The sequence below is a fragment of the Pelobates fuscus genome, chromosome 11, assembly GCF_036172605.1.
Source record: "Pelobates fuscus isolate aPelFus1 chromosome 11, aPelFus1.pri, whole genome shotgun sequence".
Taxonomy (NCBI): domain Eukaryota; kingdom Metazoa; phylum Chordata; class Amphibia; order Anura; family Pelobatidae; genus Pelobates; species Pelobates fuscus.
In genome coordinates this window covers 116,425,634-116,497,722 of record NC_086327.1, presented here as the reverse complement: position 1 = coordinate 116,497,722, position 72,089 = coordinate 116,425,634, and positions in this window count along the sequence as shown.

Here is a 72,089-nt window from a genome sequence, read left to right as displayed (position 1 = left end):
GCTTAATCCAAATGCCACTACTCCATACTAATTCTTCTTGACCTCTCTGCTGCCTTTGACACTGCTGATCATGCTCTCCTTCTTCAAACTGTTCAATCACTTCATCTCTGTGACTCTGTTCTCTTGTGGTTTTCCTCTTATCTCTCCCAATGCTTATTCAGTGTCTCCTTTTCAAATGATAACTCCTCCCCTCATCCTGTCTTGGTTGGAGTACCCCAAGGCTCTGTCCTTGCTCCCCTTCTATTTTCTCTTTATACTGCCTCTCTTGGCAAACTTATTATCTCATTTGGATTTCACTATCAGCTGTACACTGATGACACCAATATATACCTCTCCTCCCCGGACCTCTCCCCTGCCATCCTGCAACGTGTCACTGCTTGCCTTTCTTCCATCTCTGACTGGATGTCCTCCCGCTTTCTGAAACTCGATCTCTTTAAAACTGAGCTCCTGGTCTTTCCTATTTCCTAATACTGATCATCTTCTTCCATTCTATCCACATAAGTCCATCCTTGCAAGCGCGCTGTCTTGGCATCATACTTGATTCATGCCTCACCTTTGAGCCTCACATCCAGTATGTTGCCAAATCCTGTAGATTCCATCTTAAAAACATAGCCCACATCCGCCCCTTTCTAACGCAAGACGCTACCAAGGAGCTTGTCCATACTCTAGTAATTTCCTGCATGGATTATTGCAACGCTCTCCGAATTGGTCTTCCCAAAATCTGTATTGCTCCTCTACAGTCTGTAATGAATGCTGCCGCCAGACTGATTTTCCTCTCTAGTTGGTCCTTTCTCACCTCATCCCTCTTTTAGTCCTTACATTGGCTTCCTGTATCCTATAGGAGTCAATTAAAAGTGCTAACCCATACCTATAAAGCACTGACCAATTCTAGCCCCTCTTATATCTCTTCACAGATCCATAGGTATGCCCTTTCTCTGTATCTCCGCTCTGCCCGTGACCTTCTCCTGTCTGCTGCTTGCACCTGTCTGGCCAACTCATGCTTGCAGGACTTCTTGCAGGTGGCTCCCTTTCTATGAAATAGCCTGCCTACCGCCATCAGACTCTTCCCTAGTCTTCAATCGTTTAAGAAGTGCCTTAAAACCCCTGTCTTTAGGGAAAAATATGTCCTCCCTGAGTAACCTCTACCTCACATACCTGTCTCTTGCTCTCTCCTAGAGGGAAGCACTTTACTCTTTCCTCCAACTCTGCTTCAGTCCCACCTTATTTGATTGCTATTTCCTGTCCTAATGTGCTTTATACCCCACCTCCAATAGACTGTAAGCTCGTTTGAGCAGGGTCCTCTTCAACCTATCGTTCCTGTAAGTTGTCTTGTAATTGTCCTATTCATAGTTAAATCCCTCCTCTCAAAATATAATAGAGCTACAGAATCTGTTGGCGCTATTTTTTTTAATGTACATTTTTATTGGTTTTGTACATAGGAAAGAAAGGATATAGAGGTATACATGTACATCCATGAGTAATGGAGGGTGGTGAATGGGTATTCAGAAATACAATGTTACGTGACAGCATGACAGGCAAGTAATGCTACAACATTATGAGTTACATATACACATATAGTATTCAACATCTGGTAATCAACATCTGGTAACCACACATATCAAGGGATATACAGCAAAGTGACTTATAACACGGTAGTTGATCATGAGATCAATTACATAATAACTTGAATTCAGTCTTGGTACAAGGTGTGTGGGTGTTTGCGGATTGTATAGCCACAACGATTACATAACAATATTTATAACATTTACATAACAATATGAATAACATTCTGATTTGTGATCGATGATTAATGACCGATGAATCACATAGTAATTGTCACTGTTTCGTGTTCATGAGGAGGTTGTTTTTCACTTGTATAGCTTATTCGATGTAAATCTTAGTACCCTTTACAATAATGTCAGCCACTCATAGAATGTAGAGAAGAAGGGAATAGTACAGGTTGGGGAAAGTAAGGGGAGGGTGTAGGTCTCATTTGGAGTATGAACAGATACTGATTCTTAGGTGATGATTGTATAATCGTGTATGTATACATAAATGTAAATGGTTAAGTATCATGGGTAAGATGCCACTCACATAATGTCTAGAAAGCATGCCGATGGCTCGGCTGAATTATCATCTGGGCGACAGTGCACACCTATTTGAAATAAGATTGTGTAAATTCTTCCCAGTTTTGCCATTTAGTGAGGAAGGATGAAACGTTGCTCGCTTTTGCCCACTCCTTTTTGTGGTGATACGTGGCATCTACTCTAGAGATCACTTCCGAAATATTTGGGCACTGCGTACTTTTCCAGTGGGCTGCAATGCTTATCTTGGCGGCTAGTAAGATATTGAGTACCGCATGTCTGGATGGAGTGTCTCTCAGGTTGGAGATGAGGTGCAGTAGGTAATTGTCTAGCATGAGGGGGATCATTATACCACACAATGAGTGTATAGATTTTTGTATCAAATTCCAAAATGTTCGTAATTCACCGCAATGCCAGAAAATGTGTTCTATAGAGCCTGTATCTACATTACATCTCCAACACAGTCACGACACCGTGGAGTAGACCTTGCTAAGTCTGAGAGGCACAAGTACCATCGCATTAATGTCTTAAGTAAGCTTCCCAGTGTGTAATGCAATTGGAAGATTGTTTGGTGTAAAGGATGGTGCGTTCCCAATTAGATAACGTGTATGTACTACCCATAGCAGATTCCCACTTGAGCATATAAGGCAGTTTGATTTTGTCATTCTGTGCTGTGTAGCATGTGGAGAGAAATTTAATTGAAGAGTGTAGTTTGTGTGTAACGATCCACTTACTACCTATTGCACTGAGTGATAATGGATTTATATAGGAGATCGATTTGGACATTAAGATATGTTTTATTCTTAAATATAGGAAAATATCTCTAGGAGGTATTTTGAAGGAGTCTTGCAGTGCAGGGAAAGGCCGAATGCCATCCTTGTCAAACAAACAATGGACATGTGTAATGCCAAAGTTCACCCATTTATATGTGGGAAGGTCTGGGGAAATGGAAGAGAGGGCAGAAAGCGGAGCAAGATAAAGTAATTCTTCACAAGGCCACAGCGATTGGATCCAGGTAGACCATGATTGTATCAATAAGGTCGTGGCTGGTAGTAATGCTGGATTGCTGGGGAAGGAGGACGTCCATAAAGTGTTGGCAAGGGACGGGATGTGACCACACGAAGTTTCGAGGTCAAGCCATATAGGATTTGTCCTACTTGTTATAATATCCAATCCCTGATCCAGTTGTGATGCTCTATAGTAATGTTTGACATTGGGGACATTAAGGCCTCCATGTGTAAGTGAGCGCCACATTGATTGCATGGATACTCTTGGGGGCTTTTTTCTCCAAATATGGGCGTTGATGGCAAGTTGAAAACATTTCAGAATGGTATTAGGAAGGGCAATAGGCAGGATTCTAAATAAATATAATATATGTGGTAACATCATAATTTTTATGGAGTTTATTTTTTCCAGCCAGGAAACGTTAAGTTTGTCCCATGAATCCATTTGCTTAGATAAAGTGGATAGAATTGCTACATGGTTTTCCTTGATGATAAGTGCTCTAGAGTTGGTGATTTCAATACCCAAATAGGAGATTGACGTAGTTTTCCAATCGAAAGGGTAACTGGTTTTCAGTTTTTCCACTGTTGATTGTGCTAATTTTATGGGCAGAATTTGGGTCTTACTAGTATTATTTTTATAATAAGATATGGAGCCAAAGGAGGTTAAATTATGAAGTAGATGAGGGATTGCATCTGTAGGGTTAGTGAGGAATAAGATGATGTCGTCAGCAAAAAGTGCAATCTTCCTTTCTCCCGCCGGGGTAAGTATGCCAGGAAGCATTGTGTCTTGTTTTAATTTCCTCACTAGGGGCTCCAAGTAGAGGATAAATATCAGAGGTGAGAGTGGGCAACCCTGACTGGTCCCATTTGTAATACAATACTGGCAGCTATTATCTTTGCATATAATTTTACATCGGCATTGAGCAGGGAGATTGGACGTAAGTTGCTGCATATCATCGGGGTTTTATTGGGCTTGGGTAGTGTTATAATATATGCTTTCAGCATTTCTCGTGGGAATTTGCCAGATTGTTTGATTACATTAAAAAGCTTTGTAATATGAGGAATGAGTTGGGGTCGCCATTTTTTTTTTTTTTTTAAATTCTTTATTTTTGTAGTGCATATAGTAGTCACAGGCATACCTACGGTACCCCAAAGGCAATCCATATGCAGGTGTTAAAACATTAGTTACAATAGAGGGAAGATAGACAATGCACTTTTTTTTTTGTTATTTGTAAGGACAAAATATGCATGAGTAACAGGCGTATAAAACAGGTTTAGAAGACAGGCATATACATCAGGCTGAGAAAATAGGCTTGTAAATCAGGCGAAAAAAAACCAAACAGGTTTTGAAATCAGGCTTTTAGATCAGGCTCTTAAAACAGGCTCTTAAATCAGGCTCTTAAAACAGGCTCTTAAATCAGGCTCTTAAATCAGGCTCTTAAATCAGGCTTTTAAATCAGGCTTTTAAATCAGGCTTTTAAATCAGGCTTTTAAATCAGGCTTTGAGAGCAGGCCTCTAAAGCAGGCCTCCAAAGCAGGCTTTCAAAGCAGGTTTATAGAATATCTGACTATGCTATATAACGATTCGTCACAGGTAAGACGCAGTGTATCGTTACTTAAAGCGTGGAATAGAAGGGGGTGGTGGTCCCATGGTACAGATTAAGTCAAGGTAGCTTAGCTAGGGTGAAAAGAACTTATAAAGTCCCCATTATATGGGTCAGCCTAAGCAAGCATTTCCTGAACAGATATAAGCTTACATCCGAGGGAGCCCACTGTTCATGACGGGCTAAGAAGATGTATGCAGTGAAACCGAGCATATGTTGAGCATGAGTAGTAAGGGGAGAAAACTTAACAGGAAGCTTGAGGGAATTACGCCCATGAGCAGTAGTATGTCATTCCTAAGCGTAAGATTGGTGACAAAAAAATGCAAGTGACAGGAATATCATACATACAATATAAAGCTAATTACTATAATTCTCTGGCTATGTATACAGTACATATGAATATAAGCTTGCCAGTATCTACGTTTCACAGGTTAGGAAGTCCTGCAGAGGTTTGGATGGGTTAGGTAGGTGGCTCATTAGTCAGAACCCACAACATGAAATCATTGGTACAATCAATAGGGCTAGGCAGACCCACAGCCCATAGGTCAGCACGATGAAGGCAGTTGGCTGTAAGAACTTGAGACACACTCAGCCCACGCCAGCTGGCGGTATGATAAAGTCCCCCTCTGTGGCTTTGGCGTCGTCATGCCAGGAGACCGCTCCGGAGGTTCTTTGAGGGGTGTGCTGTTGCCCAGATTTTTGGTTTGCGGTGTTGTCCGCCGGGATCCGCAGCATGTTGCGCTGGGTATTGGTAGTCTGGTCTGGTGAGGCCCTTGCGTGCGTCGCTTGTAGAACGGCTGCAGGATTATGTGGTAGGGAGTTGGGGCGTGATTTCCTCCTTGAGGACCGCTGCAATCGGCACTGCCGGACGACCGCTTTGGAGGCCCTGGGTAAGCGCCTGTAATGGCTGCGTCTCGCTGCTGGGCGGATCCATGCTGCCACTATTGATTCTGCTTGTCGGTAAGTAGCTCCCCGTTTGTGTAGCGTGTCCCAGAATCTTTGGCAAAGCCAGTCGAGGGTCTCCTGTGGAGGTGTTGACCGCTTGTTGTGTGCTGCCCTCTCCTTATATCTGCACGGAGCGGCCATCTTGGCAGTGCTGTGGTGACTTGTTGCCCCTGCACGCCGTGGGTTGTACTCGTCCGTGTGCCGTTTAGGTCGATGCTTCCAATGGGGACCGGGATATCCCCCGCCGGTGAGTGGGGGGGGCAGGCTGCAGTAAAGTCGCTTGGGGGTTCCTGCACCGGGGGGAGCGGCCGCCTCCCCCCGGCTCCAGCCCTTGTAGGCCGCGCGCGGATCTCCGCTCTCTCGGCCCTGACAGGTCCCGGGGTAGTATCCTTCGATGCTGCGGTGCACCCCCGACGTGGGTGGTGCACCTTTAGAGGAGTTTGGGCCATAAGGCCACCTCTGTTCCCCCGTTTTCAGCCCGGCTGTCGGGAGCTCGTGGCAAACACTGGGTCGCCATTTTTATATAATAATAATTTGAAAGGCCATCAGGGCCCGGAGCTTTGCGCTTGGGAAGGAGTTTATGGCCTGCGCTACTTCTTCCTCTGTAAACGGGGCATCCAAAGTATCGTCTTGTTGCTGGGTGGTCTGTGGAAGCATGATTTGGGAGAGATAATTAGATATATCTGGTTCGTTGGGGGTATGTATTGATGCGTCGTTTTTGAGATTATATAATTTTTCGTAATAGAGAAACAGTTCGTCCACTATTTGATTAGGGTTGTACGTTCGAACGTTTTCTTTGGTCATGATATAAGGGATTTTAGTTAACAGGTACTTGGATTTTAGTTGATTGGCTAGTAGTTTACCTGCTTTATTACCCATGTGATAGAATTTTTGTTTGGTTTTGAGTAAGTTTTTTGTGTATGATTGAGCGTGTAGCTCATGAATTTTGTTCTGAATAGTAGCGATTTGTTTTGATAAAGATTTGGAGGGGGATTTTTTATTAGACTGTTCTAATGATGTCAGTTCACGGTTTAACGAGGTATACACTGATTGGAATAGTTTTTTGGCGGTAGATCCTATTTTGATAAATTCTCCCCTAATGACCGCCTTGTGTACTAACCATTGAGTTGCTATAGAGGTATCCCCCGTGGAGTTAATGTAGAAGTAATTAGTTAACTCCAAAGTTATTTTCAGACGGCTGGTGGGGTTATCCAATAAGGATTCATTTAGTCTCCATTTACCCTGACCTTTTGAGGGGTACGGTACCACTAGTGTGATAGTAATTGGAGCATGGTCAGACCATGTCCTTTGACCAATGGTTTGGTCTAATAGATGCGGAAGAGTCGATTTGTCTAGGAAGCACATATCGAATCGTGTATACATCATATGGACCTGTGAGAAATATGTGAAATCTTTTGCCGAAGGAAAAAGGTTTCTCCACGTATCGTATAAGTCGTGGGAGTGTAGTAATTGTGAGAGAAGTTTACTGTTGTGGATAGACGTTTTATTGGGCGGTTTGTCTTTAGTACGCTTGGTATCTAGTGATGGGTCAAGAGTGCAGTTACAATCTCCGCATATGATAACGTGACATTGTTTCATAAGTGATATCTTTTTTATTGTTTTATTAAGGAACGGAAATTGTGCCTCATTGGGGGCGTAGATTGAGGCTATGGTAACTAGTATGCCATTCAATTCGCCTACCAAAATTAAAGATCTACCTGTCTTGTCTTCGTACGTCTTGTGGGGCGTGAAAACCCAGTCTTTATGAAAAATTATCACTACACCTTTGGATTTGTTAGGAGCATGGGCATAGTATTTCGTTCCTTGGGTATTTCGTTGAATGGATGAGGGGTGCGTTTTTTATGCTAAAGTGGGTTTCCTGAACACACACTACTGCTGCTTCACTGTCATGCATGGTATGTAATAAATGTTTCCTCTTAAAGGGGCTATTAAGACCTCTGGTGTTGATCGAGATAATTTTCATCGAGTGATGTGTCATAGGAGTGTTGTTGAGGGGTTAATGATATACGGGACACTTCGAATCAGTAAGTGGAGATTTGCATGGCATACCTGTAGGAGTATGATGCGGTAACTCGATAGTGATACATCAGGATACATAGGCGAAGTAGGTGGTAACTTTCTAATTGACCTGCTAGGTATAATGGAGATTTCCAGACCTACGTGGGGGGGGGGGCGGGAAAGAGAGGTAGAAGGAAAAAAGAAAGAGAGATAGAAAAAAACAAAGGTATTTACATACGGCTTCCCTAATAGGAAGGCACACAAAGGTCATCTGAGGGGTATAAACTAAGAGCCTATTCCAAAGATGACTAGGAGGGACCCTGGTCTCCTCCCGACCTGAAGGTAAAGCATATTAACAATATAAATGAGAACTCATGGGAAGTATGTTGAACATAAGTTAACTTGTCTAACAACATTGATCTTTACAGCCGAAACCATGAGCCAATGAAACAATGGTAACACTGATCACACATATCGTACGCAAGAACAACTTATTCCGTGGTAAATTAAGATCATATAGTGGCTTAGTGCAGCGGGTTAGTAAGTAGCCCGGTACTATTTTTTTTTTTCTATTTTTTTTTCTTTTCCCTTCTTTCTTGAAAGATTATAAGTAGAAGGTTATAATGCGTGAAATGCGCACAGATACGCCACTGGCAACACGCAAAAGTTAAGTATCCACATTTCTACCCATGCCTGTGGATGAATGCACAAGATCACTGATGCGGGCCTTTGGTGGTAATAGGGTATAGGATACATATGCTGTAAGTGAGCACTTTGGAGACATTTGTGATTGTTTATGTGCGTATATCACAATTATCCAAAGTGTTTGGTAGACTGTTGGCACTTGGGTATTCAGTTACTTATCCAGTGTGCGATTATGTGAACCAAAATACAGGAATAGGGCGGTAAGGAGAAGTTAGTTTGATAACATATACCTGCACGTAATTCACAAATGCAGACTGTGTGAAACGGTGCAACGTTCAACACTGTAATTGTGTTACAATGCAAGGTAGTAACCGGCTACCAGGGAAACATACATAGCTGTGATACTGTATAGGCATCATTAATAAGTTGAGTCTAGTTTGATTAAAGTGGAAATGACCTGAATAAATAGTCAAGCGTTACTATAAGGTGTAGCTCAAGGTTGAAGCGTAGAGTTATACTAAATCTAAGTCTGTAAATGTACAAATACAATGCTATATAGTAAGTCATAAAACCATCTATGCAATTGGCTAACATATTCCACTAGGGCATCTACATAGACTATACCATGGATATGCTAGCAGAGATACTAGATGTGCAAAGGTATATCAACACAACACACATAACTTTCTAGCCTGAAAAAATTAGTGTTTGACATCAGACCATGTAACGGCAATAATGCCTCGTATGACATGATGTTAAAGATGTTGTCAGCATATTGATGCTAGACTATCATGCATTTAAACTTGTAGCAAACGGGTACCTGTGCGTATTGAATTACGCATAACCTATAGCAGTAGAGACCTGCTTGATATTCATTGCACAGTTCATGGCTTCTTAGGTGGTGTTTTCGCCATTTGCCATTCTGCTTGCAGTCTTCTTGGGGAAGTGTTGTTGCGCCTTGAGGATCATTAGTGTAGTTCCACATGCCCCACTCTGTTAGTAACTTCAACCCTTCTGCTGGGTCATTTACAACGTGGTTTCTCCCTTGTTTCCATATGATCAGTTTGGTGGGATAACCCCATTTGTAAGCCACACTGTTGTTTCGTAGAGACTTTGTGATTGTAATAAATTCCCTTCTCTTCGCCATCGTCGATGCCGATAGATCTGCAAATAGCGCTACGCCTTGGTGGGGATCAGGTAGCGTCGCCATCTTCCTTGCTGCTGATAGTAAAATGTCCTTGTGAGCATAATAATGAAATTTCACAATTACATCTCTGGGGACCATAGCGGACAAGCGAGCTGGCCTCGGGAGTCGGTGCATTCTGTCAAAGGCCCACGCGGAGTCCGGCAGGGCCGGGACCAGCAGATTGCAAATAGAGAGAATGTGGGCTGGAAGAGCGTCATGGGATATGTCGTCGGGTATGCCTCTGAAGGGGACATTTTGCCTCCGTGATCTGTCTTCAATGTCTGCTAATTTCAATTTTAGAGATTCATTTTCTTCAGACAGCTTTTGTATTTTGTCCACTGCTTCGTTGTGGGCCACATATAATTCCTCCGTTCTGTTTTCGAGGTGACTAGTTCTGTCACTGATATTCGAGATTTCTTTTCTTAAATCTCCATTTATTTGCTGGAAGTCAGCTGTAATTGTGGCCCGGAGTTCTTGTAACATTTTATGGAGACTTCTTTCCGTCACAGGAGAGTTGGAATAAGTCGCATAACTCGGTTCGTGATCAGAAAGGCCATCTGATAAATTAGAGGCCTCGTCGCCATCTTGGTTTTCTCGGCGGCGTTCCGTCTATTTTGATCGAGCTGAGTCCGAGATTTTTAATTATTTGGTGGGTGGCATATTGTGATCCGATAACTGCGTTCTTGTGCAGGATGTTTCTTCCCTTAAATTATCGTTTAGAATTACGCTTTCAGTAGCTTAAAGGTCGGGATGGAAGCAGAGCTCCTAAACCATGCGACCGCTCTCACCGGAAGCTGGACACGCCCCCTGTTGGCGCTATTTAATAATAATGATAATAATAATATATAGAGAAATATCTTTGCTATGTGAGCCAAAATACCAAGAAACCTGTTATTGAAAAAACACATCTGTAGGTACCCCTGACTGTAGCAGTTGATCATTGCTCTTAGTCTATTAGAGAGAGCCACTTGACTCTATCCAATCTCTTATTAAACTTAATATTTTCAAAAGTATATGATGCCCTGTAGACTAAACATTGCCCCCCCTTTATTTCTCTTCCAATCTCTTTCCCCCAGATATAAGGAACAGCACTTTTAAAATTATTTAAGCTGTAAATTTTGCTAATGCTGCTAAATATGTATAGTAATTTAAAAAGATAAAAGTCAAGAGATAGTGCATGAGTTAATACATTAAATATAGACATCAGTTTAAATATTGTCCTTATATACTTCATGTTGAATATTGGCCACAGCGTAATGGGTCAGAATAGTCTTGTACATATTTGTATTATAACAACTTTCTTTGGCAAAGATTTAGAGATTTACAATATCAATATGTAGCATCACTTAATTAACTTAACCAGCACTTGCAGACTCTGCCTTGTGGACTGAAAGTTTATTCTACCCCCTGGGTTTTATATTGATCCAGAATGTCAGAGCTTTTATCTGTGTCCTGTAATCAGACAGCTAATTAAAAGTGCACTGCATGATGGAGGGTGAAATAAATGTATCATTCTGTGAAAATTAGGCTGCAATTTAAAGGGAAAAAAAAACATTAATTGGATGTTTCTGCTGGCAAATAAAATGTCTGGCACTTGATGGCAGATAAACTCTATGTTCGACATACAAGCTGTCCATTTTCCTGTCTGCTATGAGACCTCAGACTACCCGAGATCACTTTTCTTGTGAACATCCCTGAAAGATTTAAAGGAAGATTAGAGCTATATTAATATAGAACTACATTGTATAAAATGCATTTTTAGGTATATTTCATAAAATACAAGTCTTTTAACCCACGCTCTGCCAAATCTGTGTATATACATATTAAATTTCATTTTGCTTTGCACAAACATGCAAAAAATCGTAGTTCATAAAACAAGATTTACCTTCTCTTACGGATTCTGACTCTCAATTATTTTCAAGATTAAGATTATTGTTCATGATGTGCACTTTTAATTTTGTGTTGCATAATTCTTTTTTTTATAAAGTTGTAGTTTGTGAGAGAGCATTTAGCAGGACCTAATGAGCCTGTGAACAGCATAATTTTCACAGGGGTAGTTATCCAATCAGCATCTTTACTTTATCAGATGATATCACCATTTCAAGTAGAGTCTTTTTGAACTTGAAGTCAGTGAGATTTTGCCAATGGTTTTGCCAATGGCTTGAGCATGTTGGAGAAGGCAGAAGTAACTCTGGTTAAAGTAAAACTGTTCCTTCCCAGGATTTGTAATATTATTTTTACTTATAGCTGCATTTAACAAATATATATTTATGTGGCATGAAAAAAAAAATACAAAAAAACTGATCACCTCTATCTTGGCTCCCTAACAATCATTGTTATCAGTTATGTATTTTACACCTGCCAGTCAGCATGCAGAAAGCAATCAGAGAATTGGAGAAATTAAATAGCGTTGATATGTTTCCACTTCATTTGCAATGCTTGCCTTGTCTTTCTGAACAGGACTAAGATGCTATTTGCTAAATCTGTCAAGGAAATTTAAAGGAAAATAGAGCATCATTAATTAAAAAGTTTAACACAAGTTATACATGTGTGTAATGTTTTATTTAATAGTGTAAAACCATGAGAAGTGTCAAGCCAGGGCGTAAAATATCATACAATTTAATTTCCCAATTCCAGTTTATAATCATGGATGTTAAATCCAAGACTCATAGCTTCCAGTTATGATCATGTATTCTAAAATGCAATCCGGAAAATATAAAAAAATCCTAACTGTGTTTCCAAACACTTTGGAAAAACTAATGTAAGGTATTTTCATTTAGGCAGCAGTTTTCTTTTTGCCTGATGTAGGTGCAAAAGTTATTCACTAAGGTTAAGATCAGACGTGCATTACCTGGTGGAACTTAGCAACACCTGAATTGACCAACCAACACAAAACTATAAAATATTTTTCTATTCAAGGAAATTCTCACATCAGGAAAGAATTAAGATTTAGCACCATTTTGCAGTAGGAAAGCTGAACACCTAGGTGGTCCAACTTTGGAAGTGTTCTATAAAAAAAGTATACCATACACCAGTACGTCTGAACACTCCTTTTGTGCCCGTGGCTCTTTTGCAGTATCCTGCAAGACTCTAATTAGATGTAGCAGTCTGTGTTTGTAAAAGTACAGCACTCTGGCTATTTCTCTACACTGCAGTTCTCTATTGTAAGAAGTGTTTTAAGGTTTCTGACACATAAGAGAACAGCACAGAATGAATGATAAAAAAAGAAAAGAAAAAATTCTCAAGCTAGTATTTTTCAGCTTCCAAAAGACAAGTGCTCGAATGATGTGATACTACATAGCATCACTCGGTTTCTTACACAATTTCAAAGGACAAAACCTTTGCATTATATTTTATGTAGTTTTCATTTTAATGGCACCAGTGATAGATTGTGAATGGCATTATACTAAAACAGGATGAGATTCATTATAAAATATTTATAGTAATTGGAGTAGGGAAAAGTTAAGAGAGTGCAATTAATACATTAAATATATACATCAGTTAAAATATTGTCCTTATATACTTCATATGGAAAATTGGCCACAGCTTAATGGGTCAGAATAGTTTTGTACATATTTGTACATATATATATATATATATATATATATATATATATATATATATATATATATCTTTACCACATTTGTCTGTATGCTGTGATGAACATGTAAAGCATATATTGTATGTGTTGCAATGTATGTTTTTTCTCTTAAAAATGCGATGAAGAGCATTCGCTGTCACGAGCTTGCATACCGCATGGCAATGGTTACGTTACATTGGAATTTAAATATATAATAACATATATACCAAGAACAAACAATGAAAAATGAAAAAAAAACAATTGGCACTGCATCAGGTGAGCTTTAAATGTACATGTTTGTAGTGAGTCGGTCGGCAACATTGTGTGTGTCCTCATTGCTCTCCAGGTATGTGTAATCCATGTTGTGTTGTGTAATCCGTGTTGTGAGAGTAAGTCTCTTTGAGGGTTAATAATATTGTTGGTTCTTGCTAAGATTTATGTTGCCTGTATAATAATACTACCTGTGCAGGTTTGAGTTTTGTGAAAGGTAAAAATTAAACTGGGTGGATTAGGTTGAATATGGTGATGAAGGGATAGGATGAAGTCCTTGGCATCCCTTGATCATTAGGTAATGCTGTCCCATGTACAGAGGAGCTTTTATCAATGTAGTGTGTCTTGATATCGTATTCATTAATAGTGTTATTGTGTTAGTTGTTGGTCATAAAGCCTCGAGTCCCATGCCCGGTGGAAGTTTTTAGAAGTTTTGCGTCTTTGCTCTCGATTTGTCCATTTTGATTGCTTCTTTTACTTTATGTATTACTGTATCTACTCTTAGCATGGTTGGAAATTCCCATAGTGCGGGTAATGCTCATTTGAGGCCAGTGCTATCCTAGCTGCTAATTTATTATGTGCTCTTGTAATTGCATCCTATGGTTTGGACAGTAGCCAAATCCTGGTCTTGAGGGATGTCATGTTGTAATCTGGCCACCTATTTCCTCAGTCTGGATACCTAAGGACAGTGTCACCAGAAGTGAATATAGTTATTTTCCAACATAGGTCAGAATCATTCTGAATAATCTAATAGAGTGAGGTGTCATATAATGAATGTATTGCAGGCTTGTTCCTTATGATTAACACATACAGAAATAGATGCTTTATCCTCCCATATCTTCTGCCAGTCAAAGGGCTCTGTAAGGGGACTTAAGTCCCTCTCCCAAGCCAACATATAGGAAAGTGCCTCTGCAGGTAAGTTAGACACCAATAAAAGGTAGTTAGAGGAGATTTGACTTCTGTGGACTGGGGCATCTCTGCATGTTCTGTCAAATGCATGGGTTTTGAAGTGCCAGCTAGCCTGTTATGAGGAGTATAAAGGAAGCTTCTGATTTGCAGATATCTGAAGTTGTCATGGGCATTCAATGGGGTTTGGTATTGTAGTAGGTCCTTGTTACGAACGCTGGTATCTTAAGTACCTTGTTCGCCTACTCCTCCCGAACTGCTAAGCCTCGGTGATTATAGTTGCAGTAAGGGTGTAGATACGAATAGGTCCAGGTGAATGCAGCATCCAAGTAGTTTCTCCCCAGCAAGTAGATAGCTACCAAACATGAGCCTAGACTTCATGAAGGGTATAACAGGAATTAATCTTTTTGATGCCACACTGGCTGTTATGCAAGTCCCCATGCAACGGGACCTCCCACATGGGCCTTGTGGGGGACAAGGACATAAATGTTACAACCAATAATAGCTCAGTGACAAAGATGACACACCCACTGCAACCATACAATCCCCTCCTCTCTGCCTGTGAGATAATCGAGTCAGCTAAAGGATAACCCAATTATCTCCAGGCAGAAAAAAACATATTTCCCCAAAATATAGAAAGTAACCTAAAACACATAATTACAAAACAATGTTAAATATAAATATCCCCTGATAGCCCTGATCTGGGTGACCAACATATCCAAAAATCACCCAGATCAGTTCAGGAGTTTTTGAATTCTATGGAAGTCTATTTCGAAAATGTAAAAAAACTGAATAAATGCACGAACGAAGCCCCCTGGTTCATAGGAGCGATTGTTCCCCTTGTTCGTGGGAACAAAACTACTGAACGTTCGTATGTTTTTGTTTTCTACAGGATTTTTGTTTACTTTATAATGTAGTCTAAATATATGTAACATTGTTTTGGACACAGATAACCAGCAAATAACAAATAGTGGTTTAGTTAGAGATAATGTGAAAAGTCGCAGTGTAAATATTTACATTTGCTATAAAAATACATTGGAAAATGTAATTGTTCAAAGTCTAACCCAAAAGATAACTGCGGTAGTTGTAATGCTTGGGGTGTTCCTTTAAATCAATGTGGCAACTTATGCATGTGTAGCTTCTCATGTATATGTTTGTGTTCATAGTTAAAAATGCAAAACATTGTCTAAATCAGAGGGTCTGTTTGTTTGTAGTCAGTAACGTGAGTGTAATCAATCTGAGAATTCTACACAGCAACTTGCTACTACTAGCTGTAATACTGAGATACATGTGCTATATAAAGGTTGGTTCACATATATTGCTTAATGCTATGCAGGTATTATACAAAGTAAATAAGGTGACAGGCCCTTCTGTAATTATAGTAGCATGCATCCATGATCATGCTTTGAAGAAACAATGGTGAGATAAGTCAAGTTAATGGAATATGTAGTCATAAGTATGAGTCAGTCAGTGGATTCTGCTTTTCAATAATTTTAAGAATCAATTTATTTGTCACTGACAATAATACAAACAAATGTATTTTTTTTTCACACAAAGGGCTTTGCACAACGTTATGGTACATGCTATAGGTAAGCAATGCAGACCTATAAAGCAGTGTGCTGAAAGCTATCCTCAGACAATTGTATTATTCTTCAAATTCATAAGCATAATGAGAAAAGAATACAATCAATTAGTTAGTACTCTCAACACTTTAGAGATAAACACATCCCAGGGAAATGCAAATCAAAAATTAAAAAATGTTAATTAAATTGCTGACAAAACATTCCAAGAGTTCTTTAGAAATACAAATAAGAGAAATCATAAGAATACATGAACTAGTGAAATAATTTACAAAAATATCGTGCAAGTGAAAACACTCAAATAATATAGTGGAGTGCTAGAAACTCATAATTCCTTACCCTTAACAAGATGTTTGAGGTAGATAATTCACAGCATACATAAAATAAAACCAAGATAAATCACAATAGTATATATTGTAACTTAAAATGGCAATATATATTTAAAATAATGTAAAAAACCCACTCACATATATTGGAGCCTATTTTAGTTTGGCTCAATCTTGTGAGTAGCTGTTCTCTTATGGCAGCACTCCCCAAATCTCAAGACCAATAGTGCATATGTATTATATCCCACTATAGGTGAATAGTAATAAAATGCTTACCTTATACAGAGCCTAATGTATACCTGGCTCTGAGCTACAAAGATATAGTTTCAAAGACAGGGTGACACATCCCATACATAATATGCCAGACTAAAATCGTGCTCTTAAAACATTTATTAAAAATAAAATACCATAAAACAGTAGACATACGCACTAAAAAAAGTCCAGTATAATCTTTTAACTAAGATGTGTTTCATAATTAAGCCGATTGACAAAGCTTAATTTCGAAAAGAGTCTTTGCTAAAAAAGGTTATCCCTATTCACACATATGGTGATATAATGCATACTGCACTATGTGTCTTTTTTTTCATGTGTTCTTTTGAGATTTGGGGAGTGACATTCAGAAGAAAGGTGTGGTGCTGCCCTAAGAGCTCAGTTGCTCACATGATTGAGCCAATTAAAATAGGCTCCAATGTATGTGAGTGAGATTTTTTCATAATATTTATATATATATTATTTTATATATATTACCACTTAAGGTTACAATCTACACTATTTTTGTTTTATCTTGTTTTTTAATGTTCTTGCTGTGACTTATCTACCTCCAACATATTGTTTAGGGTAATTAATTATTTTTTGTTACCTTTTCATTTGTAAGATACTTTTGTATTTTGTTACATGTTGTGAGCGTTTGAGAAGCTCTCTTTTTTGTTCACCAATTTAAGCGCTGAGAAACACATTTATTTTCTCTCCTGAGAAAAGCATTCTCTATGGTAAAATAATTTGGCAGCATACAATATCTGCTAAATTTCATGAAAGGCTGATAATGTTCTGTAGCAACGGGAAGCTTTAATGGTATTTTCAAACCTTTTACAGAACACTTGAAAAAGAGCAAAACTTCACAAATCTTTAAACGCTTGGAAAAAATATCAATTTTATGCAATAAGGAAAGATGGATTGAAGTGACAAAAAAAAAATCACATCATTTGCAACAAGATGCCATTTGTCAAAGATCCAAAGTATTTTGAATGGATCATTTTATCAGATGACATATTTGACGTTAAATAGTAATTACAGATACAAATATATTACGCATGTGAATAGTTTCATAGGTCATCACTATTAACCTCACAACACATGGGATTTCTTGTAGTTATAATTGTGAAGTATACAATGCCTACACTTTAAAACAAGTGAGATTTTCTTGTATTAAAAAAAATAGTTATGTGAAATTTGTTTTCGCAAAATAAGACAATTTGCTATGTCACCATTCATTAATACCTACAAGAAATAACCCAAACAAATACAGTATATTTACTACTACCATAATATAATGGTATATTTTTTTTCAATTACCATCATGACTATCAAAAGACAAGGAGGAGAAAACTAAATACATACAATGATATAGCGCAGTATTTATGAACATAATAATCAATAAATTCTCGCTTACAATGATACATTCAAAAGCTTGAGCCTTCTTCAGATGGCTCCAATATAGTAAGCATACAGTCAGTCTTCTTAGGAGCAAATGCGAGTGGATCACTACAAGTGTGAATTTCAATAATTTATTGATTTTTATGTTGCACTATGTTTATTATATGTTTTTGTATTTCTACTCCTAGTCCTTTGATCATGAGGGGGTAATTTCATACTTATTTTATATACATCCAATGTGTGCTGTTCACTTTATTAAAAGGGCACTTCGCTGCCCAAATGTCACGGGTAGCGGTACGGAGACCCGGACCCCTGAGTGCCTGATAATGATGATGATGGGAGTCTCAGCATGGAAAGGTCTATCAGGGCCTGGTGCAGGGTAACCACACGCCCGCTGGTGTTGAGCAACAGCATTTGTGCGCCATATACCAGGGCCCTGGTGCAGCTTCTGCAGATCCAGGAGCAGATGAAACTATGCAGACCTTCCAGGATATGGATAGGGAGGCTCTGCAGCAGATATGTATCCAGTACAGAAACAAGGCAAGACAAGAACAGGCACCTAACAAGAAAACAAGACAAGACTAGAAGAACCCAGAACAGGAGCAGGACAGAAAGCAGAACCCAGAACATGTACACAAGACATGAGGGAAACATGAACAGGGCAGGACAGGACTATGCATGAACTGGGAAGACAAAATAAAAAAAGATAAGAGATGCAGGGCAAAACAAGAGCAGACATAACTAAGTACTATATATGTAAAACATTGGAGATTTAGACATACATAAATGGCCAAAATGTATGCAGTCCACCACTGCGCCAAAGTACTCCAATTCCGGGAGGTCCTAACTGCCTAGATATGCATGACCAAATACACAATAAAACACACACAGTACTTACCTGCAAAGAAAGGAGCAGAGGTAATGAGACTGAAGACTTAAACAAAGAAAGGATTAAATGGCAAAGGAAGGGTTGTGGCAACAAAGAATAAACATTTAAAGAAATCCAGGAGACTGGGAATTCCAGGAACAGAATAAAGGAATGAACCCAGAAAACCCAGCATAAAGATAACCAGACATAGAACATAAAACCAGAAAAACTAAACAAGAATTGTAAAACGAGTACTGGATACCAGAAGCCAAGGCCAGACATCTCCGCAGAACAGAACAGGATGTGACACCAAATACAAAATAAACAAAAATCACTGTTTAGTATATATACATTCCTGTCCTAATGTGTTTTACACCCCACCTCCTATAGAATGTAAGCTCGTTTGAGCAGGGTCCTCTTCAACCTATTGTTCCTGTAAGTTTATTTGTAATTGTCCTATTTATAGTTAAATCCCCCTCTCATAATATTGTAAAGCGCTATGGAATCTGTTGGCGCTATATAAATGGCAATAATAAATAAAATAAAAAAATAAATACTTCAAATGAAAACTTGCATGCTTTTAATTAGGCATTTTTTGTCACTGAGACATATCTAAAAACTGCTTGCAAACTTCTGCCTTTGCAATCCCTCCCCTTCTAAATCCACCAAGACTTTCTGTGGCTGTCCAATCACAGACTTCCCAATGCAGCTCAATGAGAAGTCTGTGCAAGGCATGTGCTCTGAGCTATTGCTGCCACCTGAGTTTAGCTTCACTGATCTATGGAAATCAGGAAACGACAGGATCTGTTGTCTGTTTGAAAGCAAAGTTGGCGTAACCAGGTTAATTAATACATTTGTCAATTTCTATTGACATCTCCACTTTTTGCAAAATTAAATAAAGAGGACCCACTCTTTACACATAAAGCTTTTTAGCAATCTAAAGTGCTTAAGGGGTCTTAAGTGTCCCTTTAAGCGTGTTTACAATTTGGTGAGATTTTAGTAATTGATTTCACTGTGATTTTAATTATAATTATTTTATTTATATTTTTCTCCTTTGTTCATGAGTGAGTTTTGCATCTATTTTACTATACATTTTTTGTTGATGTTTATGGTTTGCTGCTACACTGCCTCACAGCACAGTACTAAATATTTGATGTTCTACATGCTTTTTTATTCTACTAATATTATAGTGCAATATAGTTATTGCAATATTAAATTTAGACAGAGGGTTGGAGTATGATGAGGCAGTGTGCTAGTTTGACCTCAGTTGTTTGTGGTTGCACTCTAGGCCACTGCACATAAGTAACATAATTGACTGTAATATATAAGGCATGAAAATTATATATCTATAAAACTCTAAGATATATCTGTACATTTGGTCATCCAACAAGCACATTCTAGCTATACGTCCAATTATATGTCATGCAAAAATGTTAAAATAAAAAAATGCATGGTAGAGAAGGGGTTAAGATGTTGAATTCACAAATAAACATTTTTTTTTTCTGATCCATAGAAACAGGTGTGCTATGTCTCTATGTCCCATAAATACTCTTATTAGTGGAATGCCTGCTTTTTATAAACCATAAACCGTGTGTCAAGTATACACTTGAATTTCATCATTTGCAACAAGATGCCATTTGTCAAAGATCCGAAGGATTTTGAATGGATGTGTAAAAAGAAGCAAGAGCAATTAGAATGATTATGGCCTGTTGCACAATCCCAGAATCATAGAAACATAGAATGTGACGGCAGATAAGAGCCATTCGGCCCATCTAGTCTGCCCAATATTTTGAAATACTTTCATTAGTCCCTAGCTTTATCTTATAGTTAGGATAGCCTTATGCCTATCCCACGCATGCTTAAACTCCTTTACTGTGTTAACCTCTACCACTTCAGCTGGGAGGCTATTCACAATGTTAAAGGGACACTATAGTCACCTGAACAACTTTAGCTTAATGAAGCAGTTTTGGTGTATAGAACATGCCCCTGCAGCCTCACTGCTCAATCCTCTGCCATTTAGGAGTTAAATCCCTTTGTTTATGAACCCTAGTCACACCTCCCTGCATGTGACTTGCACAGCCTTCCATGAACACTTCCTGTAAAGAGAGCCCTATTTAGGCTTTCTTTATTGCAAGTTCTGTTTAATTAAGATTTTCTTATCCCCTGCTATGTTAATAGCGTGCTAGACCCTGCAAGAGCCTCCTGTATGTGATTAAAGTTCAATTTACAGAGAAAGAGATACAATTATTTAAGGTAAATTACATCTGTTTGAAAGTGAAAGCAGTTTTTTTTTTTCATGCAGGCTCTGTCAATCATAGCCAGGGGAGGTGTGGCTAGGGCTGCATAAACAGAAACAAAGTGATATAACTCCTAAATGACAGTGAATTGAGCAGTGAAATTGCAGGGGAATGATCTATACACTAAAACTGCTTTATTTAGCTAAAGTAATTTAGGTGACTATAGTGTTCCTTTAACAATAAATGTTGTCACAAAAAAAAATGAATAGTGAAGATCACCAATTAAATAAAACATATATTGTTTAGTAATATAATTTTAAATGATAATTGTTACATAATTATGTATGACAATAGGAGGATACAATAAGGATACCTCCGAATAAAATGAAGGATAAGGGTAAGATTGCTGTTTGCTTCTTTCAAAAAGCACATGACACATTAGTGATGTCATTGTTAGTAATATATGCTAAAAGAAATGTAGTAACATTTTAATGAGTGCATGGATTTTCATTATAGCAACAATAGGCATATCTAGGTAAAATCTCTATAGATTATTGTTTGACAGATAGACAAATTAAAGGGAGCAGGCAAAACTTTATTTCATTATATTATAACTTTTCTAAAGCTCTCTCAACTGTCTTGTCTGCCAAAAATTCTTTATGTAGTGTGAATGATATTGCTTTTACATCATTGTTCAACAATGCAGTAACTGATCTAAAGGGTCATAAAAGGAACCTATATATTTAAGAATGCACCTATAGAGTATTGTAAATAAATATCATCCAGTCTGATATAATTTTTATATATTCATTTAACATGTTAGGGTTGGACATAAGGTAAGGTATAGAGTGAGATTTGGGGAGGAGCTTGTTTTAATATGTGAAAGAGGGGGTCATACAATTTGCCCTTATGTCCTTGATCTTTTTGCCACCTACATAACTCCTGTCCATTGGGAAACAGAGCACCCACAACAGACTGTTAAAATGTAAACAAAATCAAAGGCTGCTAGTCAGCAATAAGGTGAAACCTAGATAGGCCAAGCTACTCTCTAGCCTCTTTTCATGAGATAATTGGAATATGTCAGTGAGTATAGGTTGCAGACCATATTCTAAGCAGCATAGATTAGGCGTTCAGAGTTTCAAACAGAGACTCTGAGTGCTTTATTCAGGTGAGTTGAAGATCGCATATATCAGCATATAAATCGATCTCATACTAAGTTAGTCATAAAACATAAAAATATGGTGAGTTTGGCAATGCCACATGAAAATAATGACATATTAAGTGCATGCAGCAATCAAATAGGGAATTTGGTCATACTAGGGAAGACAGAATCGTAGTACAGCAATCTGGGTCACAGCTAGGAATCAAACCACAAGGAGCATGGCAACTAAGCATGATAGTCTGGCTACTAGAGACTTGATTCCTATAGGCCTATAACACATCTAATGCATTCACTAATTAAAGAAAATGCTTGAGTGATATGATGCAAGGATATTTGTATCATAAAAGCAAGAAATACAAAATAGTGTACAGCATATAAATCAATATGGAGTATATTATAAATCCATATCCTTAACCATAAAGTGCATCACAGTGGCCCAAAGGGTGTAAAAAAAAAAAGTGAAAATGTTTATACCCTGTGTTGTGTGGCAGGTATTACTGCAGGGATAAAAAAAAAAAAAAAAAAAAAAAAAAACACTTTCATAGGGCAATATGGTTTTTGCAATATATAAAGCAATCACAGTTGGAATCTTATAGTTAACACACTCACATTTTTTCTGAGCCTGTCTATGTAACTGGCTCAGGTAATTCACCTTTTTGGTGTGATACTGGAATTTCCACTGAAGTGTTTGGAGTGACTTTGTCCTCAATGATAAAAAAACAGAAAAGGCAAAACCAGTTAAGATGAAAATGAGTAACATTTATTTCAAACAAATATAAAAACCTTTACATTATATGTATTTATATCATAGGAGTGAGCAGTGTTAACCAAAAGTTATTGGAGAACCTGATGCCTGTAGCAATGATTCCAACTGACAAAACTAGCTTGGGTCACATTAAATAGAAGGCAGGTGCATGCAGATGACAAGTGGACACATACAAAAGGCATATCCTGTACCACAATCATGGCATCTAAGTAATAAAAACAAATCCTTATTTGATCATTGTAGCAGAGCTCCAAAACTTCGAGTAAGTATCTACTTACTAAAGTCCTCTCAGGGTAGAAGAAATGCTGCTGTAATGATTACAGCCCACCTCCCCAAGCACTAGATGGCACTTTGTGAAGGGGAAAACAACAACATTTATTGGAGACAGCACATCGATTTCTACCCCCACAGCCTCATTTGCATACAATTGGGTTACAGTGGTACCCAATGGCAGTATGGACTTGTGTAGGTAACCAATTACAGTGCATATCCCAAGTCAACCATTTACAGTATGGACTTTGGATAGCAACCAATCACACTTACAAAGCTTACAACCAGTGGGAATGGAGCCCTGTAATTACCAGAAATTGTGGGAACAGACAATAACAAAGGATGAGGACTACATAATAGATTTAAAGGAGTTGCAAGTAGCCATTTTGAACTGATCTGGAAGTGTCCCTGGAACAATGGGACAATGCCCTGCTGGTAGAACAATGTGACAGGAAAAAAGCACAAACAATCAATACATGCAAGACCAAATCAATACACAAGACCAAATCATATGGGGAAACATATAGGCACTCAGGGCCACCATCAGGGGGTTACAACCTGGTGGGGCCGGCCCCCATGTGTAGTGGCAGAGCTGCCGCTGGTGCAGCTGCACAGGGGGCCTGCATGCTGATGGTGCCCATCGGGTGACCCAAGCATTCAGCGCTGCGGCAGTGTAATAGCACGACTGGGCCACTTTAAAAAAAAAATCGCAAGTACTGCTGGGAGGAACTGACGGCCGGTCACTTCCTCTCAGCTCACTCTGCGTGGGAGGAGAGACAGCCAGGCAGTGAAAAGGGAAAGGCAACTGACTCCCATCAGCCCCAGCCACCCTCCTGCAAGGAAAAGGTAAGAAACAAGAGGGTGGCTGAAAAAATTAGATGCATGTCTGTGTATGTATGTCAGTATGTCAGTATGTATGTATGTATGCATGACTGTCTGTCTGTATGTATGTCTACATGTCTGTTTGCATGTCTGTCTGTATGCATGTCTGTCTGTATGCATGTCTGTCTGTCTGTATGCATGTCTGTCTGTCTGTATGCATGTCTCTGTCTGCATGCATGCATGTCTGTCTGTCTGTGTGTCCATGTGTCTGTCTGCATGTCTGTCTGTCTGCATGTATGTCTGTCTGTCTGTCTGTATGCATATCTGTGTGCACGTCTGTCTGTGCATGTTTGTGTATATATTTCAGTATTTATGTATGTGTCCGTATGTATGTCAGTGTGTGTGTTTGTTTGTCTGTATGTCCTTATGCATGTATGTGTGTGTCTATATGTATAGACATCTATATGTATGTTAGTATGTGTCTGTGTGTCACTATGTATGTCTGTGTGTCTGTAAATGTGTGTATGTCCGTTTCAGTATATGTGTGTCAGGCATACGCACATATAGAAATACGTACAAATGGTGGATCACACTTCTTATAACTTCCTAAAAGAAAACGAACATAAAACCATATAGTGTAATACAGTAAATTATGGGTTTGAAAAAGGAAGATATAAAGATCTTGTACTCACAAGCCGGGAGCCAAATAAAATCATAAGGCTCCCATGAGTTGGGTAGTGGGACACTTAATAGGACGTCCCTATCCTCTCTTGAGCTGTTCTGGAGATAACAGGAACAGTGGAGAAACAACTTCTTTCTTGTTCATCAATTTATTGATAAAATAGTATAAAAAATACACAGGACTGCTTTAGGTAACATAAAGTTAAAAAGAAGCAATGTCCAATAGCCAAATGGCTGTTAAAGTTCATAAAACGCACCCAAAAATTAAAGTGCAAATGAGGTAGGCTTGAAAAAAGTCCTTACTGGTCTTGAGTATATTGGGCACAAATGTCCTCCAAGGTCCTGATACGCGTTTCGCCCCTAGTGTGGGGCTTCCTCAGTCAGGATTACTGACTGAGGAAGCCCCACACTAGGGGCGAAACGCGTATCAGGACCTTGGAGGACATTTGTGCCCAATATACTCAAGACCAGTAAGGACTTTTTTCAAGCCTACCTCATTTGCACTTTAATTTTTGGGTGCTTTTTATGAACTTTAACAGCCATTTGGCTATTGGACATTGCTTCTTTTTAACTTTATGTTACCTAAAGCAGTCCTGTGTATTTTTTATACTATTTTATCAATAAATTGATGAACAAGAAAGAAGTTGTTTCTCCACTGTTCCTGTTATCTCCAGAACAGCTCAAGAGAGGATAGGGACGTCCTATTAAGTGTCCCACTACCCAACTCATGTGAGCCTTATGATTTTATTTGGCTCCCGGCTTGTGAGTACAAGATCTTTATATCTTCCTTTTTCAAACCCATAATTTACTGTATTACACTATATGGTTTTATGTTCGTTTTCTTTTAGGAAGTTATAAGAAGTGTGATCCACCATTTGTACGTATTTCAATTGTTATTTTTAAGTGGTTTAAGGGGTCCCACTTAGGTGGTCACAACAATCTGTGTTGTCGCACTTTATCACTTTTTCTACTGTATTTATTTTACTGTGATACGCACATATAGGCATACATACTGTTTCAGTATATGTGTATCTTTGTGTGTGTGTATCTCTTTTCTTTTGTATCAGTGCGTGTATTCCTGTCTCTCTGTTTGTATCTTTGTGTATCTGTTTGTATATCTTTGTGTGTGTATCTGTGTCCTTTTGTATCATTGCATGTATTTGTGTCTGTGTGTGTATTCCTGTGGGCGAAATTTGGAGTTGGGCCCTGGGGGCGGTATTTGGAGGCCCTGGGGGCGGTATTTGGAGGTAGGCTCCCAGGGGTTCAGGTCCAGGCCACCAATTTCTAATGGTGGCCCTGTAGGCACTCATAACAACACAACATAAAACAGCAGACCATGGGCCTCTGAGTCTTGTGAATTTGCAGGTTTCACCACAACCATACACCAAGAACACCAAAATATGCTTTTAAATTAAAAGTGACTTATTTTGAGATGAATCAATACACCACTGGCAAAATGCAGCTCGTAACTCAAAGAAAAGGAATTTATCAAAAGACATCAGCCAATAATAAAATAACACATGGAGGGATTTCCTCTCAGCTCATCTGTAAAGCAGATATATATATTTAAGTTAGATGAAGCATTTAGCTTTCTTTTGATACAAGCAATGATTGAATCATAGTTCTGGCACAGTTTGCTATAATACACATTGCCCTCTGCACCTCTAGGGATGACCCTAACAGGATCCATCTGCAAACCATTAAAATTGTAACAACTGGAGGGCATATTCAGGGAAAAGTATTCGATTTGTGTATGATGTCCGGTGATTGTGATGGGCTGACGTATATGCCTTGTATGAACTTGTTAGATGTAAGAAGAAAAAATGAGCCTCTCTCTAAATATTGAACAAGATCCAAACATATGTTAAAATTTAGTGGGAAAAATGTCCTATAAATAAAATAATGGCATTGCTTCGAACATTAACGAGGTAGCTCATTTTTTAATATTTAACATTTTACTAGTAAAGATTTATAAGGTATACAAACACCAAAAGAACTGGTGTTACAGGAAATAGAAAGGGAGTAAAAAGGAAATAAGGAAGAAGCTGATTGTGTGAGGATATCTTATAATGATGATCGTATTATCAATGTGAAGAATATGTCACTAAAGTGAGAATTCAAGGTGAATTAAAAATGAATTTAAAATTTATGGTCAAAATAGACAAACAGAATAGACAAACATTCAGTTACCCTGGACTTAAATGTGAAATACTGCTATTTGGTCTGGCATACTGCAGTATATTATTTAGATTTTCTTCTTCATATCCACAAGAAAATCCATTATCACAAGGACTATGCGAGGTTCCTGTACCACACTATATCCCTAGGTGGGGATCATTCTGCTTAAGCGTTCAATTTGAAGCTGAACCTATGGTCCTAAAAAGTGTGAGTGGATTATTTTTTTATTTAAAATATGTTACGTAATACACAATTCGATTTCTTCTCTGTTGTTACAATATTTACAAGGACAACCTCTACACCAACCCTTCTGTTTTTATAATTTTCTACCGGAAAATTCTGAGGTGTCCGAATTGCCGAAATTTGTCCGAATTTAAATTCGGACCAAAACAAATTGCACGTGTCTAATATTAAGGAGTCACAGTTTCTTTAGAATATTCAGGACATATTCATAATATTTGGAGGTATATCTGGTTCTATATAAAAAGGTAGGATATCCAGCATTAAGGTTATTGTATGTCTCTTAAAATGCTAAAGAAGATGGAGGTCTAGACACGAGAATTGAAATGTCATGTAACTGGGCAGTTCACCAGAAACTGGAGCTAATAACAAGGCTTTTTATTTTGTGCCTATTCTTATTGATTTGATTTTGATCTACTTTATAAGAAATAATTGCAAGAATAGCAAATGTATTAGGGCACATCCCATTATCTATTTAATTAATTCAAGGCAAAAAGCTATATTCTTTTTGGAGAAAGTTTTACCCACTCCTGCTGCCAATCCATATCCATAGGCTTTGCAATGTAATTTAGCATAGTTCTGCAACAGCTTGGAATTTGGGCTAATTATATGCAAATGTTCTATCCTGATCATGCCTGCTGTTATGAATAGCTTTCAGAGAAGAGCCTATATGTATGTGTATGACTCACAAACCCTCTAACAGGCAAATTTGCTTAATTGAATGGAAGGTATTTTAGAGGGTTGACCTTATGAATATATTCTAAAGACAAATGTAGTAGAGCTACCAGAAGGGTCACAATTGACTGTTTTATTTTTGTTTGAATAATTGAAGAAATATTAAAAATGTAAAGCATTTGTCTCACAATTAATTTCCAAGTTAAAGTATAAAGTGTTTTAGTTCTTATGGACCTGCCACTTGTGTCTTTTCATTTTTGTGGGTTCTAATAAAGCATACTGGAATTTCTGTAACTAGTACACAAATGGAGAATGAATACAAATTATTACCTTGATCTCAGCACTGAAATTTTATCCTAATATGTGTGACTAAATGTTTATTTATAGAGGATATTATCTGTGAAGCAATTGAGCAAATTAGTTATACTAGTATCCAGAGATATCATATGTTGAGGTAATATTCACATGCGAGGAGTTGAATGTTGGTTAGGGAGTTGTTGGAATTATTCGTGGTAACTATCCGGGCTTATAAATCTTATAAATCTCATAAATATAAAAATCATGATCTTCTCAGGGATATATTCCAATGAAATAATTAAAAGAAAACATTTCTTTTCACCAAAAGAAAACATTATATTACGTTTGTTTTGGTCTGATTCAAAATTATGACTCAGTTCTAAAAAATTGAGTTAGTAATTTAAAGTTCGGGTTACGTGATAGTGGCTACCTGTGCACAGAGAACTTTTTTTAATTCTGCAGAATGGATATGTTTCAGATTTTCAAAATACATCGATTATGAAAATAGTAGAAAATCAAGTAAAGATTCGGAGAATCTAAGGACACCAAATTAATCTGAAAACTGCTGGATTAAAATTTCTGACTGATCCAAATCTAGAAGTCTATCAACTGCCAGATTAAACTGATATATAATTGATACATTTGATCATCAACATAAAAATACAGATTTGCAAAGTAGTGTTTTACTGAACATTTCTTTTCTAAACCATAAGATTTTTGTATCTGGAACAAATATGCAATTTAAAGACGTATGTTATGCCAGAAAATAGTTAGTGATTATTATTGATTCTAGAGATCTAAATTTCTCTCCTATACAATTCTTCATTACAACATGAACACTCAAACATGATCTTCAGAATCTCTTCGGAATTTTATTTTGCAGCTCAACTATTATAAAGCAAATAACAAAGGGAATAAAGTGCTAAAATGGTGCAAATATGCCTAAATAATTACTTGACGATAAAAAATATATTCAAACTGTTCGCACATATTTCAAATATTTACAGTGTATTTTACATTGGCAAAAAACAAAAGATGTTGTTGGTGAAGATACAACAACCAAGCAAGGTTCTCTGAATTTAAGCCATAAGGATGCTGTGTCATTTATCATTGCTGTCGAGACAGACAGCATCCATTGAAAACTACCAAATTCCAAATGCCAAGGTGAGGCGAAACCAACCTCGCCACTGTCCACTGGAGAAGCCTGGTTGCCCGCCTCCTACCTGCTGACTATGGCCCCTGGTAAATGTGTACTTTGAAATAACTGATTTGGGCATGTTGTATTATATTATGCTGCTACTGGCCCTTTAAGAACCATCTGGGGACATACTGTGGAGTTACTGGGTGGCCACCATTTCATGTATCAGAGGCACATGGTGAGAACAATGGATGAAGCACATGGTGAGAACAATGGATGGCGGCCATTTTAACTCACAGACATTGTTGTGACTTTTCTACACGGTGCCATCTCGCTGGTATTTGGTACACAACGACATCGTGCAGTAGTTTTAAACTATGCAACAGGGGACACATTATACAGTAATTATTTTTTATATAATCTGTATATGTTCTGCGGAATCTGCATTAAACTGTATCTTCCAAACTACTGAATGGATCTGGGTGAATTTTGGATATGTGGTTCACCCAGATCCCCTGGTTCTGAGGATATCCTTTATATGAGGTTATTGCATGTTTTGGGGTCCCTGTGATATGTTTTATAAAACAGTTTTCTTCTGCCTGTGATAATGAGATTACCCATTGTGTTCAGTAATCCTATTACAGGCAGAGGGGAGGATTTTGTGTGGGAGTGTCTGTATGTATTGTACAGATTGATTGGTTGTTTTGTCCCTCCTGTATTCTCAACAACTGTAATAAAAACCAGGCTGGGAGTGCCAGCCTCAGATTCTGCTTGACCCTCAAAACGAAGTGTCGTCTCGTTATTGGGGGAATTGGATTGTATGCTGACTGCCAGGAGTGTAAGCGGATTGTATGCTTTTCCTGTTCAGCTATTCCAGGGTTCGTGTGTTTCCAGTTTGGGAGTTGGAAGATTCGTACAGTTTGCAGTTCGGGAGATTGTGCTTGCAGTAGCTGTGGGTCTATGGGAAAGGGGATTATCGCCTAAACAGTTTTTATCCCATTCTGAGCGAAACGGTCCGTTACACAAGGCAACTCTAAGATTTACTAAAGACCAATATGGTCAGAATTCCATCAGGCCGAGCAAACTTGCCCAGAGGCATTTAGTATTCCGTTTAAATTCAGTGATTTTGCAAAGTATAGTACTATAAGTATAGTATATACTACTATCTAGTAGCCAGTGGGCAAATAGTCAAACTCTCAGCAATGCAAATGTTAATTATGTGTCACCTGGCCTGTGCATGCTAGCCAGCTGCCACATTAATAACCTACCATGTGGTAGGTGAACTTATATCTACAAAATATTTAAAACTAGCTACCAGGCAACCATTTCTGCCCAGTCACTAGATGGTCCCCATCCTAAAAGGATGGGACCTGTAAAATAACAGTGGTACATAGTCCCATCAGTTGGTTGACTTTAAGTTAAATAATAACTGCTCACCATTCTAACCCCTAAGCAGTGGTTGGGACCTATTAAATAAAAACAATTGGGGAATATACTTATGACCCACCTGCACCCACTCATGGTCAGTGGGCAAGCACTACTAATATTATGCATGGGGTGAATCTAATGTCCAGCCCCCACTCATTAGCAGTGGGTGGGGGCTCTACAAATAATATATCTTGCCACCCATTTGTAGCAGGTGGAGCTATAAGTAATTAAAGAAGGGGTGATCCTACTGCCCCCACCCATTATTATTGAGCGGGGACTCTAAGTAAGTAGACAGTTAATAGTTGGATAATAGTTAACTCGAGCATTCTGACAGGTAAGTCTCATTTCTCTTGAAACTTGCCAAGGGATAATTAGCACAGCAAGTCTTGAGATAAATAAGACTTGCTTGTCAGCGTGCTCGGATTGTTTTGCTTACAAGCTGCACTAATGTAAATTCCAAGCACGAGAAAGCTTTTATAAGTACGTGAATCCTCACTCGGGCAAAGATGGATCTGTTTTTTTGCATTGTGATTTTTTTTTTTTTTTCCAGTATGTTTGTTTGATCTGTTTTTTTTAAAATGTATTTTAAGAGTATCATTGAATATGTCAGATGTTTACATCATCTTACATGTTGCATTGGTATTGCTTTTTATTACAGAGATACCCTACTGACTTTTAGTTCTTTCAGTTTAACTGTCTTAATTACTTGAGAATTAATTTGCAACCACTCTTTACTAGTTCAATGGGATTGCGTTTTCTCTAATTATAAAATATTTACTGATGATTGATTGCCAAAATAGAAATATCTCAATTTCTTTTCATAAATCAGGCTACTCTATACCTATTTCCTGATAAGTCAAGAAACTCTCATTGTCATTGATAGTGCTGTTTATTACATTAATGATTTGGGCTTTCCTACATACTCATTTATAAATTCAATTGAAAACTAGTTGTCATACTTCATAGCAACTCAAAATAATCTAATTATGGCAGATATTTCTGACATAACAAGATCACCTTTTTTTATTATCAATCATTTTAAATAGACAAACAAATTCCAAAATGAATTAGTCAATTCATACCGCTTATATCCCAAAGCGACAGAGTCAAATGTCATTGAAAGCCAAAATGTGTTTCTCTTATCTCTACATCTGAGAAACATACGGAACAAAAACAATACAAAGCAAAGACCAAGACATCAAAATTACTACTTGAAAAGAGACTATTTGAAAAGACATCAAATTTAAAAAAAGAAGGGCACAGAAACTGTGATTCATAAAGCGATCTCAATATTTATCATTACAAGATAATTAGAACAATGTGTAAATTAGAAAAAGTGAGTAGATACTAAAATAAAGGATTGAAAAAGTGGAAAAGAACAAAGCAAAGTAAGACTACTGACCCAAAGTGAAGAATATGAGAAAAGTGATGTGATAATGCACTATTAACTCCTTAAGGTCCGCGGCAAATCTATTACTTACCCGATCGCTACCATTCCCCCGCAGGCGATCAGTGTTGCTCCCAGTCTGGGGGAACTGCCTGACAGCCCAGACAGTCCCCCCTCGGCAAATTAGGCTCTGAAAGAGCGTTCACATGGCTGCAATAGGCGTCCATAGTGCTGCCTGCAGGAGGACTGCTTGGGCTGTCAGGCAGACTCCCTGCATCTGTAAAATAAAAAAAATATGTAAATAAATACGTGTGTGTATATGTGTGTGTGTGTGTGTTTGTGTATATATATATATATATATATATATATAGAGAGAGAGAGAGAGAGAGAGAGAGAGAGAGATGAATATAGATATAGATAGATAGATAGATAGATAGATATATACCATGGGTAGGCAACCTTCGGCTCTACAGATGTTGTGGACTACATCTCCCTTGATGCTTTGCCAGCAATATGGCTGTAAAAGCATTATGGGAGATGTAGTCCAAAACATCTGTAGAGCCGAAGGTTGCCTACCCCTGATATATACTGAAGAAACTTATAAACGCAACACTTTTGTTTTTGCCCCATTTATCATGAGCTGAACTCAAAGATCTGAGACTTTTTCTATACTTTTTCTAGGTACACAAAAGGCCTATTTCTCTCAAATATTGTTCACAAATCTGTCTACATATGTGTTAGTGAGCACTTCTCCTTTGCCGAGATAATACATCCACCTCAGAGATGTGGCATATCAAGATGCTGATTAGACAGCATGATTATTGCATAGGTGTGCCTTAGTCTGGACACAATATGAGGCCACTATAAAATGTGCAGTTTTATCACACAGCACAATGTCACAAGTTTTGAGGGAGCGTGCAATTGGCATGCAGACTGCAGGAATATCCACCAGATTGAATGATAATTTCTCTACCATAAGCTGTCTCCAAAAGCGTTTCAGAGAATTTGGAGACTTCACTGAACACAATTTTAGTGTTTCAAAATAGTAAAACATATCACAGCTATGATATTGTCAGTGAAAGTGACTTTTTTTTTGCATTTTTCACACAAATGGCACTTTTACTGATGATATCATTGTTGTGATAAGTTTTACTTTTTTGAAACACTAATATTTGTGTTTAGCCAAGTCTGTCAAGTATAACAGTACCCCCCATGTACAGATTTTAAAGTGCTTTTGAAAGTTACAGGGTCAAATATAAGGCTTGATTTTCCATTTTTTCCCATTGAAATTTGCCAGATTGGTTATGTTGCCTTTGAGAGAGAATTACCCCCATGATGGCATACCATTTGCAAAAGAAGACAACCCAAGGTATTGCAAATGGGGTATGTTCAGTCTTTTTTAGTAGCCACTTAGTCACAAACACTGGCCAAAGTTAGTGTTCATAATAGTTTTTTGCATTAACACACAAACAAAACTAAATGCTAACTTTAGCCAGTGTTTGTGACTACTAAAAAAAGGCTGGACATACCCCATATTAAATACCCTGGGTTGTCTACTTTAAAAAAATATGTACATGTGAGGTGTGATTTGTGAGATTTATGACAGATAAGTGTTACAATGTCACTGTTCATAAATGTTAAAAGTATATATTAAGAAATAGCAATGTCCTACTTGTACTTATAGCCCTATAACTTGCAAAAAAAAGCTAAGCACATGTCAACATTGGGTATTTCCAAACTCAGGACAAAATGTAGAAACTATTTAGCATGGGTGTTTTTTGGCGGTTGTAGAAGCATAACAGATTTTGAGGGTCAAAGTTAGAAAAAGTTTTTTTTCTTGATATTTTGTCTTTTTTTATAGTAAATTATATGATATGATGAAAATAATGGTATCTTTAGAAAGACCATTTAATGGCAACAAAAACAGTATATAATATGTGTGGGTGCAGTAAATGAGTAAGAAGAAAAGTACAGCTAAACACAAACACCGCAGAAATGTAAAAACAGTCCTGGCCCCAAACGGTAAGAAAATTGAAAAACAGTCTGGTCACTAAGGGGTTAAACAATGCAAACAAGGGAGCTTCACAAAACAATTACTGTGCATGAACTTTCTTGGTTCTTGGTCAAATATCGATTTTCTTTGTGATACACTACTGAAAACTGCACCTCAATGAGTAGTGAATACTTTTGATTCAATAAATATATGCATTTGTCAAAGGCAAGGGATTGGCACATTAGAAAAGGTGTTATCAAGAGCTGTCACAACCTAGTCTTCCAGGTCCTAGTTGTTGGATAAATAGTCACTTTTATTTAATTTCTGCTGCAGTTGACCAATTTTTTTGAACATTACTTTTACCCCCAATATCAAAATAACTGATGATTTTGATATTTTCAGTGGTTATGTGGTTCCTTCATCAAAAAACTAAATGCAAGAAAGTGTGAATATTTACCATTGAGCAAAATGAACATAATAAATTAATCACTGACTACATGAAAAGCGTTAAGATATTAACACTCAAGAAAAAATAATACTCCTTTAATATGGAATCTTTGTTTCCCCAATATCTTCCATTTATCTTGTCATCCAAACATATGGAAAATGGTATAGCTATAGGTAATGCAAAATACAGGAAAATATAGTAATTTCCTTAACACCTACTGCTCGGTTATGTGCATATAGACTCATAGGATATTCCTTTAAAAAGTGTTTATCACGTAATCAAACTGTATGAAGTCTTTCAAATCTTCCTTTAGACACAATATAGGAAATTAGAGAACTATAATGCAGACCATATGGAATACAGGAGTGAAATATACTTTTACTCGTGTTTCAAACCATCTAAAAGGCACATTGATTATTAGGTTCATGCAGGATCCCCATTCTGTAGCAACATACTAGAAGCAATCTGGCAGGCACTTCTAGTAACAGTGTTCAGTCTTCAAGTGGAACTGCCAACTCAGTGCATGAATGACAAGCAGTGTAAAGTAGGCCATTGTTTGTATGTGGCAATTAAAGGGTCAGCAAAACAACTTTAGCTTAATGAAGCAGTTTTAGTGTATATAGATGATGCCTCTGACATTTCACTACTCATATCTGTCATTTAGGAGTTAAATTACTTTTGTTTCTGTTTACGAAGCCCTAGCTACACTTCCCCTGGCTGTGACTGACACAGCCTGCATGAAAAAAAAAATGGTTTCATATTCAAACAGATGTAAGATGTAAGTTTTTATCTCCTGCTCTGTAAATGAAACTTCAATTACATACAGGAGGCTACTGCAAGGTCTCACAAGCTATTAACAGAGCAGGAGATAAGACATTCTAAATGAAACAGTATTTGCAAAAAAAGGAAGTGTAAACATTAGATCTCACTTTACAGGAAGTGTTTAGGAAGGTTGTGTAAATCACATGCAGGTAGGTGTGACTAGGGCTGCATAAACAAAGTGATTTAACTCCTAAATGGCAAAGAATTGCGCAGTGAGACTGCAGGGGCATGATCTATACACCGAACCTGCTTCATTAAGTTAAAGTTGTATTGGTAACTATATAGTGTCCCTTTAAATAAGAGGCAATGCTATACAGCCCTTAACTTATAAATGGTGTTACAAATTCTGCACTCTCAGTCAGCTTGCTAAGAGTACATGCCACCACTGGTCTATTTAGCCACCGGCACCTGGCCACAGTCATCAATATTGCTTTCAAATGGCACAGATGTGCAGTGTGTGATGAATCTACTATATTGAACACACAACAAAGTGCACCAAACCTATTTATTAATGCAATGGCCATTTGAATATAAGCTCACGTGCCACGTCAAGGCAAGCCTCAAAAGGTGAGTCCTACACTAGTCATTAGATTTGCTGATTTCAGCCAATAATCTGCAATAAGACAGGAAGGGGTATTTTATAAACCCTTTCACATTTAACCCTTTATGGGGCTTCTACACATACAATAAACTTTGCTGGTATCAGACAAAGGTAAACGTCTCTAATGAGACATGAAGGGGTATTTTATAAACCCCTACATACTTATTAACCCTAAAGAGGCCTATAACACATCACATACAAATCACATTACTGGTATCAGCTAAAATGAAAATGTATCTGAGACAGGAAGGGGTGCTGCCCCTACATACTTATAAACTTTTAATAGAGCAAACATGGGGTGGCTGACAGCAATGTAACGTAGCTGTGTGATACAATTATCATAAACAAACACAAAATAAAGCACCGCCCTTACAGCAGGAGTGCCTTAGTATCTATCAGCTCAAACTACATAGTAAAAACAAAGAGAAAGTTACCGGCGCTCTGGCCTAAATCCCTATGTACATTTGAATAAAATCCCCCTTCCTGTCTCATTGGAGGTTCTTGGCTGATATCAGCAGATATAATGGCTAATGAGGCTTTCCTTGATGTGGCAGGTGAGCTTGTATTCAAATGGCCATTGGAATGAAACTAAAGAGCCTCCATTTTGTTCTAATGTACATAGGGATTTGGGCCAGCGTGCAGGTAACTTTCTCTTTGTTTTTACTTGTTGTAGATATTTTGACCTGTTAGATACTAAGCCATCGCTGCTGTAAGCACAGTGCTTTATTTTGTGTTTCTGTTTATCAATGACACTTTATTCGAAATGTTAAATAAAAACATAAAAAACATAAACTACAAATTAACTGTGAAAAAAAATCTGACACTTGCCTTTTTAACACTCTAATATTGTAGGATTAAACGTGGTTACATTCCTCAAACAATTATTGCAGAGAAAAAGTGGAAGAATCTGGCAGACATTTCACAGATTATGACATCTTTTATCTAATTTCTCTAGCACTTGTTTAAGACTTGAAGAGCAAGTGGCATATTCCACCTTTTATGTATTGATTTTTTTTGCCTTCCAGAATGTTCCCTGCAGATTGACAGCACACACAAGCCATCTGTCAAACAAAAATCATTGCTAATCTAATACTTTATCTCAGTACTTCTAAACTCACAGCTGAACATCCTTGTGTAAAAGCAAGGCTTTTGAAACCAGGAAGAATATATCTCTATACTTTATTATAATAAATTCAATGTATTATGCTTCTACTCATTTTTGGAAGTCTCGGCAAAAGCTCCCATAGACCATTGGCTTTGCTATAATTAAAACATGACCTCCATAAACAAATTTATTTATTTCTAAAGATTATTGATTACTTATGATTGAGAAATTTGCATGTCCTATGCATATATAAAAATGTATAGTGTTATTTACTAAAGAGAGAATTCAACGTGAATGTAAGATGAATTTAACATTTTAGGTCAAAATAACTGGACTAGAATAATTCTCTAAGTCATCTGTTTTTCCTATTGTACGCAGTACTGGAGGCTGTATCTCTAAAAGTTTATTGATACTTTGGAGAGAGGTTCAGAGTGGGCTACTAAACTGGTTGATGGATTACAGGATAAAACTTACAAGAAAAGGTTAAAGGATCTTAACATGTATAGCTTGGAGGAAAGACGAGACAGGGGGGATATGATAGAAACATTTAAATACATAAAGGGAATCAACACAGTAAAGGAGACTATATTTAAAAAGAAGAAAAACTACCACAACAAAAGGACATAGTCTTAAATTAGAGGGGCAAAGGTGATGATGCCCGCTTGTAGATATTAGTGTAACTCCTGCATAAGAAGTTATTAATTCTAATGGAGTATGATAGAGGATCTCATGGATATGAATGAGAACAAAACAAAACAATATACTGAATTGTGTCCACTATGGGGTATACAGTACGTAAGTAGATATTTTTATTATTGTCTTTTAAAGTTTCCGACCAATATTTCATGTGCACAGTTATTAATATTTTGGGTGATAGAATCTGGTTGCTAAACTTTTCAATTGTAAACAACACATGGCTACTCTACCCTCCCACCATACCCCTTTTCCTATGCTCCTCCTGGCTTTAAATACTTTCATATAACTGTTCTATCTCCATCTCTGTTCTTCAGGCCTCTTCCCACACTCCCAGAACCAACAATACTCCAGCTCTGCTTTTTTCCTCAGCACCTTTTCCTCAGGTTTTCTGCTAAGGGGACAGGACAACTGCACCGCATCAAAGGGACGATGGACGGGGCCATGTACCATCAAATCTTGGGTAAGAACCTCCTTCCCTCAGCCAGGGCATTAAAAAGGGTTCGTGATGGGTATTCCAGCATGACAATGACCCAAAACACACAGCCAAGGCAACAAAGGAGTGGCTCAAGATGAAGCACATTAAGGTCCTTTTCTGTTTCTGTTTATCAATGCGCATGTGAATGCAGATATGACACTTTATTCGAAATGTTAAATTAGTCTCCAGACCTTAATTCCATAGAAAATCTGTGGAGAGAGTTGAAGGTTTGAATTCCCAAATGTCAGCCTCAAAACCTTAATTACTTGGAGAGGATCTTCAAAGAGGAGTGGGACAAAATCCCTCCTGAGATGTGTGCAAACCTGGTGACCAACTATGAAAAGTGTCTGGCCTCTGTGATTGCCAACAAAAGTTTTTCCACTGTTTTGCCACTTTTCCACCTGGCACCCTGATTGGGCACCTCCGCCAAGGACTGCTTCCTAGCTGGAACAGGGGACAAAACCTCAGCCCTCTTGCCCTCATTCGCGATGGCTTGACTGGGGTCCTGTAACCGCGACCTCCTTCCTGGAGCCGAATGTGGAGTTAGCTCTGACACCCCCAGGCACTGTACGACACTCAGTCCTGGGAACTCTGGAACCAAATGGGGAATTAGCTCTAGTCCTTACAAGGACTTTCCCCGTTGAATCTCCTGCAAGCTGGAAAAGCAGACACAGGAGCAAATCTTCTTTCCCTCCAATAACAGGATGACACCCAGTTTTGGAGTGTAAGCAGGAATAGAAGTTTAATGGATGCACACTGTCTTTTATACAAGTTTCCCAACAAGGTTGACGCCCAGTTGGAGCTTCTTGGGCACAGGACACAAAGTATACAAGCCAATCAAAACAACGTAATAATGAACAACACTCCCACATACAGTACACAATCCCTTCCCTCTGCCTGTGATACAATTAAGGTAGATAATACAATAACTTAATTGTCCCTTGACAGAAAAAACACATATTTTTATAAATTCCAATAAGTACCCCAAAATACAACATATCCCCATAAAATTCAAATTCCTGAAAGTCTCTTTTTGACCATCTGCAAGCATGGTTTCATGCCCAAAACAGCTCCAGAGAATCAGGGCTTGAAGCTGGTCTAGTTCAGTAGTTTGCAAATGAACAAACTACTGAACAGAGTCAATAGTCTTACCCTGGAGCTTGTTCCCTTCATCCAAAGGAATGATCTCACCGAACAGTGCCCTTCGAAGCTGAATAGAAACATGATGGAAGTCCAGCGGTGTTCGGGAGTTTCTGTATCTGATTTCAGTTCCATGAGATTCATGCCCAAACACAGATGCCTGGATTCATGCGAACAAGATAGCTGCCACCTCGTGGTTGTTCATAGGAATCGCAGGCTACCCAGACGAACAATTAGAGCTATGTGGTGAGAAACCTTCCAAGTTGTTAATGGGTGGTAACAAGCTCCAGGGTGGTCTCTGTCCGTGCGGTTGTTCGGTAAACAAACCATATAGTCCCAATTGCAAGAATATAGCCTGTTTGAAGCATATTAGCCAGTTCTATTGCAGGGGCCATAGTCACCAGGTAAAAGACTGGCAAGTAGTCACCTCCAAGAACTTGTGTCAAACTCACTTGTAAAATGAGTTTGTCACAGCCACCAGGTGCTAAGTCGAAAGGGTCAAATACTTATTTCACTCATTGACATGCAAATCAATCTATGATGTTGTTGACATGCGTTTTTCTAGATTTTTTTTATTTTTTGTTATTCTGTCTCTCAATGTTAGAATACACCTACCATTAAAATTATAGACTGATCATTTCTTTGTCAGGGGGCAAATGTTCAAAATATTTTTTTTTCCCTTATTGTACGTTCCCAACTGATAATGAGCTCCACTCATTGCCAAGCATAAATAACCTGACCTCTACCCTGGATTTATAATCTCATATAATTTCACTTTCCGCAGTTTTCTGTTTGAGAATGTTCGGTGTTTTCCTATAGTAACCTTTTATTTTTTCTGTGTGTGTTCTTTGTGTCCTGACATGACCTTGTTTTTTTGCATTGCAAACATTTCTCCTTTTTAGAAGTGCTTCTTTGTCCCTTCTTTTGCTGTCCTTCAACTATCTGACCTGCCATGCGTCTAACTATTTTAATACCTTAGTATTGTAATTTTATGAAGCTAGTAATATGAATGTTGAAAAGGAATTTTAAATTGTTAATGGGTTAAGTGGCATTTAACTGCTGTCTATGTTTAGAATTCTGCTCGGAGAATCTTGAAAGCATTATCAAAACCTCAATATGACATCCGAATAATAATAAATTTGATAATACTGAGAATAGCTTATTGGTGAGATAATCTTTCAGCACCTAGCCAGAATTTAATGAGGTATCTTTCAGTAAAACGTGTAAAGAAAAACTTAAACATTATAACATCTCTTTGTTTCTTGTGAATTCATTACTTTGCTTTTTAACTAGATGCATTTTCAATCAGACACATTTCATTTTTATTTCTTTGATAGTGACATTAACTTATTAGTGAGACACAATTCTCTTTTTATTTAGTTGATGTCCTGATTTAATCAGAGACATCCTTCGTTGGATAAATGGGCTCTGCGCGTAAGAAGACATGAAAATATTGAAACGCAGCAGTTTTCATACCGAGACAAACAAATGATTGTTACACCTCATACTGAGGCAAAGAAGGCAAACTAAATTATAACAATGATAATTACAGGGGCCTTGGTCTTTCAGCCTGTATTGTTATCACAAATAATTAGTGTTTTCTACCAGCGACATAGGAAATTCCCTTTAAGGCATGCCTTAAAATGCACAAGAATGCATTTTGGAAAGCAAGTTTTTTTTTTTTTTTTTAAGATCCCTAATTATCTTTTATATATGCAAAGTTCTGCCCTTTGATAATGGCAATGTCATCAAGCAGAGTGCAGTTACGGATGAAATAATAAATCAGAGAAAAATCCTTCATTAGATAGCTCTTGCTTTCTTTTAATCACATAATCTTAGCTAATTAGCTAGCTATAGGATTGCAAAATAGATACGCTATCTTTTAAAATGTAAAACCAGACCCATACCCATAGTGATTCACAGGTTGTGAATGGTTCCTATATTCACATCTTTTACAATGAGATAGAATACCCTTTCTCAACCAGTTGTATCATCCACAAAGGCTGGCTGCAAAAAGGTAAGTTTTATTTTATTTTAAAGTGTTATTCCTTTATATATATATATATATATATATATATATATATATATATATATATATATATATATATATATATATATATACACTGCTCAAAAAAATAAAGGGAACACAAAAATAGCACGTCCTAGATCTGAATGAATTAAATTTTCTTCTGAAATGCTTTGTTCTTTACATAGTTGAATGTTCTGACAACAAAATCACACAAATATTTTAAAATGTAAATCAAATGTTTCAACCCATGGAGGTCTGGATTTGGAGTCACACTCAAAATTAAAGTGGAAAAACACACTACAGGCTGATCCAACTTTGATGTAATGACCTTAAAACAAGTCAAAATGAGGCTCAGTAGTGAGTGTGGCCTCCACGTGCCTGTATGACCTCCCTACAACGCCTGTGCATGCACCTGATAAGGTGGCGGATGGTCTCCTGAGGGATCTCCTCCCAGACCTGGACTAAAGCATCTGCCAACTCCTGGACAGTCTGTGGTGCAACGTGACATTGGTGGATGGAGCGAGACATGATGTCCCAGATGTGCTCAATTGGATTCAGGTCTGGGGAATGGGAGGGCCAGTCCATAGCATCAATGCCTTTGTCTTGCAGGAACTGCTGACACACTCCAGTCACATGAGGTCTAGCATTGTCTTGCATTAGGAGGAACCCAGGGCCAACTGCACCAGCATATGGTCTCACAAGGGGTCTGAGGATCTCATCTCGGTACTTAATGGCAGTCAGGCTACCTCTGACGAGCACAAGGAGGGCTGTGCGGCCCCCTAAAGAAATGTCACCCTACACCATTACTGACCCACTGCCAAACCGGTCATGCTGGAGGATGTTGCAGGCAGTTTGAGCAGACACGTGCACATTTGTGGCCTGCTGGAGGTCATTTTGCAGTGCTCTGGCAGTGCTCCTCCTGTTCCTCCTTGCACAAAGGCGGAGGTAGCGGTCCTGCTGCTGGGTTTTTGCCCTCCTACGGCCTCCTCCACATCTCCTGATGTACTGGCCTGTCTCCTGGTAGCACCTCCATGCTCTGGACACTATGCTGACAGACACAGCAAACCTTCTTGCCACAGCTCGCATTGATGCGCTATCCTGGATGAGCTGCAATACCTGAGCCACGTGTGTGGGTTGTAGACTCCGTCTCATGCTACCACTAGAGTGAAAGCACCGTCAGCATTCAAAAGTGACCAAAACATCATCCAGAAAGCATAGGAACTGAGAAGTGGTCTGTGGTCACCACCTGCAGAACCACTCCTTTATTGGGGGTGTCTTGCTAATTGCCTATAATTTCCACCTGTTGTCTATCCCATTTGCACAACAGCATGTGAAATTGATTGTCACTCAGTGTTGCTTCCTAAGTGGACCGTTTGATTTCACAGAAGTGTGATTGACTTGGAGTTACATTGTGTTGTTTAAGTGTTCCCTTTATTTTTTTGAGCAGTGTATATTTATAAAATATTTCATCTATTGACTTGCCTTGTTTAGTATAATTATATACTTTATATTTATAAAGGGTAGTAATATCAGCCTCATGCTTGAATTTTCTTTTAATTATATTTGGTATAAGATATTAGCTATTACAAGTAACTGTTAAAAGTTTGCATTCGGCACTTAATTATAGCTCACTGTGTGATCAAATAAGGAATCGCTAATAATTTTAGGATGGACTGCATTTTATGTCTTAAGTCTTCTCAGAGAGGTGGTGTGCGATACATGTGGTTCTATTATGTCTTGAAAATAAAGATGTGCAGCTCAGCCTATGTAGTTCTATTATGTCTTGAAAATAAAGATGGGGATGAAGATGCTCAGGATAATCTTTTTGGATATGAACTTTAGAATAAAAATGTAGCAATCTGGACCAATTGGACCAATGGACCAGTCACTTATTTGAAAGATGGTCAAAATTCACTGCATTGTTTCAACATCACAGTAGCCAGAAGTGAGCACCTAGCATAGCAAACACTACAGATATGCATGGAGAGAGTGTGTCAGAAAGAACCACAGCAGATGACACCAAAAATGTTTATTGTGCAGTTAGTGATATAGTCTACAGCAAACATCTCATCTCTACTCGCTGGATATCGCTGAACTACAACTCCCAAGATTCTTTGGCCATTTATTGCATTCAACAAATTCTGGACGTTGATGCCATCAACATCTATAGGACCAACGTTTGGGACATCTAGTCTAATGCAACCATAGTTGGACCAACTTCTGTTCTAGTTAGCATTCAGATCTTATCCTTGTTATCATTGAAGTGCTGTGATGCATTTTTCTCTTGTGAAGTATGGTATGCCATTTGTGGGTTAATTAAGGCACCTGTCATGTTTTTGCACTTTCTTTTGTCCTGACTTCTCCCTCTTTATCTCTAATCTGTTTACAAAGATCATTAGTGATGTCGCGAACATAACATTTTCGGTTCGCGAATGGCGAACGCAATAGACTTCAATGGGCAGGCAAATTTTAAAACCCACAGGGAGTTCTTTCTGGCCACAATAGTGATGGAAAAGTTGTTTCAAGGGGACTCACACCTGGACTGTGGCATGCCGGAGGAGGATCCATGGCAAAACTCCCATGGAAAATTACATAGTTGATGCAGAGTTTGGTTTTAATCCATAAAGGGCATAAATCACCTAACATTCCTAAATAGTTTGGAATAACGTGCTTTAAAACATCAGGTATGATGTTGTATCGATCAGGTAGTGTAAGGGTTGCTCCCGCTTCACAGTGACAGACCAAACTCCCTGTTTAACGCACCGCAAACAACCGCAAACAGTCCATTTGCACAGCCGCAAACTCCCCATTTGCACAAGGTTTGATACCAAGCTAGCCATGTCCCGTTCCTCATCCTCACTGATGTCATTGAAGGTCTCTTCCTCCACCCAGCCACGTACAACACCAAGGGTCCCCGAAAGGTGACAACAAGCCCCTTGGGACGCCTGCTGTGTTTGGTCTTCTACCTCCTCAAAGCCACTTTCCTCCTCTAACTCCTCTTCTTCAGACTCCTCTCTCTGCGTTGCCTCTCTCTGCGTTATTATAAGGTGTGTTAAGTAGTACTATTCCTATCAGTTGGTCCTCCTACTTCAAATTTGGAGCACTGCGCGTGTAATCTAATGTGCTACCAGATAGGAGTGGTGTGTTAAGTATTCCCCCTCCTCAGGCCTTTTTTAGTCGAATGGGTTGCCCACTGTCAGTCCCTTCGTGATCCATCCCTCATTCATCTTAATAAAGGTGAGGTAATCTAGAGTGACAATACCTCCTGCTGCACTGAAGGTCCTTTCTGACAGGACACTTGAAGCGGGGCAGGCCAGAAGTTCTATTGCAAAATGGGATAGCTCAGGCCACAGGTCAAGCCTGCACACCCAGTAGTCAAGGGGTTCATCGCTCCTCAGAGTGTCGATATCTGCAGTTAAGGCGAGGTAGTCTGCAACCTGTCGGTTGAGTCGTTCTCTGAGGGTGGACTCCGAAGGGCTGTGGTGATGCGTAGGACTTAAAAAGCTCTGCATGTCCTCCATCAACAACACGTCTGTAAAGTGTCCTGTCCTTGCCGGCGTGGTCGTGGGAGGAGGAGGATTACTTTCACCTCTTCCACTGTTAGATTCCCGTTGTGCTGTGAAATCACCCTTATACGCTGTGTAAAGCATACTTTTTAATTGATTTTGGAACTGCTGCATCCTTTCCGACTTGCGGTAATTTGGTAACATTTCAGGCACTTTCTGCTTATACCGGGGGTCTATTAGCGTGGACACCCAGTACAGGTCATTCTCCTTCAGCTTTTTTATACGAGGGTTCCTCAACAGGCACGACAGCATGAAAGACCACATTTGCACAAGGTTGGATGCCGAGCTACTCATGTCCCATTCCTCGTCCTCAGTAATATCTCACTGAAGGTATGTTCTTCCCCCCAGCCACGTACAACACCACGGGTACCAGATAGGTGACAACGAGCACCCTGGGATGCCTGTTGTGGTTGGTCTTCCTCCTCCTCCTTAAAGCCACATTCCTCCTCTGACTCCTCTTCCTCACAATCCTCTTCCAGCATTGCCGCAGGTCCAGCAAGCGATGCTGATAAGGCTGTTTCTGGTGGTGATGGTGACCACAACTCTTCCTCTTCACGCTCATCTACGGCCTGATCCAGCACTCTTCGCAGGGCACGCTCCAGGAAGAAAACAAATGGTATGATGTCGCTGATGGTGCCTTTGGTGCGACTGACTAGGTTGGTCACCTCCTCAAAAGGACGCATGAGCCTACAGGCATTGCGCCTGTCTTGCGTCCAGTAACGTGTCAAAAAAAATTCTAGCTCCGCAGAGGCTGTCCTAGCACCCCGGTCATACAAATACTCGTTAATGGCTTTTTCTTGTTGGAGAAGGCAGTTGAACATTAGGAGTGTTGAATTCCAACGTGTCGGGCTGTTGCAAATCAAGCGCCTCACTGGCATGTTGTTTCGCCGCTGGATATCTGAAAAGTGCGCCATGGCTGTGTAGGTACGCCTGAAATAGCCACACACCTTCCTGGTCTGCTTCAGGATGTCCTGGACGCCTGGGTACTTAAGCACAAAGCGTTGTACGATCAGATTACACACATGTGTCATGCACGGCACATGTGTCAACTTGCCCAAATTCAATGCCGCCAACAAATTTCTTCCGTTGTCACAAACCACTTGGCCGATCTCCAGTTGGTGCTGAGTCAGCCACTGATCCACCTGTGCGTTCAGGGCGGACAGGAGTGCTGGTCCGGTGTGACTCTCTTCTTTCAGGCAAGTCAACCCCAAGACGGCGTGACACTGCCGTATCCGGGATGTGGAATAGTACCAGGGGAGCTGGGGGGGGTGCCATTGATGTGGAGCAAGACGCAGCAGAAGAGGACTCAGCCGAGGAGGTTATGGAAGAGGATGGAGTAGGAGGAGAAGAGGAGGTGGCAGCAGGCCTGCCTGCAAGTCGTGGCGGTGTCACCAACTCCTCTGCAGAGCTACGCATTCCATGCTTGGCAGCCGTCAGCAGGTTTACCCAATGCGCAGTGTAGGTGATATACCTGCCGTGACCATGCTTTGCAGACCAGGTATCAGTGGTCAGATGGACCCTTGCCCCAACACTGTGTGCCAGACATGCCATTACTTCCTTTTGCACAATCGAGTACAGGTTGGGGATTGCCTTTTGTGCAAAGAAATTTCGGCCGGGTACCTTCCACTGCGGTGTCCCAATAGCTACAAATTTTGGGAATGCCTCAGACTCCACCAGCTTGTATGGTAAAAGCTGGTGGGCTAAGAGTTCAGACAAGCCAGCTGTCAGATGCCGGGCAAGGGGGTGACATTGTGACATTGGCTTCTTACGCTCAAACATGCCGAAGTGGCGGATGGTTGAGAGGGGGCAAGGAGGACAGGCCCTGAAATGCACACGTGTGTAGGAAACTGACTGCTATTATATATTGTGAAACTAGATATGAGTGTTGGCACTGGGCAAGTGGGCACAGTATACGCTGTGAGCCTGACACACACGCTGGCAGGCAGGCAGGCAACTGCAATTAGATTACACAGGGAAAAAAAAAAGCAGACTGTTGTTCTATCCCTAAAAAGGGCTTTTTGGGGTGCTGTCCTTACCTTAGCCTAGCTATCATATTCCCTATTAAATTAGCAGCAGCACACTGTCCCTCCTCTCGATAAGAATGCAGCTTCAGAATGAATCTAAAATGGATGCTATCCAGGAGGTGGGAGGGTCTGTGAGGGAGGGTCTGCTGCTGATTGGCTGGAATGTGTCTGCTGACTGTGAGCTACAGGGTCAAAGTTTCCTCAATGATGACGAATAGGGGCGGACCGAACATCGCATATGTTCGCCATTCGTGGCGAACGCGAACAAGCTATGTTCGCCAGGAACTATTCACCAGCGAACCGTTCGGGACATCACTAAAGATCATTGATTACCAAGGTTAATTTGTGTGAGCAGTACTTCATAAGTTGCAAAGTAACTCTGAAGAATTATCTGAAATTTAAAATGCTTTGATTGTAAATAAGCTTAAACCATTTCACTAATTGCGTGACCTTTCAAACAATTAATCTTAATTTGAGCTTATTTAGGACCTAGAAAATCATTAGTTTAATGGAAGAAGAAATCCATTGAATTCGAAAATCACAAGATCTCCTCTGAGGAATTTTAGTAAATAGTAATGTGTCACCTGGATTTTGAAGCGGACATCTGATTTATTTTTTACAAAGATTTTATTTAAAGAGCACCTGAAGTTTAAAATGAACTTTTACATCAAAACATGTAAAACTTAATTCATTGACCTTCAATTACAAGGTACAGAATTGGTGCTAAGATGGTTAATCAAGAAATTTTCACTCAGGATAATGGATCTTAAATAATTGTATCAGACGGCTCTCCTGTTTTTGTACATTTTGGTTTTTGCCCTCCTATTTTTGCATGCCCTGTATGTATGTGATTTATATATTTTGTTACTATTTTCATGTGGTGACTGGCTAGCAAGCGATGGCCAGCTGCAACATAATTAACCCTAGCACTATCAGGGATTTTTAACTATATGCTAGGGCAAATAGTTCTTTAAATTATAATTTTCAATTCCAGTGCTGTACATTGGTTTGGATGAGTTTGGAAAATTAGAGATTTCCGCTTCCGAACCAATGTTACAGTTTCGGGTTCAGTCCACATTTGGTTTAGTAAATCTGACAATTATTAATGAGGTCGGAATTTGGTAGGAATTTGGAACAGGTAGACCATACATGGTGATGGCTGATGATGTCACCACTCTGTGCAGGGAGTGAAGAAAGAGCCTAATGGGTGGATTCTTCCTCAGCCCAACTGAAGATGTATGCATATGATAGAGGGATCTAGTAGTAGAAAGTAGCAACCAGATTTTCAGGTAGTTTTACACATGCTTCATTTAAAAAAAAAAAGTCAGATCTTTTCATTACATGCAGCAAGGGTTCTTATAATTAACTCTGTTTTTTTAAGATTCACCTTTAAGATCTGTTTTTCAAGATAACAGGAATACTAAGTGTGTTTTATGAACATGCATTTTATCTGGGGGGTGGGGGGGGGGGGGGGGGGGAAATACAGATGGAAAAGAGGCCATCAAAGTTGGGGGAAATGATGCATGTTATTGGTCTGGTCTATTGAAGCGCACTTCTAATACACATTGCTAACAAAAATATTTTCTACTTGTCCTGAAGTCAATGATTCCTAATATACAACTCAATTGTTGACTTAATTCACTGATGTAATTTTTTTAACATCCAATCTATTGATCTATTTATGATATCCCTCATTGACTCAGAGAGCAATGTGTCGTTATATGTTGTACTACGTATACTAGACAAGGCTGTCAAAATAACCTTTTATTTTACCTTTTTGGGAATAGCTAAAAAAAAACACAAAAATATAAAATACTCATATATATATATTTTTTTTTTCTATGAGTATTTTATATTTTTGTGTTTTTATTAATAATAAATTACTTTACTTTGCAGAACACATTACTGATTTTTTTCAATTTTGTTTTACTTTTATTAAACCTATTGAGTAGACATTTTACAAGGACTGAGTTTTCTTTCCAATATCTAAAACTGACATAGCTATTTTCTTGCACTTCATAAAACAAGTAACACAAATTAGGAGCTGCTCGACAAATAATTTCTATGAGCCAAAGGTTTCAAGCTTCTGCCAATTCCATCTACCTAGATACCAGGTGAATTGCATTCATGTGGCTGTCTAGTTAAATGTAACAGCTTGACACACACATTTCTTTGGTCTTGTGAAATTGGCTGACTTCCTAAGCAATAGCATAGACACAGAACAGCAAGTACAGTCTTCCTGCTGACACATAAGTGCAGTAAATGCTTAATTTTTCTTCCTTTGCATAAAACCAACAATGTGACAAGTGGATATTTTAGAAAAGGCTAAGAAAATATGAAACTAAGAAATACAAAAAGGAAAGGAAAAAAGTGAATATGAAATAGGTCTTACGGAATCTACAGTAGAATGTTGCCAAAAGATGACTGCAGTCATGAGCTTTTATTTCAATAGAACTGACAAAATTACAGCCATTGTAGTAAAAAAAAAATACAGAGATAATGCTCATAGATTTTTTATTTTGGCAGATGAAAATCAGAGATTATTACATAATAATATTATAGGTTTACTGTGAGAGTCAATCAATTTTTAACCCCTTAAAGATGGCCGGCGTTCTATGCTGTCCCTTTTGGGGTGGCTTTAAACGCTGTAGGGTGACATAAAACGTCCCCGCCATCCAGGGGACTTACTGGGTCCCCGCCGATCCCACGCCGGTGGTCCCGATCCTGGGGTCTTCCTGGGAGCTCAGGCGGATCCCAACTGCCCGATGTGGCTCTCCCGGGCCATGTGATTGTGGGGTCCTCTCGATCACATGGCCGGAATAGCTCTCAGGCTTTCCCCCTCATGCCTGCAAAAAAGTGGGGTCCTGTGGGGTCCTCTCGATCACATGGTCGGAATAGCTCTCAGGCTTGCCCCCTCATGCCTGCAAAAAAGTTTTAAAGGTTAATAATAGTTGTTAAAAAGTAAATAAAAGTACTTAGATCATATATATATATATATATATATATATATATACATATGTGTGTGTGTGTATATATATATATATATATATATATATATATATATTTTAATTCTACAAATATATTTATATAATATTTTTACATAATTAAGCCATTTTATTAATTACAATCTGAGGGACCTCCCGACAACCCAGGCAGAAAGTCCAGAGAATTTGGCTCACAAGACCTATATTTAACCCTGCAACTTTCCAGGACACCATAAAACCTGTACATGGGGGTACTGTTTTACTCAGGAGACTTCACTGAGCACAAATATTAGTGTTTAAAAACACTAAAACATATCACAATGATGACATCATCAGTGAAAATGCAATTTTTTGCATTTTTTTTATACACAAACTATACTTTCACTGACGATATCATTGTTTAGGTGAGATTCGAGGGCCCCACAGATTGCATTCTATATTTTCAGCGACTAGACTGCCGGGCACATCTGATTTCTATACAGGAATAATATTTTAGTGTTCCACATGGATGCAAAGAGGGAGTGCCCCATGCTGTCTTTAGATAATGCAATCCACAGCTTTTGTTTTGGGTGGGAATGCCATTCCAACCCCCTTTGAAGAGCTGCAGCCTGGTGGCATTTGCAGAAGTCTGGAAGAGCCAGGCCGCCTCTCTGCCACGGAAGACACAGTACGTTGTGCCTGACTCGTGGTTTCCCGTTCCTACATATGTATCGCAATGTCGTGGAACGTAAGGAAGAAAAGTTCCTCCGAAGAGGTTCATGGGATCATCCATGATCCAAATCCCCAGATAGTTCATTCGGTCATGGCACCAGTGGAGGGACAGTTGAGAACAGAGGTCTACGACCATCGTAATAGACAGTGAGATGCCAAGCACCTCACATTTAGAGAGATTGAGCTTGAATCCCGACTTCGCTCCATAAGAGTCTAGCAACTAAAGGCAGGTGCGGAATAGTCGATTGCGCTTAGTGATGAAAAACATCAGGTCGTCAGCATAAGCCACCACTTTCTGGGTCGTGCCATTCCAGTGGAAGCCCTCAATGTGTCTGCTCCGCCACACCGCCTCCAGTAAGGGTTCCATGGACAGCGCAAACAAGAGCGGGGAGAGTGGGCAACCCTGCCGTGTTCCATTGTGAATCAGAGAGCTATCCGTCAGGGCACTGTTTACCCATACCCTCACGTTTGGTGAGCCATATAATGCCCCCATCAAATCCATCCATTTGGTTCCGAAGCCGAAGCTGCGCAGTGTGGCCATAAGTAAGGACCAATCCACCTGGCCAAAAGCCTTCTTGGCATCAGTGGAGAGGAAAAGCAAGGGTGATCCCTCTATGCGTGCGAGATGTTGGATAGAGAGCACCCGCAGAGTACTATCCCATGCCTCTTTACCCGAGATGAACCCAGTTTGATCTGGTCGGACGAGGCCCGGGAGCTTCATGCTGAGTCAAACCGCGAGGACCTTCGCGAGTAGTTTAACATCGAAATATTGACTTCGACAATATGTCGATCTTCCACAAGGCATGGACTTCTAACAGTTCCTTGTGTATCGAGTCTGAGTGCGTTTGTGTTGGGATTCGAGGTTGAAGGTTGTGTCTACCAGTTCTTTGATGTGATGTCTTTTCCGGGCCTCTTGGGATGAAGGAACCCCTGGAATCACTCTAGTGTGCCTCCCAAATGGTAACATCCGACAGCTCCCCGAGTATGTTTTCATCAAAGTAGGTTAGCACTCGTGAGATATGGTCCCGGACCTCTGGATCGAGCAACAGAGAGTCTTTCAGGTGCCAGGACTTCATTCGAGGATGAGGCAAGGGCAAGTCAATAACCATCTTTACTGGGCTGTGATCCAACCAGGTGGAAATGCCTGTACGTGCTGAATGTAGGTGTGAGAGGTTCTCCTGTTGCAGGAATAGCAAATCTATGCGAGAGTACCGTTAGTTGTTTTACCAAAAAGTGGGTGTAATCCCTATCTGTGGGGTGTTTTATTCTCCAGTAGTCGATGAGCCGGAAAAGCTTGGAGTGATTTGTAGATGCCTCTGATGGCGCTTTGGGGGATACTACTGTAGCCTGTGGAGAAGTCAATATTGGGCTTGAGTGCGGCGTTGACGTCTACGCCTAGGATCAGGACCCCTTTTGTGAAGGAAGACAGAGTGGATAGGGTTTTGTGGATGAATTGTGATTGCGGTTCGGAGCATAAACAGCCACCAAGGTATAGCGGTGATCCATCACATCTCCTTTAATGAACAGATACCTGCCCTCTGGATCCAGTTCCCTCTCCACCATCACAAACTGCAATTTTGCTGCCAGTAAGATAGCTACCCCGGCTCTATGAGCCATCAGATGATTGCAAAAATAGTTTTGCGGGTAATGTTCGGGGCCGCTGAATCCATGAAGTGTGTCTCTTGTAGGAAAGCAACTAATATGCACTGAAGTGTGAGGACGACCAGCGGGTTGAACGTTCTCCCCTCCCTTGCTCCAGCGGGTTATAATCGGATAGGAATCACCTGTGAGCACCCAGACCCTCTGAGAAGTGGGGAGCACCCAGGAGAGTCCACACAATATCGGGGGATTCATTAGAGAGGTTGGGTAATTCAGAGAGAGAAGGTATGGGTCAGGTACGAGACTAGAGTAGTGAGAGAGGGTATACCTATAGGCCTGAAAGGGTAAATGGGGATTTGAGAGCCTCCCTACTTGGAGGGTGTTCGTGTGACTGCGAGAGCAGTTGGCACCCAGCCCCACCAGGTAAAACCCTATAGGGACAAAGTGACAACTCCCCACAGGGACATAATTTACATGACTCTGGTTGGGGACCACGGCCGAGCCCGACTGGGAGGCACAACTGCCTAATTTATGGACAGGTAACTGAAGTACGTGGAAGAAAATGCGGCTCAAGGCCACCTTAACGTAACTAATGAGCACATACTAAGTAGCTATGTAACCAGTGCATTATGTACAGAAATTTCCCCATAAGGCCAGTGAGTGGCCACCGGTCGTGGCCCCTGGCTCCAGACATGCCCCATTGTAAAAAGATGGCGCAATGTGGAAGGCTAGGTATAACTCGGGCATAGCTATGCTACATTGGGTTGTGAGTATCATAGTGTCCTCCTTGGACTATGAAGACCATTTTTTTCACCCTCTCCCCCCACCATCAACCTTTAACAAACTATTGGTATGGTAAATTATACGCAAAATACTGGCAGCCACCTCCCTCAACCCCCCGCATGGTTGAACAGTACCCCTAAAATCGTAAAAGGACCCTCCAGCTGAGCACCCCATCCCAGCAGCGTGAGGGCAGTCTGACATAAAGTGTCCCCCAGTCCGCCGGTACTCATAGGTGCAAAACATTAGTTAGTTGGAGGGCTCACTCCAGGCCAGTTATGCCATCTAGGTTCGCTGTGGTAAAGACCCTCTGACTCCTAGAACATCCCAACATCCCCTCCCAAAATGTCCAGGCCCCAAGGCTCAAACCACGCCCCCCCATGTACATGTTTTATGGTGTTTTCAAAAATTACTGAGTCAAATATAAGGCTTGAATTTCCTTTTTTTTTACATTGACATTTGCCTGATTGGTTTTGTTGCCTTTGAGACCGTATGGTAGCTCAGGAATGAGAATTACCCCCATGATGGCATACCATTTGCAAAAGTAGATAACCCAAGGTATGCAAATGGGGCATGTCCAGTCTTTTTTAGTAGACACTTAGTCACAAACACTGGCCAAAATTAGCATTCAAATTAGATTTTTGCATTTTTCACACACAAATAGGAATGCTAACTTTGGCCAGTGTTTTACTCAGAACAAGCCCCAAGCTGAATACAAATATTTATTGCAGTAACAGCTAACATTATTATGACATTCACAGTTAAAATGCCATGCAGAACAAAAAAGATAACATTTTAATTTCTCAATTTTTTTACATTTTCTTCATATTAAATTATGTTTTATATATATATATATATATATATATATATATATATATATATAAATACAAAAATTACTAATTATATTTGTACTTACTTAACTTCAGGGAAACTAGGAGTATCTTCTTACTTATATAGCCTATACTGTACTTAATAGGACTCACATATAGTGACAGATCTGTATATCAATATTTTATGACATCTGTCTACAGTATTACATATTTTTTTAACTTACTCACTTTATATTTTTGATTTTGAGGCACACATTTTGCACCAATAGAAGAGATTTGTTCAATTCATTATATATATATATATATTTACATTTATGTAATTATTGCCTCTAGGTATATTTGTATTCATATGCCTATATTCTTTATCACTATTCCTGCTGTATAGCACCGTAATTTGGTGATTCAACCAATGGGACGTAAGCGTCCCTGGTTTCCCCAGTAACGTAGTTGTCAAGCCAATGAAATTAGCCTATTTGGTCAGATGATTAACTGACCAGGAAGTACCTTTGAAATTAATGGGCCGGCATAGTAAACTCGGTGGATGAAGGCAATGAAAACCAGCTGATTGTAAGTACCACATGATTACATATCCTATGTAAGTCTTTTCAGTCTTATGAATGTTTGTGTCCTGATGAAAGCTCCCCAGTGGAGCTGAAACGTCAAATTTTTCTTCCGCAATAAATGGAGAAGTTATCTTATGGAAAACCTTGAGTGCCCGTATTTTCACTTTGTATATATATATATATATATATATATATATGTATTAAGGCAATTTGCCTGGATTTGTGGGAGGGGCTGGTTTGCTACCTCTAGCCTACTTAAGGCACTCCCCTTACCTTGCTCATTACCATTCGAGGTCAGAGTTGAATGAGGATCCACTTCCGAGTTCTCTAAGACGCCATCTTGGTTTTCTTACCCACAAGTTTTTCTGCAGCAAGCTGTGTCCAGGAATCCTCTTGCAGGCCTTTTCCGTCCGTCCAGCTTCTTAATCGGGTTTTCGTCGTAGATCGTGTCCCAGGGACTCCTAAACCGTAAGTCAGACCTACCTGTCACGCCAGGATCGGTTCCCACGGTGCACGGTACAGCACGGGTCCTCGCTTTGCGGTTTTCTCTGCACAGTCGCATTTCAAAGCCTTTTTCGCGGCTTCATTTCTCACAAATTGTTCGGCTAAATTATGCGTATTAGAGAAGCGATCAATTCATACAAACTGTTTTTCCCTTGCTTCATTTAAACGATTGTCATTTCGGTTTATGTTTTTTGGTCGGCACTTATTCATAGTATATACTATGCACGATTGCTGTTCGCATTAAAATGCATACGGTTAAGCTATTCATGCTAACTTCTGTTTCCCTTCATACTAAGATTCGGTTATTCTGCTATGTATTCACATAGATCTTTTTCGTGAGTTACATTTCATCATTTCATGTATTTACATTTGGTTAAAAAGTTGCTTGGTTAACCCCTTAAGGACTGGACTTTTTTTGCGATGTTGTACATTTGCGACCAGGCATCTTTTTGACACTTTTGTGGTGTTTGTGTTTAGCTGTAATTTTCCGCTCTCTCATTTACTGTTCCCATACAAATTATATATTGTTTTTTTCAGGACAAAAGGGGCTTTCTTTACATACCATTATTTATATAATCTCATCTAATTTAATTTAAAAAAAATGAAAAAATATGATGAAAAATTGAAAAAAATACACGTTTTTTGAATTTTATGTGAAAAATCTTTTACTCATCTACAAAAGCGAATGAAAAAAACTGCTAAATAGATTCAAAATGTTGTCCTGAGTTCAAAAATACCCAGTGTTTACATGCTTTTTGCTTTTTTTTTGCATGTTATAGGGCTATAAGTGCAAGTAGGATATTGCGGTTTCAAAACATACATTTTTAAAATGTATCAATAGTGACATTGTAACACTGTTATCTGTCATAAATTGCTAAATAACACCCCACATGTACATATTTTTTTAAAAGTAGACAACCCAGGGTATTCAATATGGGGTATGTCCAGACTTTTTTAGTAGCCACTTAGTCGCAAACACTGGCCAAAGTTAGCGTTCATATTTGTTTGTGTGTGAAAAAAGTAAAAAACTAAATTGAACGCTAATTTTGGCCAGTGTTTGTGACTAAGTGGTTACTAAAAACGACTGGACTTACCCCATTTGCAATACCTTGGGTTGTCTTCTTTTGCAAATGGTATGCCATCATGGGGGTAATTCTCATTCCTGGGCTACCATACGCTCTCAAAGGCAACGTAACCAACCTGGCCATTTTCAATGTAAAAATATTTGACCTATATATTTGACCCTGTAACTTTCAAAAACGCTATAAAACCTGTACATGGGGGGTCCTGTTCTACTCAGGAGACTTTGCTGAACACAAATATTAGTGTTTCAAAACTGGAAAATGTATCACAACAATTATATCATCAGTAAAAGTGCTGTTTGTGTGTGAAAAATGCAAAAAAAGTCACTTTCACTGACAATATCATCGCTGTGATATGTTTTACTGTTTTGAATCACTAATATTTGTGTTCAGCGAAGTCTCCCGAGTAAAACAGTACCCCCCATGTACATGTTTTAGGGTGTCGTAGAACGTTACAGGGTAAAATACAGTGAAAGCAAATTAAATTCTCTGGTCTTTCGGCCTGGGTTGGCAGGCAGGTCCCTTAAATTGCAATCAATAAAATAACTTAATTATGTAAAAATATTACCTAAATACGCACGTAGAATTTAAATATATATGCATATTTATATATTTGAAGTCTACGTGTATATTTATATAATTATTTATGTAATTTTGTATATCGACATATGAATAGTTCGCATTCTTTTTATTTATTTAAATATACATAGATATATATACAATTTCATTCTAAGTGTATTTTGATATAAATATATATATATTAATATCAAAATACAGTTAGAATAAAATTTCGTATAGATATATAATTTTTTTTCAATTTTTTATTATTATTTTTAATTTTTTTAATTTAATTTAAATTATTTATTATTCGTATTTTATAATAATATATATATACAATATATATAGTTATTATATATATATTATATATATACGTGTGCAAATTAATTATAAGTGTATTTTTATATTAATATATGTACATATTAATATAAAAATACACTTAGCATGACATTATATATATGATATATAGACATATATTATATAGGTATAATATATGTCTATATATCATATATATACACATATATAATAATATATTTTTTTTTATTAACTATAACTTTAATTTTTTTTATGATTTTACACTGGCAGGGAGACTGCCTGTCAGCACAGACAGTCCCCCTGCAGGCAGATACTTGGACACCTATTGTGACCATGTGGTCGCCCTGTTGGGCGATCACATGGCCCCAGGGGTCCTAAACCGCCATGGGGAGACTGTCTGGGCTGCAGGCAGTCTCCCCACACCGGGAGCAACGCCGATCGCCGCCGGGGGAACGACGGCGATCGGGTAAGTACATTTTAAATTTAGGACGGTTCAGGACCGTCGTCGGTCGGCAACGCAAAAATGCCGATGACGGTCCTGAACCGTCCTGCGTCCTCAAGGGGTTAAATAGACAGACAATTTTCATGCTATTTTTAAGGTATCACTTATTACATCAAGGGTATGAAACCAGCTAACATTTCTGTATAGACCATTGGACTCCCACGCTTACTGGAGTTTTTTTTTTTTTTTTTTTAATTATCCATTTCATTACAATTAAATCAGCCTACGTTACAGGCCTCATTTCTTTGTTGTTAACCATGACACATAAGGATTTAATTCCTTTTCATGCATACTCGGGTTGAATCACATGTACTGATCCAACCAATCATACGTTTCCTGCACAGTAATATACATATATATATAACTTACATTTTATGTTCCCCTTACACACCATTATTATATAACACATATGTTGTTTGGTACATAGGCCACGGCCTCCCTCAGATATCTTATTAAAGCCATGCCAACATTTCTGAGTAACACATATCTATTGCATTGTATCAACATTTTATTTGCAATCATACGCAAGCAAACCTTAAAACATTGCTGCTACAGGCTATAAGTCTGTTTTCTTTCCAACAATCCACACTCATCATACTACTTTCTTTTACCCATTTCAGGCTGTCAAGCTTATATATATTTGCTCCACACGGGTTTTTCCTGTGAATTTGTCATACATCCAGGTACGTACACCTGCTCATATGGTATTTCTACCATACATTTCATTTCATCCCCCTAGGTTAGAGTGCTGGCAATAGGGTCACAGGCATCCCAATAGGTATTTACCCCTTCTTGGCAATCGCCATCAGTTAGTGGTCCCGCGAGGCCAACACTCCGCCTCAGAGGCAAACACCCCTCGGGCCACACGTTAGCTAGCTGCCTCGCATGTTGCATAGAGAGGGCCTCACCTGTCACTCCCTTCCCCTGTTTTCTGTCTTACAGTCACCGAGAGGCCTAAAACTCCTGCCACTACGACGAGTGGCCTCAATAACCCCTTGCGCCAACGCATAGATAGAGCCTCTCAAGCCGCTTGGCAATTAGCAGAGCCTCATCTGTCACCAAACAAGTATAATGTTTTGGCCATCCGGCCTAGCTAGCCTGCCAGTACAATTTGGTGGTCTCCTATACTAATTAATTGTTTTGTTTATAGTATGTCTCAGGAAGGGGTAGAGGATTTCTCCCTGCCTAGCACCCTGGCTAGAGCTGTCACTCCCACACAAGGAGGAGAGCTAGCCAGTCCAGCATCGATCAGATCCTGGACGATCCCACGTATAACCACGGAATTGAGGAGATGACAAATCCCCTACCCGGCTACAGCAAGGAAAGCAGAACTTTTCAAACTGCTACGCACATCTACAAATAACATGGATGCCGGGGAAGGACCTAGCCAGTCCAACCCAGGAGATATAGATGCCATGTTATCCTCACTCATGGCGTCCATGAGCAAGGTCAACTCCAGGCTGGAGAAACTTGAGTCGGTCACCACGGCCCTTACTCTAGCAGGGTCACCCACTGCTGCTTCACAAGCACCAGCTGATTTGCCATTAGTTGCTCCAGCCATCACCCTGGATGACCAGGAAGTTAGCCCGGCTCATATGATACCTGAGCATATAAAAATCCTGGAAGGTAAAGACGTCAACCTGGCTTCCCTGTTGATTGCCTCCCAGGATATTGTTGAGAATAAAATGTATGCTTATGATGATGTATCTGTTGTTGTCAGGTCTAGGGATGCCCGCCTAAACAGGAAACTGACTATCCCTGAATTTCCCTGAATTCGTACTAGCTTTTGGTATTTACAGGGATGTCATCTGTGCGGTCTATCCCAACAGAAGAGAGGAGTTTGATCTCTATATGCACAAGCTGGTAGACCTGGGCAACAAATATGGTGGTTCAGGCTTCTATGGCTACCATAGATATTTTTCTGCAAAAGTGTCTGGAGCCTTCTCCCAGTACGGAACACGATCCAACTGGGGAAGGATTGATACTGTCATTTTTTGCAGACACTTTGCAGGTCTAAGAACACCGGCTTGTGCATACTGCTCCTCCGCAGCCCATACTACAAACTTTTGTCCCAACACATCAGACGAACATGCCTCCACGCAAGGAGCTAGTTCCTCTGGGGTTCCAGAGAAGTTGTCACGAGACAAACTGGGACGTCCAATCAAGTTTCTGGGCAAGTCCCAGATATGTAATAATTTTAATGTTGGGTCTTGTAATTACAGTGGATGTAGACTATTGCATGTCTGTTCAAAATGTTTTAGGGCACATGCAAAGACCATGTGTCCAAATAAAATGTATTCCAAGCCTTACCTAACGTCCATTAATATGCCAGTATTCACTGCATTTATGTCTCAGCACCCATCTAGACACCTAAAAGACTTTCTTATCTCTGGTTTAACAGAAGGCTTCCATACAGGTATCCTACACTTACCAGTCGGAACTCTGGAATGCCCTAATCTACAATCCGCCCAACACAACCCCACAGTGGTTGACACCCTCATAGCTCAAGAGGTAGCTGAAGGCTTCGTATTGGGGCCTTTCAAAACTCCCCCATTCACAAAATGGAGCACTAACCCCATTGGTATTGTCACACTGAAATCTTCCCAAAAACAGAGACTCATCATTGACTTATCGGCACCCCACTCATCGGCCAACCCCAGTCTTAATTCCCTCAACCTCTCTGAGGAATTCTCCCTGCAATACACCACCATAGATCACGCCATTACCGCTATCATACAAGCAGGGGTTGGAGCCTGGCTCAGTAAGACCGACATTACCAACGCCTTTAAATTACTACCAATCCACCCCACACTGTAGCACCTGCAGGGCATCAAGTGGTCTGGGAACTACTATTTTTTCTCCCGGTTAACCTTTGGGTCCAAAAGTAGCCCAGCTATTTTGACACATTTGCCGAAGCATTATGCTGGTATTGAACATAGCCAGATGCCCTACGGTATTACATTACCTGGACGATTTCCTACTGGTCGAGGAGAACGCTTCCCCTCCTACTAGTCTCAAAGCTACCACTAAGCTATTTGAGCAACTAGGTGTACCTATCTCCCCTAAGAGAACAGAGGGGCCAGACACGGTTATCACTTTTCTGGGTATCCAATTAGACTCCGCCACAATGCAAGCGAGCCTACCACACGATAAGATAGTGAATATTCTCACTTACATAAACAGCTACCTTCAGCTCGGTACTTGCAACCGCAAAGAGCTACAGTCTCTGCTGAGATCACTAAATTTTGCTATGCGCATCATACCTCAAGGCCGCTCCTTTATATCATGACTATTTTCCACTTTTCCTACATGACACGCACAGGTTGTCCTTAGATACCCAAGCAACGGCAGATCTAAACATGAGGAAGAGATTTTTATCCACTTGAAATTGTAAAAGTATGTTCATCCCTCAATTGACTGACTCATCTCCCACCATTTGGTCAGATGCGGCATCTACCACTGGTTTTGCAGCAATTTTGGGAACGAATGGCTTTGGGGAAGCTGGCCTTCAGCAGTTCAGGATTTGGAAGGTTTTTCCACTACCTCAGCTCTTTTTGAGATCTATCCCATCATGGCGGCTGCCATAGCATGGGGTCATTTATGGGCAAACATGCCAGTTCGTTGCTACTCAGATAACCAGGCAACCTGTCACATCATCAACAAAGGTCGTTCCAAATCCCTTACGATCATGAGATTTCTGAGGAAACTCACTTGGTTGGCAGCTTGTCATAATTTTTTCCTATGTTGTTTCCATGTTCCAGGTGTATGTAACACAGCTGCTGACAATTTGTCTCGCTTTAAATTTCAGGCGTTTCATCAAGCACTTCCGTCAGCGGCGCCCACAGCCACCATCACTCCAACATTTCAGCAACTCATACTGGACTAGAAACCGTCATGCAGCATAGCAAGTGCCCAATTGGCACTTTCAAACAATACACACAAAACATACAACAGAGCTTTCACACTATTCAAAAGATTCCTTCTGGAACATAACATCATGCAACCATTTGTTATGACATCTTTTTTGGGGTTTGCTTCCTTTTGCCACCTTAAACTTAAAATGTCATATAACACCATCAAACTCTATCTCACTGGCATTCAACACCACATGCTAATCTTACACCCAAATAACAACAGTTTCATGGCCTCTCACCAAATTAAGACCATACTCAGAGGTATTCAGAAATCAGAACCCACACATACAGCCATGAGGCTACACATAGATAACCATATCTTTAAAGCATTATCTAACCTGCTTGACTTAAAACTGTTTGACACCAATACAAACTCCATCATCAAAACAGCAATATACATAGCTTTCTATGGAATTCTAAGACTGAGAGAATTCACTACAACCTCCACGACCCAAACTACTCCTTTCCTCCTCTATTCCCACTTGACAAAACATATGGATCATTACATCCTGACTTTACCTCACTCCAAAACCAGTCAGCACATACCCGTAAAAATTCCGTACTATCCCACGCACAACAGATGGTGTCCAGTCAGGGTTCTTGACGCCTACATACAGCATCATAACTTACTCCCCTCACAACCATTACTACAGCTGCAAGGTTCAGTACTCACCACTACAACCTTCATGACCTACGTCAGGTCTTTGCTCACACAACTGGGCCTCAACGCAGCCAACTACTCAGTGCACTCCTTTTGTATAGGAGCAGCGTCCACAGCCTCCAGTGTAAAAATCCCAACTCATGTTATCAAAACACTGGGGCGCTGGAAGTCATCCGCTTACTCACGGTACATACCTAACCCAGTACAAGAATTAAGGGATGCTTTCAAAAACATGTCTGGTTGATAAAATGTATATGTATTGGTTGTCTGTAAATAAATGTGTTTACTTAAATTTTGCCCTCTTCTTTCTCAGGCCTACCTCATCGTCGGTTCCGGCACACCACAACCGACTTGCTCTTTTATTATCCTACATTTATCTATGGTATTTCACACTGTACTATCATAAGCACCTAGCACAAATATATATATATATATATATATTTGATGTGTCATGAAAGCCCTGTTTCTCCTGAATAAAATGAAATATGTGTGGGTGCATTTAATATAAAAGAGGTGAATTACGCTTTAACAGACATAGAGCGCAAATTCCAGGTTTTGCTTATGTTTTGTTTTAATCACAACTTGTACTTTTGGCTCAGTCCTTAAGGGGTTGAATAAACAATGTGCTATTTCTAAGTAGAATAACAACCAGACAATAGTAGCAAGTGGATACCAATGTAAAAGTGTAACCAATCAAAGAAAATAAATGTAACCAGTAACGAGAAAAGTCCACCCCGATTAATTTGGTTTCTAATCAGATGATTTATTGAATAAACACGTTTAGAAACAGTAAAAATACCAATGTCCATCGACATAGGAAACAAAGAAAATCTGGAAGAGATACAATAGCATGTTATGAGAAAGAAATAGCATAGGCTATTACAAGTGCATTAGTGGCAATGACAATTAGTGCAGTGCATATCATAGACTTTGCAACATCTAAAACTCAACCCATCTCCCAAAGCTCCCCAGTAAAGAGTGGCTAAAGGCTTCAAGTATAATGGGAGGTTAAAGTACACAAAAAGAAGTTTCTAATATGGAAGAACAGAGAAAAATTAGTGTAGAAAGCCAGTAAATGTACATGAGAGTTCCTGAGTCTTAGCATCCCGAGAACTCTTGTTGGTTAGTTAAATTATAGTATCCCACAATGTCCTAGTGAATGTCTTTCTTAAGGCCTTCCGCCATAACCTAATAAAGGAAGAGTGAAGGGGACATCTATTATGAGTTAGCAAGTTGAACAACAGGACACCCCTCTTTCCAGATGTAATCCTCACAGCATTGCCTCTCAAGATCAGCCAAGCCTCACAGTGTGGCAGATCACTGCTGTATCACTGCAAAGGATACATTGATCATAAAAATATTTTCAACGTGTCCTGAAGTCAATGATTCCTAATATACAACTCAATTGTTTACTTAATTCACTGATGTGATTTTTTTTAACATCAAATTTATTGATCTATTATTTATTAACAATTGATTCTATCAAATGATATCCCTGATTGACTCAGAGATCAATGTGTTGTTATATGTTGTACTACATATACTAGTACTAAAGGAATAGCTAAAAAAAAAACATAGTGTTACAGCTCCTTCCGGTGAGAGTAGTGTTTATAGCTTTCCAACTAAACATTAGCTGAGACTTAATGTCTGGTGTCTGGGAGATAATTGAGTTGCTCGTCTCTAAACTAATTATCTCCCATATACAGAGAGCACAGCACAAAAACACTCTAAAAATATAGAAAAATCAACAGGAACCCCAACACATTATATATCCCCGGATAGCTGATCCTAACGTCCACATTGGCAATATAACACTCGGATCCATGGTGAATTGCCAAATTGCCACCAGGCTAAAGTTTTGCCTGGCTGCTAACAGAGTCCATGCCCTAAAGAGTTCCAGGAAAAATGGGGCTTTGGCCGGGAGTTCCTGTGGCCAAAATAGGCGGTCTCACCCTGGCTCTCAGGGAGCAATTATTCCACATGGTTTGGAAGCACCTTGACTCCAAAAAGCACTCATTTTTGTTGTTTGGAAAGTGGGAGAAAACAGAGGGGAAAGTTGGAAAGTTGACCGGACTAGAGTTTTAGAAGAGTTGTGGAAAAGCTCTGCTATAGTCCTTGCGACTTTCTGGGCTCTGGTTATGGCCAGAGGAAGGGGCGCTGATTGGCCTTGAGAGAAAAGTGATGGGGGCCATGGATGGTGAGAATAGTCTTTTGGGGAAGACATATAGGAAAAACAGCCTGGCTGCGGATAGTAACTAGGTGATCTGTCACACACAGTAGGCAGACTATCTGAAGAAATGAGAAGATGTAATGGGACAAGTGGTGATATGTCATTCTGCGTATCATTGTGGGTGTGTTTACAGTGGAAATAGGTTCTGTAATGTGCACATTTCCCCTTCAGAAGAAAATTCATCAGATCCTGTAGTACCTGCAGGGAAATTAGGGTTACCGCGCAAGGGGAGCAAATGTTGGGAGCTATCAAAAAGAAGAACTTGCTTATTCAATGCCACATGGATATTCTGGCATCCTGGCATGTATCTTTTGCCTACCTGCCACCCTTCACAAGGTCCAGCCATGGTGGAGCAGCTGCAGCAAGGTCAGTGTGTGAAAGGTCACCCTCAAGTCCCACCCAAATTTAGGACCTGTCAGGAACTGTCAAGGAGATCACTCTAGAGAGATGGATCTACTTTTCCATGTCTGGAAGCTTTTCAAGATACAGCAAATATTTTACCAATCCTGGTGGTTTGTTCCTTCATTTAAATGTATGAATGTGGGTGCTCAATTTGGTGAAGAAAACAACTTGATATCTCCCTTTTCCAAATACTATCTTGTGAGTATGTGTGTATTCTATACATTTTCTCCCGTTTATTTTATCTGTTTGCTGGTGTATGTAAATTTGTTTATACCATATTTTGTATTTGAATGCACTGTGACTATTTTGTGCTCATAGTAAATGTTTCTTTCTTAAATTCTGCCTTGGATAAGAATCACATTATCATAGACATTTATAGAATAGTTCTGGGATTTTTTTTGGAATTAATAATTAACTTACATTTTACATCTGATTTGATGGGGTAACCAAAGCCACCATATCAATAAATTGTCTTGGTGGTGGCATCTTATATGGCATAAGATATGCGGCATAAGATATGATGAAAGATATTGGATGAGTGGATGTGTTTCTTTGCATAACATTAATGTACTTACATTTATATACACTATCATATGCTTGCAAGTTTTGCCAAATAGCCTAGAAATACCCAAAACAATATGAAAAAAAATAGCCATGTATTTAAATAAATAATTTATATAGGTCCTAATTCTTTCTTAATTTTCTTTCTTTCCTTCTTTTCATGCTTTCTTTCTCTTTCTTTTTTTTTTCTTTTTCTTTCTTGAGACTTGAGACGTGAAAAAATGAACCACACTCCAATCATGTGAAGATCCGGGTGCTAAACTGGACCAAGGGCCAGTACCAGCCCCAAGCTTGACAAAGACCCTTCCAGGGGTCGAAACATTGTGGTGTCTCAATAAATACATTTGAAGATACTTGGAGTGCCTGGATCCTTTTTTTTTTTCCATTAACATTAGACACTGTGAGAACCCTAGACAACCCTAGATTCATAATATGCTATTTTATTGCAGAAAGCTGTTCCATAAATATACTCATTGGAATTAGCAGACTTGGGAGGAATGTCTATTGCTAACTTGGGGACTCTTCTCGAATAGCAGCAACCAAAAGACACCTGCTATTCCTCATCTTCATGAGTCATCCTCATGTAAAACATAAATGATTAGATCTCAAAAGGTTTACTGCTGCTAATGACACCACTACTATAGAATGTATATACTTAGGCTGTGTGAGAGTGCATGGTGTATTCTTTTACTATTAGCATTTACATCGCAACCAAGAAATGCTGTAGCGCTTTACAACTTGTGGGACAGATATATTTCATGAATGTATCATTTTTTTATTTTTTTCCAGTCAGATGAAGTTTTCAGTAAATTTATTAAACATGTTTGTAGTAAATACTGTTAGAACATGAAATAATGCCAATGTTCATATTAACAGAGTTAGCAACTTAGCACAGTGTCTTAAAACATGTAATGCCAAGCTTTGTGAACACTGCTTTGAATTTGGACCTGTGAGGATTTGTATCTCACTGATGTTTTTTTTTTTTTTTCTATTACAAATGATAAAACAGTTTTTGAATGGCAATATGTTTATAAAACATACAAAGTCCAGCAAACTCACTCATTCACTAAACAGCGATTTCAAGGCTCACAGAATGTAATAGTTTTATTTAGAAACACTGAATCTAGGTAAAACTAATGGGGGTGTAGTTACAGAATATGATCATACTTTGCATAAGCCTGTCATAACGCCAATGTTCCCACTCTTGGCAGGTGAGCTTACCTACAGCACCCTTAATTATGATTCATCTCTTCAGGAAAATAATTGTGGAATTGTGGTCTCTAATATGCAAATATAGTTTTCGTATTAGGGATATATATATATATATATATATATATATATATATATATATATATGTATGTCCTTTAGAAATTAAATAAAAAATAATTAAAATAAAAAAATGGGAATATATTTTGAAAAAATGGTGCAGAACAAAAACAAATATTTTCAGTGACACTATAGTAAGCATCAATATTACCTTAAGATGTTCTCTATCAATTTTGGCTTTTCCCTTTCCTTATCAGTTGGTAGTAATCAAATTACATTTAAAGATGATAAAGGTTTCAGTGGTGCGTTGTTAGGATCATCCTGCTTAAAAGTACTTTTCTGCACTTAGCACCACAAGCAATTTGAATGATTTAAAAAACTGCCACAATGCCTCTAAATGTGTCTTGCGGTATCTGGCACCAAGACATTAGTAGCAGATCCTTTAAGTTCTGTAAGTTGCAAAGTGGAGTCTATGTGGATTGGATTGTTGTTCCAGAACATTGCACAGATGATCAAATGGATTGAGATCCAGGGACTTTGGAGGCCAAGGCATCACCTTGAGCTCTTTGTCACATTCCTCAAATCATTTCTGAACAATTTGACACTGTGGCAGAGTGCATTATCCTGCTGAAAGAGGCTACAGCCATCAATGAACACTGTGAAGGTATGTACAGTGTTGCAACAGTCTCTAGGTTAGTGGGATGTGTCAACGTAACCTCCACATGAATGACAGGACCCAAGGTTTCTCAGCAGTTCATTGCCCAGAGCTGCCTCTGCCTACCTGCCATGTTCCCAAAGTGTACCCTGCTGCCATCTGGTAAATGATGTACATCTAATGGAAAACATGATTCATCAGACCAGGCAAACTTATTATTTTGCCCTATTGTCCAGTTCTGATGCTCACTTCCCCACTTTCAGCAGTGGACAGTGGTCATAATGGACACTCTGACCAGTCTTTAGCTATGAGGCAAACTGTAATGCACTACGTGTTCTGACCCATTTATATTATGGCCAGCATTACATTTTTTAAGCAATTACAGTAGTTCTTGTGTGCGATCGGTCTAGACAGGCAAGCCTTTGTTTTGCCCATGACCCTGACCCTGGTTCACCAGTTGTCCTTCCTTACACCTCTTTTAGTAGGTACAAACAACTGCTTACCAGGAACACCCCACAAGACTTGCAGTTTTGGAAATGCTTTGGAATCCAGTCTTCTAACAATCACTATTTTGCCCTTGTCAAAGTAACTTTTTCCTGCTATCAGCACAGGAAATTCAAGAACTGACTGTTCACTTCCTAATATATCCCACCTACGAGGTGCCATTTTGATATATTCGGTGTTATTCACTTTACCTACCAGTGGTTTTAATATTGTGTTTGATCAGTGTATACACATTTGGATATATTGTGTATATGGGTGTGTGTTTATATATATATATATATATATATATATATATATATATATATATATATATATATATATATATATATATATATATATATGTGTATATATATATATATACATATACACATACATATTTATTTATCTATAAAAAAATGCATTTGAAAATAAAACATTTAGTACATTAATTAGCACACCAAAAGCAATTGTGTTTCTGCTTTTTTTTATTTTATTAATTATATTTTGCCATGTGCAGGCTGATATATTACAGCTATGTGGCATTGGGGGGTTTGAGACAACATAATCCTGAAATGTAGTAATAACATCAAAAGATTTTTTGAAAAGAGAATCGAAAAAGATAATTAATGTAGAAGTCTGTGGTTGATATCCAGAAGCTTACAAACACACACATTCAGTTCTAACTGTCCAGATGAGCTGAAATTTTGTTTTCTCCAGTGATCATATTGTAAGACAAAAGCTATTGCTAAAAATGCAAAATTTGCAATTAAACATAATTAGTTGCTCGCAGGAATACAACTGTTGCTTTTGTTAAAAAAAAAAAATCTTAATTTTGATTTACAAGGGAGCAATTTACATAGATTTCAGAAATAGAGCAAATGGGCCCCTGCTGTTTTCCAATCGTTCTGTGTGTAATGATAGAATGTTAGTTCCACAGCTCTGTTTTGATATGATTAAAAACGAAACCTTAGAGAAATACATTCAATTATTTTGGCAAAAGCCAGGTGAAGGCTCTGTTGAGCACTGGGCATTATACCAGTTTAGCCTCCCTCCTCAACATGATCTCTTTCACATAAATTGTGATCGGAATTCTCTCTATTATGCAAGATTAAAGCCTTAATATTGACAGATCAAGTAAATATTAAGTAGATGGGCCTTGTTGCCCCAGATCGTATTAGATGACAATTTCCATAATTACTGATTTGTCAGCTTGGAATAAAATAATATTAAAGCACATCAGCATCAGTGGAAGCCAATTTCAGCACCCTTAACCCCTTTAGGACCAAACTTCTGGAATAAAAAGGAATCATGACATGTCACACATGTCATGTGTCCTTAAGGGGTTAAGTAAAATGTCTCTATGTATAAATAACAGAGCACATTGCTTTAATTAAACAAAAAATATTGAAATTGGAAAGAAATATCTCCAATTTGCCAGTACTAGCTTAATTTGTTTTATAGGTTTTTCTATTGCACTACCATTCAAGTTAAATTACAAGTCTTATCTTACAATTACAATCCTATATGCTGATCTATGTGCTGATCTATGGACATAAGTGGTGCCCAAAAGATATATTCCCACATGTTTTAAAACTACTACTTCCATGATGTCTTTTCATTCTAAAGGCATGCAAAGACACGTAAAGTATCATGGGAGATGTAGTTCTACAACATCTGGAGATCTGCATTTTAGGCACCCCTGGAATATATCTTGCTTTGTGCGTTCATACGTCCCTTATTCCAACAGCCCTTCCCTTTCAACTCCAATAATTTACTGTTCCTCTGAATCTATTTTGAACATTCTAAAGGCTTGTCCATATCTATTATAAAAACGAGTTCTATAACTGTGTCACACTCAGACAACAGCGTAACAGGAACGTGTATCTTAAGTGTTAGCAAAGTCACAGAGGTGATACACCAGTGAAACACTCTAGGGGTGTGTTTTAGGGCTTAGCCCCTAATGCATGAAAAAAAGGAAAAAAAATATAAGCCAAAATCTTCTCACATAAGTGAGGAGAGGGCTCCCTGGATATATACCAGTATCTAAATTAATGGTGTGGTCTCTATGGTGGAGACAATTGTAACAAAAACTTAATTTATAAGAAAAATGGCTATATCCATAAATTCCTTATCCTTGTAGGGCTATTCCTATATTAGATGAGACAGGTCTACCACACAGTATACATGACTGGCTTAATTGTCAGTAAAAAAGTAGGTCCAGTGAAGGTAGAATCTGTATGTATATTAGTCAGATTTGAACAAAGATCCTCACAGTATGTGTATCAAAATAATATACAAAGTAATCATGCCAATAGTATCGATAATACTAGCAGGTGTTACTTTTGATGTTGTGATGGTAATTGCAGGATAGTACCAACATATAGTCTCTCTCCCTTTAAATCTGACTAGATAGAAAAATAGGAAAAAAGAGGAAGAAATTATTGCAACAGAAACTTAAATTATTTACAAACTAACTATATATAAATATATATACAACTTAGCCTTATAAGGCTATTCCGATACCTGATGTGACAGGTCTACTAAACAATGCAGATGACTGGCTTTATTAAAAATCGGTCAGAAATGGGCCTGGTATAAGGTAAATCCTGTGTATATTTCTAAGTCAGATTTCTGTCTGAGATGGAGCAAAAAAATAATCGCAAAAAATGTATCTAGGTGATACAATTAGCAATAATGCCAATAGTATCTATGATACTAGCACGTGTTGCTAGTGTTGTTGCAATGGTATTTGCTAATTAGTCCAATGAGAAATATATGCGTATGTCCAATGCTGTGCTTATTGCAAAATCAAAAAGTATGTAAGCTCAGCATGGCTAGTATTGGCATGAAATGACAGAACGGGATATGAAAGGAAAAAAAATGATTGTAAGCCTCTCTCCCTGTAAATCTGAATAGATAGGAAATAGAAAAAAAAAAAAAAAAAAAGAGATTAAATTAGCAGCCCGGTCACTAAAAAAAATCACTCGGTCAGTGTCTAGTTAAAAATGTTTGGATACAGCCAAACATGTATAAGGTGCCTCTGACGAAGGTGCACACTTCTATGCACCGAAACGCGCATCAGGTTATTTCTAATCTCACTTTGACACTATGGGAAATACAGTAATACTCAATGATTGTGTATTGATAATCAGTTTAGTGTCCATAATTACCAGAAAGAGTCTGACTCATAAAGGTTGTGCTTCCTTTGAGAAAACATTCAAATATTGTTTGTGGTGCATTTAATGTAGCTGAAAATGTTTGGTTCTTTGAAATAAGTTTAAACAATGATCTATGGTTTGTCAGTAAGGATGAATTCTGCTAAAGTTCACAAATAGCTTATTTATTTATTTCTAATGGTCAGGAATGAAAAATTATTTTTAAAAAAAGGCATAATACCACACTTAATGCCAAATTCTACCTATCACCTCAAACCCTGCTCAATGCCTATTAATCCTCACCAGAGGCATAACTAGAAACCACGGGGTCCTGGTGTTAAAACTGCCCTGGGGACCCCCGCATACGTCTATCACCCGCCACTCCCCCCATATGTCTGCTCCCCACACATGCAGACAAACAGATACACATGCAGACACACACATACATACAAACACACATACAGACAGACATACAGACATACATATATACATACACACAGACACAGAAACACTTATATACAGACACACAGACAGACACACAGACAGACACACAGACAGACACACAGACATACACACATACAGAGACACATACATACTCACATAAAGAGAAACATTCATGCAGACACACATACAAACACACATACACACACAAGCACATACATACATACATACATACATACAAACAAACACACACATATACAAAATGTTTTAGCCACCCTCCTGTTTCCTACCTTTTAGGTACAGGAAGGTGACTTCTCTGCGGTCCAGTGGGTCACCCTGATGGGAGTCAGAGTTCCCACTCTGACTCCCTCCTCTCCTTCCTCCTGCGCAGGCTCTGTATAAGCTGGGAGGAGTGACCGGGGCAGTCACTGACCTCACCACAGGGTGCCAGTCGTGCTGTTAAAGCGCCACAGAGCTGACCGGGACCCCTAGAAATTAATTTCCATCGGAAATACCCTTATCGTGCGTCCCCGGCGGTTCTACCACTTGGGCCGGGGCTGCAATATATTGCGGCGGACACTGCGACCCCTGCGACCACGGTTCTTCCGCCACTGATCCCCACACAGACTGCACCTTCTGACCAAGAGATACTCAGTAACCTTTTTTGAATTTACACACTCAAGAGCTGTCGTATCACTGTCTGGGGGAGTGTGCACTTATCCAATCATTTTGGACCAATGTTAAAATTTACCTTACTAACGCAAACATGGCAGCTATTGGGCATGAGGTCATCCTACAGGTCTGGAACCAGTCAAAAGCTCCCACATTACAATTATTTTTATCTAAACTTAAACTTCTTTTTCAAGTGGATTGGTTGGCGACACTGACCAACAAAGACCTCCTTGCCAGGAAATTTATTATGACCTGGAGATTGCATATCCTTACTTTGGATGATTCTTTAAAACCAAAGTGAGAAACGCCCTGCAATGGAGTACACACCATGTTTCTCGGCTCCCCTGTGGCGCAGCTTCTATTTTTCTTTT